General features: G+C 41.2%; 3 protein-coding genes and 2 long non-coding RNA genes across 6 annotated transcripts in view; 2 read left to right on the top strand and 3 right to left on the bottom strand.

The window, feature by feature from the left end:
• Positions 1-22,617: 22,617 nt before the first annotated feature.
• LOC117479412 (deoxycytidylate deaminase-like) lies at positions 22,618-45,240 on the bottom strand. Of its 2 annotated transcripts, XM_034126364.1 has the most exons (6): positions 28,093-28,212; positions 27,320-27,413; positions 26,544-26,760; positions 25,890-26,006; positions 23,517-23,613; positions 22,618-23,284 (listed from the first exon to the last, which is right to left on the bottom strand). In XM_034126364.1, the coding sequence occupies exons 1-6, from the start codon at positions 28,119-28,121 to the stop codon at positions 23,233-23,235; spliced, it is 606 nt and encodes a 201-aa protein (XP_033982255.1). In that variant the 5' UTR covers positions 28,122-28,212; the 3' UTR covers positions 22,618-23,232. The 2 variants fall into 2 exon arrangements, with proteins under 2 accessions (XP_033982255.1, XP_033982254.1); XM_034126363.1 differs by lacking the exons at positions 27,320-27,413; positions 28,093-28,212 and adding an exon at positions 45,116-45,240.
• Positions 29,736-30,810, bottom strand: LOC117479416. Its single transcript, XR_004555571.1, has 2 exons — positions 30,685-30,810; positions 29,736-30,402 (listed from the first exon to the last, which is right to left on the bottom strand). It is a non-coding gene; the product is annotated as an uncharacterized LOC117479416 (long non-coding RNA).
• LOC117479418 lies at positions 32,673-34,483 on the bottom strand. Its single transcript, XR_004555572.1, has 2 exons — positions 34,444-34,483; positions 32,673-32,895 (listed from the first exon to the last, which is right to left on the bottom strand). It is a non-coding gene; the product is annotated as an uncharacterized LOC117479418 (long non-coding RNA).
• Positions 45,241-46,269: 1,029 nt separating the features above from the next.
• On the top strand, positions 46,270-49,655 carry LOC117479413 (deoxycytidylate deaminase-like). The gene is made up of 6 exons (XM_034126365.1): positions 46,270-46,521; positions 47,133-47,226; positions 47,767-47,983; positions 48,645-48,761; positions 49,230-49,326; positions 49,549-49,655. The coding sequence occupies exons 1-6, from the start codon at positions 46,493-46,495 to the stop codon at positions 49,598-49,600; spliced, it is 606 nt and encodes a 201-aa protein (XP_033982256.1). The 5' UTR covers positions 46,270-46,492; the 3' UTR covers positions 49,601-49,655.
• Positions 49,656-60,372: 10,717 nt separating this feature from the next.
• Positions 60,373-60,788, top strand: part of LOC117479414 (deoxycytidylate deaminase-like) — a 3,819-nt gene continuing 3,403 nt past the window's right edge. The window contains exon 1 of the mRNA XM_034126366.1: positions 60,373-60,515. Coding sequence (XP_033982257.1) covers positions 60,487-60,515 — 29 coding nt within the window. The 5' untranslated portion in view covers positions 60,373-60,486. The remainder of the gene's footprint in view (positions 60,516-60,788) is intronic.

Here is a 60,788-nt window from a genome sequence, read left to right as displayed (position 1 = left end):
GTTTAGCTTATTTGAAGCGTATATACCTGCATGTTTCTCATTGTGTGTTGCTTTATGGTTTATTACACCTACAGTATTGTAAGTTGCTTTGAATAAAATGTAATGTAATGCTCATTGCTAGTTATGAAGCAGATGAATGAAATAAACAAAATGATAAAAAAACAGCAGTGTGTCAGTATTTTTATTTTTAAGTGACTTTCTACTCAAGATGTTTATACTCTAACTGGAGTAGTAATTGTGCAAATACAGTCTTCTGCTGCCTGCTATTAAGTTGAGTTATTTCCTATCAGGCAGGTGCAAGAACATGAGTGATAGTTGGCTGCTGGCTGTAGTGTATTTTTCGCCAAGAAGCAGAACCGTGATGCAATTAACAGAAGCTCAGTCAAAAGTATTATTTTGGCGTCGGTTTGGTCAGAGTCTTTAGGCTGCCTAAGACCTGATGTTCCAGACCATGTTGCCTTGGGTGAAAATAATCCTTAATAATTTGAATAGGACCAGGAGGGGTTTCAAATGCAGAGGTATCCTTCCAAAAAACACAGGATGGTCCAGTCCAGAGACTGCAGGAAGACATTGAACCATCCTCTACATTTGCCACAACGCAATGCAATGGATTATTGCTGGTAGATTACTTTGTGACGTTAGTAGGTGTGCTGTGTACCTTGTGATTGTTGTAACCAAACTTTAAATTGCTGTTGTGATAGCCAATGATAAAGAACAATCCTGTCTGACTATCCTCAATCATAATGCAGTTAAACTGAAAAGATAAGCAGCATGTAAAGCAAGTATTGCACATAATTAGAAATAAAAGATTAGAAAATATATAGGGGTGGGATATTAGTTACATTTATTGTGCAAGAATGGCATATTAAATATAAAATGTACAGTGTGAAGTTGTGAAGTTATAAGTCCAGATCAACTTTTACGTAAATAAAATAAACGTTTTTTAAACATTATGTTTTGTAAGTATTCCTTTTATCAGTCATGTCAAAGGTCTACACAACACAATATGTTGACTTATACTTTAACCAAAAACTTCCATCAAAAAGTGATTTGAATGTGTTGTCTGATGTCCTGAATGACAAGCTGTATGTATTTGTCATTTAATTAAAGAAACCCTTTTATCTATTACATCATGAATGCAATTTAAATAATGGACACAGTGGACATTAGATCATGCCGTCCAAATGTTTTATTGACTTCAACTGAGAGCTGACACGGTTAAAGGAATGAAGGTGTGGAGACACAGAATGTTATGAAGACAAAGATTTTAAACTGTTCATCTTCATAGCAGGTAACTTTGGCAAACAATGATGTATGATGATCAAACATATGTAGTCTATGATTATGATCCAGGGATTAGACATGTTTTACGCCTTTAGATACCAGGAAATAAAACATATAAAATGAAATAAAAAGTGTTACAATTATTAGAAAGAGAGAAAGGAGCGACTGAGGTTGCATGCCTGAACGCTGACTATAGGAGTAGACGGCTGAGGCCTTGGTAATTTATCCTCAAGAAGCTCCATCAAAATTAAGATTTTTTTTTTAGCTCAATCGGACTATTTAGGTCACCAGGTCTTACTCAATAGCCGCGTTCACACCGGAGTACTTTTCACCGTACTTTTCGCGTTTAGTTCCGTGAGTACCCCTTATGTCGCGTTCACACCAAAAATCGCACTTAATCTCGGGTACTTTTACCCCCATTTTTAGAGCCCGCTGGGAGAGCGTACTTTTCTGTGGGTGAAGTGCCCCAAAAGTGCCCCAGTGCTGATTGGCTGGGAGAATTGCAAACCACGCCCGTACAACTGTGAAAATGTTATGTGGAGACGCCATTGTTTTTCCTCGCTACAAAAACCCAACGCACCAACGGAGCGTTGGGTTTGTTTTTGAAAGCAGTTATGGCAAGTATCAAGAAATGATGAGGAGGTGTCGGCGCTTCTGGAGATCTACGCCGAGGATGCGACCCAGGGAATGCTACTGAAGCCAGTTCAGTAGCTTTCACTCGACCTGGGAATCGTGCACAGCCGGCTAAAAATAAAGAAACTCAGGACTACAAACGGCGGATTCAGTGGCCAACGATGACGACCACGATGAAGGTAAAATCAACTACATGCACTGGGGTTTTAATCTGCACAATAATGGTCTCAGATGTACTTTTATTTGCTCAGTAGATCAAGCTAGCCATGCTAGGCTGAATAGGCTAACACCGGCCCCGAGCTAGCTACATCTAGCTAGCTAGATATTCTCGGCCGCTATGAAAACGTTTTGACTCGTGAATAACTGTGCAGTGTTTCTGTAATTTGCTTCACTAACTCATGGCACTAATCGTCTGTTTCAGGCGAGGATGGACAACTCTCGGGATTGGAAACAAGCAAGCTTTGCATTCTAGATCACAGCGCTTGGTCGTCCTCCTTACCAGCAACCAAACGCAAAGGTACACACACTGTAACTTTGTCTTGAAAGAACGTTACGCATCGAACTGATGTTCACAATCATGTTTATTTCATAATATTCATCATATTTTATGTTTAACTTGCCTCAACAACATTAAACAAAGTTCAAGCATACATGAAGCACTCTTCAAAAAGGAACAATCCTCCGTGTTTGAACCTCTTAAATCGCTGCATAGCCGATTTATTTGGACTGGATTATCCCAGAGAGGCTAAACATTCTTTATAACACAGTTTCAGATTTGTGAAACCTTTAATTCTATTTGTGAAAATACAAAAAAGAGAGATTTTAGTGCTTTTTCGCATCCTGGCCACATTAGACCAGGTCCTGATCTAAAACCACTATACCTAGACTGTTCAAATCTGGACTGGATTATCCCAGAGAGGCTAAACATTCTTTATAACACAGTTTCAGATTTGTGAAACCTCAATTCTATTTGTGAAAATACAAAAAAGGGAGATTTCAGTGCTTTTTTACATGTAGACCACATTAGACCAGGTCATGATCTAAAACCACTATACCTAGACTCATCAAATCTGGACTGGATTATCCCAGAGAGGCTAAACATTCTTTATAACACAGTTTCAGATTTGTGAAACCTTAATTGTATTTGTGAAAATACCAAAAAAACATTCCTAGTATGTTGTAAAACTACATGGCGACTAAACAGATCTTGTATCTTGCTTATTTTCTCCTCTTAGGAAAGCGGACACGGGATGCGAATTTCTTTGACACCGCCCAGGCGTTGGAGGACCGGCGTGCCGTGGTGAAAGAGTCGATGCACGGGGATCAGATGGTGCTGTTCACCAAGGCCCAGGAAACGGAGGACAAGATGCTCACCAGTTCATTTTATATTATTGTTATTACTGTTATTACTGTTATTATATAGTCTTGATACAACTGACACTTTATTTTATATTGATAATGTTAATTTACATGTACAACTTCTATTTTATTTACATTAAAAATGTGAACTTCTATTTACTGTTAAACAGATCCTGTAGCTTGCTTATTTCTCCTGACACTTTATCTTTAGTGACCGTAGCATCCTATACATCACATGTAAGTGATTATTCTGATACCATCATGTTTCATCGGTTATAAACTGGCAAAGCTTTATTTGTCATTTATTTATCATCAATGTTGCAACCTTGTGGAGGAATGGCAGGGGCACATACACAAATATGATAATTTATATAATTTTAAATATTATTTGACCTAAAACTAAATGTTTTTATGATTGTCCTCTGAGGAGGACATGGGGATTTGCAAACTTTTAATTCCCCCCCCCATTTTACACAACACAAAATGGAGTCCACTATGGGCCGAAACTAACATGTATGTTTATGGCAGACGGATGCAGTGGGTCTCAGGAAGATAAATAATAACGGTGGGTTTGCTGCTGAGCCTATTTACTGTGCATACAACACACCTGGCACAGTTTATTGTTATTATATTGCCACACTGTACACTATTGTAATGTTGCCTGTCTTGACTGGAAAATAAAAGAGAAACAAAAGCACTGTACAAAAGATCATCTTTATTGTCAAAATGTTTACAATTTACACGCTGTTCAGATGCCTCATAAAGCTGGGTCGCCCGTAAGGCAGTCCATTCGTCCCTGTACTCATTACTTTCACAAAGGTTATGTAATATGCAACATGCTGCCACCTGGAATGTGATCTTGTCCATCTTGCAGTCGTTTCTTTTCATCAAGCACCGCCACCTGCCCTTCAGTCTGCCAAAAGCGTTCTCCACCACCACTCGTGCTCGGCTTGTTTTGTTATTGTACGCAAGTTGCTCAGGCTGCATTAACTCAGTTACAAAGCTGTATAACATGAGCACAAACAGCACAACTTCAGTCGACTCCATCTCCATCATGTCTGAGGTCGGAAGGTAAACAACAGACGCCTAATGTACAGCGAGTGGGTGGGCGTCGCAGTATACGCGGGAAGTTTTTCTTCTTCTTCTCTTGTTTTGCAGCAGATTGCAAACAACTTTAAGATGCATACCGCCACCTACTGTACTCGCCGTGAAGTGGTTTGTGGCCTGCCAGTAAAGCCAAAGCAGAAGAAGAAGAAGTGACGTCAGCGGCTCATTTGCGTAATCTTCCCTCAGGGAAAAGTACTCCGGTGTGAACGCGATCTGTACTAAGTGCCCTGGGGTTAAAAGCGCCGGGGCTCTTAGTGCCGGAACTAAGTACAGGAAAGTACTTGGTGTGAACGCGGCTATTGGCCTGCTGTAAGGTCCTATGGCAGATGCAGTTAGAGCTTCACTTAACGTTTTCATATTTTGCTTGGCAGTTAAGCAGATGCCCATTTAAAAAATGTCAATGTGTTTAAAAAGAATATATATATAAAGTAGAACACAACCAACGCATTTGATGAAACAAGTTTTAATCTCATCAAGTCTTCCTCTTCATTCCTCGCCTCATTCAGACGCTCTTGAGTTTAAGGACAACCTCAGTCTCCTTGGGGAGGAACTCCCTGCCAAAACACACAGAGGAAAAAAAACAACAAACTCAATGATCAGGGTATGAAACGGGCATTAGTGGAATTAGGTCTTCCTTGTTTATTCAATTCATTCCCATTCCCAAAACCCAGTACACTTTTACAAGCCAGTATGTTTGGATTTATGAAGGCTAAAGTGTTCCCAGTAAAGAAAATATAAAGAAAGCAAGAACAAGCAAACAGCCGAAAGCAAAAAACGGTTGAAGACCAAAAAACTCTGGAGAGCTGAAGGACAATGAAATCAGGAGAAGAAGACAGACAGGAAGTACACACTAAAGAAAACAGCAGAAGAAGCCAGGCAGGAAGTAATCACTAAAGGGAACAGCAATGTTGCGGTCGAATTGTCCGTTTAGCTTATGAACCCCCCTAACGGAGTGAAATGACCCAGAAGTACCTCAGTGGCAGCCATGATAAGAGCTGTTCAAATTCTCCAGATGATAGGAAAGGAGATTTGAAATTTCCGTGAAACATTGGACCTTCCTTCGAAAAGAGAAAATGCTGCCCCACAATACCTTGCGGCCGCAACATTTACCGTGAAACAACATTCGGCCATTCACGGTAAACGGATCGTGACCGAGAAATGCGTATCAAACATAAAAAGACAAGCATAAGTTTCACTTCACTTTTTTATTTCAATTCCAACCTTGGTCTTAAGGAATAAATGTTTCACTGTTGTCCACGTTCTTAAAGCATAAAACAACACCATAAGAACACGGTGCAAAGTTTTCTAGATGCGTTTACAGTAGTCTGCCATTGTAGTCTCTTTTCCTAAGTCCTTTTGAATTCTCATATCCAATATTCCTTAACCCTGTGACGTTTCACACAGAGGTCAAGGAATAGTGGATAGGAAAAGACGATAGGAGCAGATTTTTGGACTATTCGACTGCAACCCAGAAGAAGACAGGCAGGAAGTTAACACTAAAGGGAACAGCAGAAGAAGACAGGAAGGAAGTAAACACTAAAGGGAACACGGATAGGCAGTGTTTAAACACTGGTTAATGGAAAAGGATGGACAGACCTGGACAGAGGTTTTTTTTCCTAATGTAGGTAAACTTTATTTTCGGGCTCAATAGCATAACATGACTGACATTAAAGCTATGATTCCATTATGTATGTGTGTGTGGCTCAGTGAGACAGTGTGTTGATCTTGGGATCAGGGGAGCACAGGTTCCATCCCCATCAGCATGTCACTGTGTCCCTGGGCAGTGTTGTGTCTCGTCAGATTTGTTAGTTTTATGATGACGTTCGTTGATCTTAGTTTATTTGTAATAGTGTTAACCCTTTTTTGTTTGTTGTCTGGCATTTCCTGTTTTATTTTGGTACTAATCTCCCCTCTCATTTCAGGTAGTTTGACTCCTCCCCATGTGTGTTCTTCACTGACCTGATTACCTGCCCCGCCCTTATTGTTTGCACCTGTAGAGCCCCTGTGTGTGTATTTAATCTGTGTTTTCTCTGTGCCAAGTGCCAGATCGTTTCGTGCCTTAGAGTCGAGCCTTCCAGCATTTTTTTTAGCCTTACAAATATTTAGAGATTAGACAACCATTGGATTTCTGAGCTAGAGAGCTAGTTAGTATTAGTAAGTATTTAGTAAGTATTCTTTGGAGTATACTAAGTGTGTTTGTATTGCCCTGCAAATCACCAAAGTAAATACCTTTTTTTGAACCGTCTTTTTTGTCTGGAGTCGTGCATTTGGGTCTTGTCATTTTCTTGTGTGCCCCAGTCGTAACAGGCAGACACTTCACCCCAAATTGCTCCTGTGGGGATTGCCCACAGTACTGGATGTATTTAAGTCGCTTTGGATAAAAGTGGAATATAATGTGTGTGTGTGTGTGTGTGTGTGTGTGTGTGTGTGTGTGTGTGTGTGTGTGTGTGTGTGTGTGTGTGTGTGTGTGTAATTTGTTTTGGAGCCCACACATGACTAAAAGCCAAACAGCGTGTATATATGGACCCCTCCTGTAACTCTGTACCTGACAAGTCCCCATGAAACGGTTTATAGTCCGGTCAGTCACCTCTACTTTCTCTGATTGATAATTTGAAGTGAAATCTTTGTTTAAGTCCACTTCAGGATTCTGCCTGATTTTGTACAGTGCTGTACAACCTTCAGAAAGGGTGGATCCCAAAAGGGATGGTCTGGTCAGGTACCCCCAAAATGCAATAAAGACAAGGATATGTGTGTGTGTGTGTGTGTCTCACCTGAATGGTATCTTTGCCTGTTTAAACATCCGTTTGGCGGCTTGTGTTTCCAGAGAAGTATTGTACTTATCACAAAGATAGACAACTTCTTTCATACCTGGATACAGAAATAACTTATTAATCTTTATAGCAGAATCATGGCAGTTAAAGTAAAAGAGAGAAAAGGAGAATAAGAAGTGGAGTAACTCAGAATAAATCTGTCATCAGTATTGATAGGGACAACATTTTTGACTGATGGGAGTGAAAGCAGTTTATTCAACTGTAAAAGTGCATCAAAATATTTGTTCACTCGAATCAATGAATCAAATGTTTGCCATAATGATAATGATCATCCATCACAGTCTGGTACAGCAGTTCAGACACCCACTCCCGGAATCAACTTCAACGTATCATCAATAAAGCATCAAAAATCACCTGCAGTCCCCTTCCATCACTCGAATCACTTCACCACCAACAAACTGTCACAAGGGCAAAGAAAATCATTTCTGACCCCTCCCACCCAGCTCACCATGTCTTCCAACTTCTGCCCTCAGGGAGGCGCTACAGGTCACTGTCCACCAAAACCACCCGCTTCAAAAACAGCTTCTTCCCCTTTGCAATACGACACTAAATGGGCTCTAAATAACCCCAATGAACAATCACAATCCACCACACCTTGATTGATTTATTGTCTGTTTATTGTCTGTTGAATTGTATGGAACAAGATGTAATACTCTGCACTGAACACAATTCCACCAGCCTGGCTGTGTGGTCATGAAAGATTCTAATCTAATCTAATCTAATCTAATCAATCTACCAATAGTTACAACTGACTGAAGTGTGTGTGTGTGTGTGTGCATGTATGTCTGTGTGTGTGTGTGTGTGTGTGTGTGTGTGTGTGTGTGTGTGTGTGTGTGCATGCGTGCGTGCGTGTGTGTGTGTGCGTGCATCTGTATGTGTGTGTGTGTGTGTGTGTGTATGTGTGCGTGTGCGTGTGTGTGTGTGTGTGTGTGCGTGCTGCAGGGACCCACCAGCCTGGATGATCAGCTTGGCACACTCGTTGGAGGGGAACAGGGTCACATAGATGGAGCAGCCCTTCACATCAGCGCTGTTCTTGTCCATGATGGCGCTGAGCACTGCGTGGCACACTGCGGGACAGAGGGACAGAGGGGGAGACGGGACCCATCAATAGAGGGCATGCAAGTGCCTTGTCTGAAATGTATTTAGGTTGTATAACAAACAAGTTATAAACAATCAGACATGCATGATATACATGTGCTCCAATGATAGTGTGATTTCTTTATCACCGAAGGAATAGACCTCTCCTAACACACCATTGACACCCCTGGTGACATTCATAATATTGTACATTTGGTAGGACATCAGCCCAATGAAACAATGAAAATAAAAGCTTAACGTCTCAATCCTACTTGCTCTATTGTTTCAATCTATCCATCCCTTCTATACTTGCAACAACAACAAAAGATGAATCCTCTGTATTAATCCAACTATAATATTATCATTCCTCACCACCTCACATTTTTATCATAAGGCATTTTAATGGTAAAACTATTCTACATTTTGGATTTTCCAACAAACTGTTTGATTTCAGAAAAAAAGAAAATCTAAAAGTTAAGCAAAAAGGATGAAGTGTGTGTGCGTCCTCACCATAAATGTATTTGGTGTCCAGCTTAGTTTCAGCAGCAGCAGCAGCAACCTTAGCAGCAGTAGCAACGGTGAGGTCACCGCCATTAGCCCAAACAGCGGCGGCAGCATCTTCACCTTTAGAGCGGGACCACGGCATGTGATCTTCACAGCCGTTTGGCATTAGACGTTCCACTCTTCTGCATGTCCGCTCTGCTCTCTCTGTTTATTTAGTCGTCTCACTTTGATCACTTTGACCACTCCTGTCACTTCTTCCTATTTATTCAGTTTATTCTGCACGGTTCTGCTGCCAGCTCTTTTTGTGTAGGAAAGACAACCGGGTAAAAATCGGAGGGGGGGGGGGGGGGTTAAGATGGAGGACAAAGTGAGTGGAGGAATTGCTGATGAAAAAAAAAAGCCAACGTTCTCTCTGAATCTCTAACAAGTGAGGATTGATGGAAAGTTTGGAGCCTTATTTTGCTGAAAAACTCATGACAGGAGTCTAGATTTGAATTTGTTCTGATTCTCCTCCGACACTGAATGGACTCCAACTGAGTCTTGACTTTGGTTGCTGAAAACCCCCCCCTCTCACACACACACACACACACGGACTTTGGATGGAAAGACTATGCTGTTGTTGGAGGACCCTCTTCACCCTCCTGTTTAAAAATGAACTTTAAAAATCCACCTGATCCATCCTCCTCACACACACACACACACACACACACACACACACACACACACACACACACACACACACACACACACACACACACACACATCCATGTTTTCGCCCCTTCATTCCCTTTGTCTTCCTCACTTATTCATTTCTCTCATCGAGTCTTGATGACATCATCGATTGTTCTTCAAGTCTTTCTTTTTTGTTTGTTTTGTTAATTTCTTCTTCTTTTATGGCTTTTAAAAAAAGAGTTGTGCACTGGAAAAGAGGGGCATCCAGGTGAACGAGGGAGGGACGGACAGTTCGTGGACGGGGTTGTTGATTTGACGTTGCCTTTCTTTGTAGAATTTAAATGTAAGGGTTTGTTCTTGTTGTCAGCACATAAATGCTCGAATGATTTATTTGTATTTTTTGTTGTTGTAATTGTTGGTATGACTTCGGTTGGCATCACGCCTTCATATCCAGAATGTCAACCCTGAACCGACGCATTTCTAGCCCCCCCACAGCCGCTTTCTGCTACTCCCAAACACACACCTTTTGGAGTATGTAACAAACAGTATGTGTGTGTGTGCGTGTATTATAAAAGATCACTGGAAGACAAAAAAAAAGACAAAAGAATCGACAACGACGAATGGTGAATTATTTTCTTCTACTTTTGATTTAATAATATATTTTTTGTGTCGTTGGAAATCTCGGGGGGGGGAAGGGTTTGTACAGATTTGGATTTCTCTGGGGGGGGGGGGGGGGTGTGTGAAGGGTCACGTCGGATCATATCATTGCTGCCTTTATTTTTCTGTGTAGTGCACCTTTAACACACAGCTCATAGTTTATCGGATTAAACACAACCCCCCCCCTCGAGTGCAGATGGATGTATTTAAAGATGGCGGTGGTGACGACTACTGCTCGGCCTTTTTTTTTTAATCCTAGTTACATAAAGTACAGTAGAGAGAGCTACATGCGTTGAGACCAAAAATACAGCTCTAATACTCAACAGTAACTGAGCCTACTACAGTATTAAAATACAGTTGGCTTGTCCACTTCAATCCTTCAAAAGCCATTCATACTGAGCCGGTCATTTATAAGTGCGATGATAAATTAGCCTCGGAGCACATGTCAGGGGATAGAGTGTATGCAGGGTGTGTGAGGTATTCTTAGCTCTGATGACAGTGCAGGCCGCCAAATCCATTCACATCTCTAAATGGCGTCCTGGCCCAAGACAAGGCCACTTGTTCCTGCCAAGGTATTAGTTTCTGCTTTACTCTGCTTATTCCTATCAAGTATGCTCCACTTTACTACAAACTGTAAGTGATATTGAACACTTTGCAAATAGCCGTCCTGAATCATTCAAATTCAAGCATAAGAACTCTGCTTTATGGACAGAAAAAGGAGAGTTGGGATTGAAAAACGCCCACATGCAGATAAAAGAACACACTCTTGTTTTTAAGTGGCGATGGAGATTATTTGTTGACCAGTGGCGAGCCGTGAGCTTTATACCTAGGCCCTCTGACCCCCACCCCTTCCCTCGAAAAAAGAAAAAAAAATAGTTATTACGTCACAGCGTATACTTCAGCGGAATATCAAAACAACGGCCCAGTGTGCAAAACGCATCAATGACAGCGACCCTCTACCACACAAAACAACACCTGTGAACCCAATTTGTGTTCTTTGACATTGGAAATGATATTGCATTGTGTTTCTTACTTTCGTTGCCGTTGTATGTCTTAAGTGTAATTTGGCATGCTTTTATTTTGAAGGCGAGTTCACGCTGTTGACAGGAAGTTGTTGTTGCTATGGAAACAAGAAAAGTTTCACAGCGGGCGGAACTTGTCATAATGTCCGCGATAATAAAACCCACCCATTTAGAGGGAAGATATGATTGGTCAATTGTACTGTCATTTGACATTACTCTCTCGTTCAGTTACTATAGCGGGCCCTCTGTGAATCGCAGAGAGGGCCAGGCGAGCTTCTTTCATGTAACCCCTACATTCAAACAGAGAATGAACAGGCAGATTCGAAGGATTTATTTCTTTGGAAATGTTATTTTAAATACAATTAAATCAAGTTTTTTTTCGGTAAAACTAATGAAAAATATAACAAAAATAATATTAAAAAAATATATATTTAAAAAAAATATAATTTTTTTTAATGTTTTTAAATATTATTTTTTGGAATATCTTAGGCCCTCACAGAGGGCCTAGAGGGCCCTGACGGCTCGCCACTGTTGTTGACCCTGTTAAGCACTGAGCCTGTTTTTCAGGTTTCAGGCTCGAAAATGACCCAGAACAAATGACTATAACTTCACTTCTAAAAGGGTTAAATTAATAATCTTTTTTCTCAAAGCAAGGTTACATCTGTGAGTTGGATGTAGAAGTGTCAGAATCAATATAGATGTTTCTGTGTCAGTGTAAATTCAGATGGAACATTGTAAAAAAAGGTAAATTCTTACCCCCGCATACAAAAAACCCATTACTTATAGTGAAAACTACCCTTGGATGATGGGTTAGTAGACTAAAAGCTTTAGGAATCCAAACTACAACATATAATAAGTACCCTGTATCAAGATTGATGCAAAACAAGTGACATTTGACCTTTTTAGAGAGATTTATAAAAATAAAAATAATATGAAATCTCCGTTTTTTACATAAAAATGCAATGATGGATTATCAGTAATCCTTTCAATGTGACACAGACACATTGGATTAACCTATGGATTAACCTTCAGCGGCGTTTTTATCATTTTAATGCCATTGAACACGACTATTGATCAGAATAACAGCTAATTTGAGACGATTTCCCGTGAATGTTCCGTAACTCACGTGTTGTGACGTCTGTGTTTGCTTCCCCTGTCACGAGTTCTGATCGCTCAGTGATGATACTTATACCTATAGAATCTGTGGAATCTCAGCTTTAATTTGATATCTTGTTTTTGCAGTTACAATAAGTAATAAGGGTATTTTTACCTTGAGTTCGGTGGTAAGTGTGTTAGCATTTTTTCGCTCAGGGCTCATTTAGACGCTTCTTGTGAGACTTGTGTTTTGTTTCGGTAAAAATAGTTTGTATTGTCAGTTAGCTGAGTTTCTTCCCGTTAAATGGGTATGACACATTAATAGGTTTTTAAATATTAAGAAGCCCTGAGACACAGTTTTGTGAAAAAACACCCCACTGCCCCCTGTACAGGGGGGCTCTAGGGCTTAACAGGATGTTGCCTTTACAAATGGAGCGCTTTATCACTGCCTGGGTTTTGGTTGAAGTGCATCCAAATGCTGCTGCGTTTTCGTGTTTGGCTCATTTTCCATCCGAAAAACACGTCGTCTACCTGTCCTGTGCCACTTGTTATGACTTCTCTCTCTCGCGTATTCCGTTAAGACCAACCCCATCTCACTCCTCGTGCTGAAACCTACCAATCAGAGTAGGGGCGGGTCTTCACAGAATACGTTTGGGGAACAAAATCAAGCTTTTTAAAAGGCGAGTGGATGTTTGGCAGGCAGTGAGTGCGGACCAACGATTGAACGATAACAAGAACGGCTGTCACCAAGTAGGACTCGGTTCCCCTCGTTCGTACCAAAGAGCCGCTCAAAAGAATCGGCTCGTTCGCGACCGACACATCACTAGTTATAATAGGGCAAGCTCTTTCAGGGGGCCACTCTGAGCCCTCGCAGGCAGGTGAATCGGGCCTTCAGTAGACCAAAGGTCATTTCAATCTTGACCCTGGTTTTGGCATGGGCCACATTAAATCTTGTGTGTGGCCCTTCATCAGGGTCAGGATACAGGGTCATCAGAAAAGGTGTTCCAAGTGTGAAACATGTACTGTGTGAATATTTAAATGTCTGATTTCCTTTAATCACCCAGACTTCAATGTGTGTTCTTTGAGTGAGTGTGCAAGATGTACCTGAATCTTGAGGCTGTGGATTGATTTGCGATTAACATAGTCGCCTTAATTTTCTCCCAGACACGCAGATATGGGTATGTGTGTACAGTCTATACAGCCAAGCAGCCTGGTAAACCCTATGAAATAGAAGGCTGCATTTATTATACAACAGTGTACGTCTTGTTTTAGACATTGCATTAAATCCACTGTTTTAAATGGTCCCTATATTACCCTATGCCCTGTAAGGTGTCCTTGGGTGCTATGAAAGGCGCCCCCCCAAATAAAATGTATTATTATTATTATTATTACGTCATAGGAGCAACATTCACTGTAAAGATATAGTCACATAACGATATCAATACCTGCTATGTTGTAAAATCCCTCTTTGATCGTCTGCGTGGGACATGTGGCAGGAAACACAACAAAGGAGTGTGCGAGCCCTGTCAGAGCAAGTGCGACCTCAAGAATAGCACTGCAGACTGTATTCTTGCTTAGGTTCTCTGCATCACCCACAGCATACAGAAAACTGCTGGTTTCAAAGTAACGCAAAGCAAGCCATACAGTCTGCGGCACGTGCACGACTCCGACGTGTGGCATTAGCAATTTTTGGCTCGAGGAGCTGACACAGATAAGTCAGCCCTTCTGACGAGAACCTGTATCTTCATACAAATACTAATCAGAGAAAGCCAAAGGGTTTTGTCTGTCCCTAAATATCCTCTCCCTCCTGAGAGCGCCTCTCACAATTCTCGCTCCGAGCTCCACAGTGTCATTGACAAATGTTGACATCATTTTCACAGAGAATTCATTGGTCAATAGGCAGAGCTTTTATACGCTGATCTCTTATCTGGAACATAACCTGCTGTGTGTTCAGCATAAGCTACCCCGGTAAGAAGTGAACCAGCGTCGTAGGACCGAAAACCTTACAGGGCACAGGTGTCCGCCTAATCTCTGGCTGCAAGACTACTGCCATCCATCAGTGAACATACAGATGAAGCGTCTTATTTTGGACAGTTTAAAGTGCGAGGGTCGTGATCGGTTCATGCACGTTCCGTGATGGCCGGCCGGCCCCCAGTCAGACTTGATACCGCCCCCATGATAAATACATTTAATTATTGTGAAGCCAGCTGCAATGGATCATTGATCCACCAGGGGGTGCAGTGGGGTTCCACACTGGAGTCATGTGAAATCAACTTCTAAATAATAGATGTTGTTTAGTCGGAAAAAAACGAACGAGCCGGCTCTCCCGATTTTTAATCCTAATTTAATCATCATCATTGATGTTTATGTTCACCGAATTGACATGAAATCACTGACAAATATGAATATTCTGTATTCAACTTCATTGAAACGATCAGGATGGGTGTTATTTTTCCCCACAATGACCAAGTCGCTGCAAATGATCCCATGTATTACATGTACATGGCCACATTCTCAACAAAGTTACGTAACGAAACATTCTGTATTCCTTGCTTACTTTTTATTTAATGCTTTATAACAGCTGGAATAGTTCGTTTAGAACAGGCACCTCACTCGCAATCTGCTCCTCCGCAACGCCTACCACCTACCTCCGGCTGAAATTATGAATGTACAGTAAGGCATAGTAATCATAGATAACACGGCAGGGTCTGTTACAGTTTGTTTTCATCTGATTTCAAATATTTCAAATGTCTGAAGTTAATAAATACATTCTCAGTGTTCAAGTCAATAATAGTCATATAAGAAAAGTACTGATCTAATAACAGAGATTTTATAAGGACTTTTCAATGTTCGACATCGCTCATGTGAAATACAGTAAACTGGATGTTGTGGTGCCGAGAGGCGGGGTATCAAAAGTACAAGCTAAACTTTTATTTAGCATCTGAACGATCTGAACACACTTGTAAACAACGTGATGCCCGGGAAGCGAAGACCCGGCGGAAACAGCTGGTCTGGTTCACTAAAATGTCCGTGTACAGTATATCTGGTACTAATGTATAGCGGATCTTTGTTAAGATCCATATGTCACGGATAGATATTATATATAGAGATGGGATGGCAGAAGGTGCTATATATATATATATAATTCCAAAGCTGGTAAAGACCTTTCAAATTTAGCAATAATAGTCATATAAGAAAAGTACTGATTTGTTCTTGAATATTATAATAAAATAAACACCGGCTGTTGTTATGCCTGCTGTAACGTTTACTTTCTCCGTTCTCCGCTTAAGTAATTATTACTTCCTGGTTAGCTTTCCGCTCGAAATTTAAATCTGAAAATGGCAAAAATAACGGAGAAAAAAACGTTCACAGAGAAGACGACAACAATTGTCACTTGCACTTGTCATTTAGCATCTGAACACACTTGTAAACAACGTGATGCCCGGGAAGCGAAGACCCGGCGGAAACAGCTGGTCTGGTTCACTAAAATGTCCGTGTACAGTATATCTGGTACTAATGTATAGCGGATCTTTGTTAAGATCCATATGTCAGTAGAGATGGGATGGCAGAAGGTGCTATATATATATATATATATATATATATATATATAATTCCAAAGCTGGTAAAGACCTTTCAAATTTAGCAATAATAGTCATATAAGAAAAGTACTGATTTGTTCTTGAATCAACTTTTTTATGGAAAATGTTTTATGTAATTTTATTTCATTTTAAATAAAATGAAAGACATTCACAGTTAATGTAATTAGATATACATTATTAATGCCATACATTTTTAAATGTAATTAGATATACATTATTAATGCCATACATTTTTGCATAAATATTTATTCAGTATGATAGCTGTCTAACAGAAGTTAAATCCATTTCTCACTTATTCTGACAATGTACTTAACCCCAAATAAAAGAACCCAATAAAAATAGTTGTTAAATAATAGTGAAGTCACGTTGTAATAACAATAATTCATCTCTCTCGGTTTTTTTTTGTTTTCTTTGTGTGCTTTGCCAAAAGCCACTGTGTCAAGTGTCCTAGTTGGGTTACCGTAACGAACAGCAGCCGGCTCTCGATTTTTAATCCTAATTTAATCGTTTATGTTCGCCGAATTGACATGAAATCACTGACAAATATGAATATACTGTATTCAACTTCATTAAAATGTTATTAACGTGCCTAAACTCAGTAATTCACTAAAAATTACTGATCCCTCCGCGACGCGGAGGGATCCCTGGGTCCCTTGATCCCTGGGTGTTATTTTCCCCCATAATGACCAAGTCGCTGCAAATTATCCCGCTTATTACATGGCCACATTCTCAACAAAGTAACGACATGACTCCCAATATTAATTAAAATGCTTTTATGGATTTAGAAAATATTTTTATTGATTTAAAACATAGTTCTATGTATTGATTTAAATTTACATGCATCCGCTAAGAAAAATAGTCCGTTGTTACCGTTTTTTAAACAGTCAGAATGAAACGGCAGCTCTCAGCTGTGTGTTCACACTCCTAACTCTGATCTTTCTTTTCCAACAGTTAAGTTAACTGTAGGTTACTCTGAGTGACAAGCTTACAGTTAGTGAAGTAACACTTTTTTTTTGTGAGTCACGACCTCGCTGTTTCATTCTAACATAACGCTCCAAATATGACTGTTTCCACTCGGACTTCAATACAGCAACACCATTGTTTGGTTTCCATGGTAGCGTGTCTCTTTAGTAGCGTGCACTCCTTTCCTGTAAATTACAGGTCCAGCCAGGCAAAACAGTAATATGAAATATGAACGTTAGTTTTTAACTGAAATGATCAAATAAAGTCAAAATGTCACAGTGTTTACAAACATTGACCATACCGTTCACCAGCCCCCACCCCACTCTTTGTTTAAAACGAATTGGCCATCGGAATGTGTGTGTCCCAACCCCCCCCTGTGATATCTCTTCACAGGGGGGAGAGAGTTAGACGCTCGTGAATTGTCAACGGGGGGGGTCCTCTCTGCACGGAGGAGCCGCGGAGAAGTGAATCACAGTGATCTGCTATTTTAAAGTAAATTCAACACATATCAACCCTAAATATAGCATATATTAAGAACGAGAAAGTGTTAACATCGTTTTTTGTAAACATATGACCAATGTGCGAGGGTGATGACATCAGAGCATCGTCCTATGGGCTTAGCCCCGGACAGGTACAACAGGTATTCACTCAGAGGGGGGTAGTTACCCATTTACATGTCAAAAAGCAACATACAGTAGGCGGGTGGGGGATGGTGAACGTTTACATTTCTCTACAGCAGTGGTTCCCAAACTTTTTGTGCCCAAGGCACACCAAAGGACAAGTAAAAATCTCAAGGCACACCTATTGTGCGAAATAGCCCTTATAACACGTGTTATCACTCATATCATGTAAAATATCTGTAAATGTGCATAATTATTTACTAATGCCAAATAAAATGTATAGATAGAACAATCAGTGGTTCAAGTTAGTATATTCCTCAGTGTAACATATCCACTAGTTGCAAAGCTTAAACATTTTTATATATTTTTTTATTTTAAGGGAAAGGATGTTTTCACTACTCAGTTTGTCAACTATGTTACGGACAAACTTGATGTCATTACAATCATTTGATTAAGTCCTGCACTTCAAGTAAAATCAAATTTGAAAGGCTCTTGAGTCTATTCTACCATATATCCAAAGATTTTTTAAAGTTTAAAAAATAATTGTATTAAAGTTTTGTTTTTTCATGTGATATGTTCAGCACTGTCATTAAGTTTAGGGATATTTTGTATTATAAAACTACCATACAGGTCATTTTGATAGTTTTAAGAGATGTCATGTAAAACTCCAACCTGTGTAGATATACATTATACTATAAAGGATATCAGAAGCACTATTTTAGATATTTTAAATTTGAAAAAATGAGGTGCAACATAGTTGACAATGAAAGTCAAACATTTGACGCAAATAACATAGTTGACTGGACACATTATTAACCATCAGCACTATGTTAATTTCAAGGCAGAAGTGCAAAATTCCATTGATAATGATGTGTAATGACGTCTACATGTCGTACAAATTGTCAACTAGGTTACCTGTCAACTAAGTTACTACAGTTATTACAGTACTGGGTAACTCAGTTGACAGGTAACCTAGTTGACAATTTCCCTATTTTGACCCATCATTTCAATGGTAGGCCTTGCCTGGATGACCACATGTCATTTTCTTGAACAGGTTAACATCACATTTGCACATATAATTGAATTAAAATCATTAAACAATTGTAAACCATAACAATGTACGTAACATTGTTGATTGTCAATGAGTATATTAATTGACCATGTGCTATTATACATAAAATATTGTAAAAATGTAGAGGACAATCACCACAGTGTGTTCAAAATGTCTGCCAAAGAGGAACATGGCATCATGTGATGCTGGTGACATGGTATTGGGACAAACAATTTTTGAGTTAAGGGGGAAGTTCTGTTAGTAACATAGTTGACAGAACTTTTGCGGACATTCATATATTAAGATATTTAAATTATTTAAAGGGGGAAATCAATTAAAAATATGTTATTATTCTTTAGTATTTAGACTTTTGAAATAAATGAATCATTTTTTAAATTTACTTTAATGGTTTTTATTCATTATTTTGAATCCAAGACACCCTCAACTGAAAAACGGACATAGCAAAAACTGACAATTTAAGAACATCATGACACATTTCAAGCTAAATAAAGCATAGGATGCACATAATGTTTGTGTGATATTATAACATGCTTTCCAATAATAGGCAAAATATGATATTTTTGAAGAAAATAGTTAGAATAATTATAATTATCATCAATGGACATCAATGGACATGGAATGTACCCTAAATTGTAGAATCACTCAGCAGTTACATACACCAAACCTTCCAGTTATATTCCTATCAATATTATGAAGGCTTTTACAGAAGGGTTTGGTCATATATAATTCATAGCCTGAATTATATAACATTTTATACCTAAAAACATGGTGAAAATTGATATTTTAGGGCTGTTGACAGTATTTTCTGATTTATGGAGTGATACAAAGAGATATCCAAAATCCCTTCTGTAAAAGCCTTAGATACTAATATGACTACAAAATGAAACAATAATTTTGATCCTGGCTTTATCCAAAGTTCAGATTTCGGTTCCTGAAATGTGTTAAAATATGCGCATATTTCATGAGGTAATGGTTCATTTGGATATTTAAACATGCTATTTCAGAAAACTTGTAATACAAAAAACAATTGCCTTATTGTAAGTAATTAACTGGAGAAATATTTAGCTGATATCTTTAAGTTAAAAATACCCTATTCACCTGGGGTGTCTCGCCTTAATTAGATGTTTGATAAGTGCAGATCACATAGTAAAACACGTACACAGATACATTATTTTGTATTTTTATTAAATTCGACAATGTCAATTTCACTTTCCACTATGTCCACCGTTGTTTTTCACAACCAATGGCAGAACTTTATTGAGGCCTGTAATTAGTCAACTACAGGTCTCTTGAGTCAGTCTTTTTCTTCCAAAAAGCTTGTGACAAGATGTTATTGCTCTTGGGGCATTAAAAACAAGATTTTAACTTTAGTTTTTTATATAATATCTGCATTTTCTATTGTGAAAAACTAAGTCTTAGTTATTTAATATATAGCGCCATCTCCTGGTTAAACCCTGAAATTGGAGAATAGTGGGAGGGCCTAACATTCCTGAATACTGGTCTTTGGCAGGCAACTGGCTGGCAACTGGCTGGCAGTCGGCAGCTGTATGCTGGGGTCCAAAATAAGAGGCTCCATCTGTATAGAGGGAGCTAAATACCTTTCTGGATGTTTTTTAGTATAAAGGCTATATTTCTAGTCAAAATTATGACTACCAGCATTTTGCAAGCCGTGTATCAATCAAGATACAGATTCCAGCGCACAGAATCAAATCACAACAACTGAATCATATACGCAGGAAATTCATTGCTTTGCATTGCTGCCTGTGCTTTTTGTGCCACATGTTTTGCATTCAACTCCTCTATCCCGGACTCCGTCATTGTCCCCGACGGATTTACTATTTCTCGCCAGGACCGGACTGTAAACTCAGGGAAAAGTAAGGGAGGTGTGTGCTTTATGGTGAACAATAACTGGTGCTCGGATGTGGGGATTATTTATTCGGACTGTTCTCCTCATTTAGAGCACCTCATGATCGGATGCCGGCCTTTTTTTCTGCCGAGGGAATTTACATTGGTTGTGCTGACATAGCAGGTCACCAATCTTTGTCACAAACAGAAAACCTACCTGTGTCACTTGTATACCTTGGCCTTTAAACTCAAACCGAAGAAAAGATTGAAGCACTGAAATGGTTAGGACCATTTTAAAACAATGCACCAGCAATTACAATGGTTTATTTGAAGCGTATATACCTGCATGTTTCTCATTGTGTGTTGCTTTATGGTTTATTACACTTATTGTAAGTTGCTTTGAATACAATGTAATGTAATGCTCATTGCTAGTTATGAAGCAGATGAATGAAATAAACATAATGATAAAAAGACAGCAGTGTGTCAGTATTTATTTTTTTAAGTGACTTTCTACTCAAGATGTTTATACTCTAACTGGAGTAGTAATTGTGCAAATACAGTCTACTGCTGCCTGCTGTTAAGTTGAGTAATTTCCTATCAGGCAGGTGCAAGAACATGAGTGATAGTTGGCTGCTGGCTGTAGTGTATTTTTTGCCAAGAAGCAGAACCGTGATGCAATTAACAGAAGCTCAGTCAAAAGTATGATTTTGGCGTCGGTTTGGTCAGAGTCTTTAGGCTGCCTAAGACCTGATGTTCCAGACCAACAGTTGCCTTGGGTGAAAATAATCCTTAATAATTTGAATAGGACCAGGAGGGGTTTCAAATGCAGAGGTATCCTTCCAAAAAGCACAGGGTGGTCCAGTCCAGAGACTGCAGGAAGACATTGAACCATCCTCTACATTTGCCACAACGCAATGCAATGGATTATTGCTGGTAGATTACTTTGTGACGTTAGTAGGTCTGCTGTGTACTTTGTGATTGTTGTAACCAAACTTTAAATTGCTGTTGTGATAACCAATATAAAGAACAATCCTGTCTGACTATCCTCAATCATAATGCAGTTAAACTGAAAAGATAAGCAGCATGTAAAGCAAGTATTGCACATAATTAGAAATAAAAGAGTAGAAAATATATAGGGGTGGGATATTAGTTACATTTAGTGTGCAAGAATGGCATATTAAATATAAAATGAGTGTGAAGTTGTGAAGTTATAAGTCCAGATAACAAAAGAGAAACTATGGAAATCAAACTTTACGTAAATAAAATAATGTTTTTTAAACATTCTTTTTTTGTAAGTATTCCTTTCATCAGTCATGTCAAAGGTATACTGTTAGAAGTATTCGTTGTTCTCACGCCCAGGAGAGAAGCTTCGAATGAAGAGACTAATGGAGTCTCCGGAAAGGTTCAAATTGGTTGAGTTTAATTAAATGGCACGATGATACAACAAGCAGAGGGTAAGAGGAGAGACAGAGCAGCCGTTGCCTCGCCGGGGTGAAGGGGTGAAGTCTCGTGGTGAAGAAGAAGAAGTGTCCAGAGCTCCGTCACCTCTCTCTATATCTCAGTGGTGACTCCTCCTCATCAATGGTGGGCGGTGATGTAAGGAGGGAACTTCCCTCCTCTTTCTCATTGTCTTAGTTTCTCTGATTAGGTCATCTCTCTGAGAGTGAACCTTAAATGTATGAGTGATCAACAGACGCGTTTAGGGGGTGAGGTTTTGCATACTGTGTCTGTGTATATCTCACTGTCTTGTAGGGTGAGATGGTTTTGCATACAGTGTCTGTGTATATCTCACTGTCTTGTAGGGTGAGATGGTTTTGCATAGTGCCAGAGGGGGTATCAGCTGGCCTCCCAGAATGTTGTTGTAATGCAAATCTGCTTTGATGTCCTCCCATAAAGAGAGCCTGTTTCACTCAGAACAGTACATACTTGCAAATATAAAGATCCTTATTGCTTTCAATACGAACATGGTGTGGCTGTACGTTTGTCACCTAACTGGTTATTCTCTCTAGACCCCAGCTGATTTTAAAGCTGCTACGACAAAGCTTACTGTGCGTTTAAACTAAATTACGTCATTGAATATTGATTTTAATTTCTAACACTACACAACACAATCTGTTGACTTATACTTTAACCAAAAACTTCCATCAAAAAGTGATTTGAATGTGTTGTCTGATGTCCTGAATGACAAGCTGTATGCATTTGTCATTTAATTAAAGAAACCCTTTTATCTATTACATCATAAATGCAATTTAAATAATGAACACAGTGGACATTAGATCATGCCGTCCAAATGTTTTATTGACTTCAACTGAGAGCTGACACGGTTAAAGGAATGAAGGTGTGGAGACACAGAATGTTATGAAGACAAAGATTTTAAACTGTTCATCTTCATAGCAGGTAACTTTGGCAAACAATGATGTATGATGATCACACATATGTAGCCTATGATTATGATCCAGGGATTAGACATGTTTTACGCCTTTAGATACCAGGAAATAAAACATATAAAATAAAATAAAAAGTGTTACAATTATTAGAAAGAGAGAAAGGAGCGACTGAGGTTGCATGCCTGAACGCTGACTATAGGAGTAGACGGCTGAGGCCTTGGTAATTTATCCTCAACAAACTCCATCAAAATTAAGATTTTTTTTAGCTCAATTGGACTATTTAGGTCACCAGGTCTTACTCATTGGCCTGCTGTAAGGCCCTATGGCAGATGCAGTTAGAGCTTCGCTTAACGTTTTCATATTTTGCTTGACAGTTAAGCAGATGCCCATTTAAAAAATGTCAATGGGTTTAAAAAGAATATATATATAAAGTAGAACACAACCAACGCATTTGATGAAACAAGTTTTAATCTTATCAAGTCATCCTCTTCATTCCTCGCCTCATTCAGACGCTCTTGAGTTTAAGGACAACCTCAGTCTCCTTGGGGAGGAACTCCCTGCAAAAACACACAGAGGAAAAAAAAACAACAAACTCAATGATCAGGGTATGATACGGGCATTAGTGGAATAGGGTCTTCCTTGTTTATTCAATGCATTCCCATTCCCAAAACCCAGTACAAACTTCAGAAAGGGTGGATCCCAAAAGGGATGGTCTGGTCAGGTACCCCAACATGCAATAAAGACAAGGATGTGTGTGTGTGTGTGTGTGTGGGTGTGTGTGTGTCTCACCTGAATGGTATCTTTGCCTGTTTAAACATCCGTTTGGCGGCTTGTGTTTCCAGAGAAGTATTGTACTTATCACAAAGATAGACGACTTCTTTCATACCTGGATACAGAAATAACTTATTAATCTTTATAGCAGAATCATGGCAGTTAAAGTAAAAGAGAGAAAAGGAGAATAAGAAGTGGAGTAACTCAGAATAAATCTGTCATCAGTATTGATAGGGACAACATTTTTGACTGATGGGAGTGAAAGCAGCACTCAGTTTATTCAACTGTAAAAGTGCATCAAAATATTTGTTCACTCGAATCAATGAATCAAATGTTTGCCATAATGATAATGATCAGTCTACCAATAGTTACAACTGACTGAAGTGTGTGTGTGTGTGTGTGTGTGTGTGTGTGTGTGTGTGTGTGGTGTGTGTGTGTGTGTGTGTGTGTTTGTATGTATGTGTGTGTGTGTGTGTGTGAGTGGTGTGTGTGTGTGTGTATGTGTGTGTGTGTGTGTGTGTGTGAGTGTGTGTGTGTGTGTGTATCAATTCAAACACCATGACACAATTCCATCAGATTAATGGTAAAAACTTAGAGGACATTATTCAACTTCTGAAATCCTCCTCCTGCTGCCTTGATATTATTCCAACAGGATTTTTCAAAGATGTTTTTCCTTGCATGGCCTCAGATCTACTTCATATAGTAAACACATCTCTTCACTCAGGTATTTTTCCAGAGGCCCTGAAAACTGCAGTCATTAAACCGCTCTTAAAAAAGAATAATCTAGATGCCTCAGTAATGAACAATTACAGGCCAATATCAAACCTGCCATTTCTAGGTAAAATCATTGAAAAAGTAGTATTTCAACAGTTGAGTAACTTCTTGCATTTAAATAACTGTTTGGATGTGTTCCAGTCAGGATTTCGTCCAAACCACAGCACTGAGACTGCTCTTGTAAAGGTCTTCAATGACATCCACTTAAACACAGACAGTGGCAGAACTTCAGTGTTAGTATTATTAGATCTCAGTGCTGCATTTGACACTGTTGACCACAACATATTACTAGACCGACTAGAAAACTGGGTGGGACTTTCGGCAACAGTTCTAAATTGGTTTGAGTCCTACTTAAAGGACAGAAAAAACTTTATTTCTATAGGTAAATACACATCTGAGTTGACAAATATGACATGTGGGGTACCTCAAGGCTCCATCTTGGGGCCTCTTCTCTTTAACATCTACATGCTACCACTGGCTCAGATAATGAAAAACAACAAAATAAGTTACCATAGCTATGCGGATGACACACAAATTTACGTAACAATTTCACCAGGAGATTATGCTCCAATTCAAACACTGAGTAAGTGCATTGAACAAATCAATGACTGGATGTGTCAGAACTTTCTCCAATTAAACAAAGATAAAACTGAGGTAATGGTTTTTGGAGCCAAGGCAGAACGTATAAAAGTTAGCGCTGAGCTTCAGTCTGCAATGTTCAAAACAACAGATAAAGCCAGAAATCTAGGTGTAGTCATGGACTCTGACCTGAGTTTCAACAGTCACATTAAAACAGTTACTAAATCAGCCTACTATCACCTAAAGAACATATCTAGGATTAAAGGACTAATGTCACAGCAGGATTTGGAAAAACTTGTCCATGCTTTTATCTTCAGTAGACTCGACTACTGCAATGGTGTCTTTACAGGCCTCACTAAAAAATCTATTAGAAAGCTGCAGCTAATTCAGAACGCCGCTGCTCGAGTCCTCACTAACACTAAGAAAGTGGATCACATCACTCCTGTTCTGAAGTCTTTACACTGGCTTCCTGTGTGTCAAAGAATAGATTTCAAAATATTGTTGCTGGTTTATAAAGCTTTGAATGGTTTAGGCCCAAAATACATGTCTGACCTACTGCTAAATTATGAACCATCCAGAACCCTCAGGTCTTCAGGGACTGGTCAGCTTTCTGTCCCCAGAGTCAGAACTAAACATGGTAAAGCAGCATTCAGTTATTATGCTCCGAATATCTGGAACAAACTCCCAGAAACCTGCAGGTCCGCTGCAACTCTTACTACTTTTAAATCCAGGCTGAAGACTTTTCTTTTTGCCGCTGCTTTTAATTGAACTATTCACATCTTAAACTGCACTGTAACTTTTAACTTTTATCCATGTATTTTTTCTTTTAATGTTTATTTTATTATCTTTCCTTTTTAATGACTGATTTTAAATGCCATTTTTAAAATGTCTTCCATTTTTGTAAAGCACTTAGAATTACCTTGTGTTGAAAGGTGCTATATAAATAAACTTGCCTTGCCTTGCCTTGCCTTGTGTGTGTGTGTGTGTGTGTGTGCGTGTGTGTGCGTGTGTGTGTGTGTGCATGCTGCAGGGACTCACCGGCCTGGATGATCAGCTTGGCACACTCGTTGGAGGGGAACAGGGTCACATAGATGGAGCAGCCCTTCACATCAGCGCTGTTCTTGTTCATGATGGCGTTGAGCACTGCGTGGCACACTGCGGGGGAGAGGGGGAGAGGGGGAGACGGGACCCATCAATAGAGGGCATGCAAGTGCCTTGTCTGAAATGTATTTAGGTTGTATAACAAACAAGTTATAAACAATCAGACATGCATGATATACATATGCTCCAATGATAGTGTGATTTCTTTATCACCGAAGGAATAGACCTCTCCTAACACACCATCGACACCCCTGGTGACATTCATAATATTGTACATTTGGTAGGACATCTGCCCAATGAAACAATGAAAATAAAAGCTTAACGTCTCTATTGTGTCATTCTATCCATCCCTTCTATACTTGCAACAACAACAAAAGATAAATCCTCTGTATTAATCCAACTATAATATTATCATTCCTCACCACCATCACATATTTAAAAAATATACATTTCTCGTAAACATTTTTATCATAAGGAATTTTAATGGTAAAACTATTCTACATTTTGGATTTTCCAACAAACTGTTTGATTTCAGAAAAAAATAAAATCTAAAAGTTAAGCAAAAAGGATGAAGTGTGTGTGCGTCCTCACCATAAATGTATTTAGTGTCCAGCTTAGTTTCAGCAGCAGCAGCAGCAACCCTGGCAGCAGTAGCAACGGTGAGGTCACCGCCATTAGCCCAAACAGCGGCGGCAGCATCTTCACCTTTAGAGCGGGACCACGGCATGTGATCTTCACAGCCGTTTGGCATCTTATTGTAACCAACGCCAACTACCTTTTTGTCCTGGTTCACAATACACGCCCCAACCTGCAAAGGGGGTGAGGTTCCAGAGTTTAGTCTAGCTGAACTTCTTTTAAGTACTACTTCGGCGATAGGGCTTCACGTACTACATATATTTATTAATAATTGATCGAATAGATTCAATTTTTACTTCCAGAATAATAAAACAATTGTTCCACAGAAATAAATATCAACAACTGTATCATTAATATTTTATTTGACATGTCGATCACTTATTAGTAAAGATTATAGTGGAATATTGTTAAAATAAGTATTTTCCACATCACCATTATCATAATACTCATGGGTAATGGGCAATGGGTAACATTATTATTCGTATAATTATTAGATGCCTGATCACACAAGATTTAAAAAGGTTCACTGTGAAACACACACACCCACACACACACACACACACACACACACACACACACACACACACACACACACACACACACACACACACACACACACACACACACACACACACACACACACGCACACACACACACACACACACACACACACACACACACGCACACGCACACACACACACGCACACACACACACACACACACACACAAACCTGTGTGCTTGGGTCTCTGCTCTGCCTTGCTGACAGAACGGCTGCAGCCATGAAGTAATCTTCAGGTTCCATGAAATCTTTTCTAGCCCCATTGCTACAGACAAACACACAAGAAGACAGAAATTATGTAAAGTTGATTTTTCTTCTCTTTAATCACAAGACGAACATGTTTTGGAGACTTTCCATGTGAAATCTAAATTCCTTTCTGATTTTGGCATTCATCAAAATATAGTTAAACAGTCTACTACTCCTACACACACCAGTGGAACAGGCTGCAGTTGTTACTGCGATAGAGTCTGCGATAGATCTAACTCTGGTATCAAGTGAATTCACTTCTGGTGGTAGTTGGGAAGTATTGGCAAATAACAATATTGGGAATGATCATTTTCCGATTATAATCAAATTTGATGTAAGTAATGTGGTTGAGCTAGATGGTATAATGAGATGGAATTTTTCTAAAACAAATTGGGAGATGTTTGTTAAATTGTGTGATAATGAAATTGATAAGATTGATATGGCAGGAAGTATTGTTGAAGTTTATATACTTGTAATATAATAGAATATAATATTTACAAGAACAGAATATGAAATTAAATAATGTAAATTAAGAAAAAAATTAAATACGGTGTATTGCGTGGATAATAGACCCAATCACAGTGAATGTTCAAAACCAAATTTGATACATTTTTCTTTTTCGTCATAACACAAAGCTAAAAGTTAATCTGTTTTTCCTTTCTCTTTTCAAGAGAATTGTAACAGTTTGAACTACTTACTCATTCGGTTGAGCTGGTTTTCCTGCCATAGTGTTCTGATGCTGGACCCCTCACAGTCTGTGCCTCTCTCTGGACTGTACGCTGCTGACAGTTAGTTGAACTTTAAGTTAGCGGTGGAAGAAAGCTCCACCTCAAATGACGTCAACACAGGATAGGTTCTTCCTAGTTGCCGCCCTTTAAATTAATGTTTAGAGCCTCGCCTACGGGGCTTATTTTCTTGCACTTATTTTTGCCAATAAAAAAAGTATCTATTAAACAAAGGTCCTTAATCCTCTGAGTTGACAGACTATATATAGTACTCTGGCCATTCCAGATAGTCTTCGCGCTACAGACAAACACTTAAAGAGACAACATAATTATATAAAGTTGAATTTTTTTTCTTTGATCACAAGGCCAACATTTTTTGGAGACTTTCCAAAATTATTGCCCAAGGCCCAATGAGATCAAACACGAGGCAGAATCTAAGCAGGAAAGTGTAAAACATGTTGAATCATTAAACAGAAATAGAACAAGAACAAGCTGTACTTTTTTTTAAGGAAGGGCAGCATGGGCGTATTGTTGTTCATAGCTGTTGGAACATGTTTCAAATGGGGTGTGTGTGTGTGTGTGTGTGTGTGTGTGTGTGTGTGTGTGTGTGTGTGTGTGTGTGTGTGTGTGTGTGTGTGTGTGTGTGTGTGTGTGTGTGTTTCACAGTGAACCTTTTTAAATCTTGTGTGATCAGACATCACTTTGAATTGCCTTGTGTTGAAAGATGCTATATAAATAAACTTGCCTGGCCTTGCCTAGTGATGACTCAAAATCTACTAGGATTAATAAATGTCCAAAGTGTCTATTACGCTAGTGGGAAATCCGACCTATAGAAATTAAGCATTGGAATAGAACATGTTGTATAAGGCCCAATGAGAACAAACACGAGGCAGAATCTAAACAGGAACGTGCAAAAACTCCTCCTCATCAATGGTGGGCGGTGATGTAAGGAGGGAACTTCCCTCCTCTTTCTCATTGTCTGATTAGGTCATCTCTCTGAGAGTGAACCTTAAATGTATGAGTGATCAACAGACGCGTTTAGGGGGTGAGGTTTTGCATACTGTGTCTGTGTATATCTCACTGTCTTGTAGGGTGAGATGGTTTTGCTTATAGTGTCTGTGTATATCTCACTGTCTTGTAGTGTGAGATGGTTTTGCATAGTGCCAGAGGGGGTATCAGCTGGCCTCCCAGAATGTTGTTGTATTGCAAATCTGCTTTGATGTCCTCCCATAAAGAGAGCCTGTTTCACTCAGAACAGTACATACTTGCAAATATAAAGATCCTTATTGCTTTCAAAACGAACATTGTGTTGCTGTACGTTTGTCACCTAACTGGTTATTTTCTCTAGACCCCAGCTGATTTTAAAGCTGCTACGACAAAGCTTACTGTGCGTTTAAACTAAATTACGTCATTGAATATTGATTTTAATTTCTAACACTACACAACACAATCTGTTGACTTATACTTTAACCAAAAACTTCCATCAAAAAGTGATTTGAATGTGTTGTCTGATGTCCTGAATGACAAGCTGTATGCATTTGTCATTTAATTAAAGAAACCCTTTTATCTATTACATCATAAATGCAATTTAAATAATGAACACAGTGGACATTAGATCATGCCGTCCAAATGTTTTATTGACTTCAACTGAGAGCTGACACGGTTAAAGGAATGAAGGTGTGGAGACACAGAATGTTATGAAGACAAAGATTTTAAACTGTTCATCTTCATAGCAGGTAACTTTGGCAAACAATGATGTATGATGATCACACATATGTAGCCTATGATTATGATCCAGGGATTAGACATGTTTTAAGCCTTTAGATACCAGGAAATAAAACATATAAAATAAAATAAAAAGTGTTACAATTATTAGAAAGAGAGAAAGGAGCGACTGAGGTTGCATGCCTGAACGCTGACTATAGGAGTAGACGGCTGAGGCCTTGGTAATTTATCCTCAACAAGCTCCATCAAAATTAAGATTTTTTTTAGCTCAATTGGACTATTTAGGTCACCAGGTCTTACTCATTGGCCTGCTGTAAGGCCCTATGGCAGATGCAGTTAGAGCTTCGCTTAACGTTTTCATATTTTGCTTGGCAGTTAAGCAGATGCCCATTTAAAAAATGTCAATGGGTTTAAAAAGAATATATATATAAAGTAGAACACAACCAACGCATTTGATGAAACAAGTTTTAATCTTATCAAGTCATCCTCTTCATTCCTCGCCTCATTCAGACGCTCTTGAGTTTAAGGACAACCTCAGTCTCCTTGGGGAGGAACTCCCTGCAAAAACACACAGAGGAAAAAAAAACAACAAACTCAATGATCAGGGTATGATACGGGCATTAGTGGAATAGGGTCTTCCTTGTTTATTCAATGCATTCCCATTCCCAAAACCCAGTACAAACTTCAGAAAGGGTGGATCCCAAAAGGGATGGTCTGGTCAGGTACCCCAACATGCAATAAAGACAAGGATGTGTGTGTGTGTGTGTGGGTGTGTGTGTGTGTGTGTGTGTGTGTGTGTGTGTGTGTGGGTGTGTGTGTGTGTGTGTGTGTGTGTCTCACCTGAATGGTATCTTTGCCTGTTTAAACATCCGTTTGGCGGCTTGTGTTTCCAGAGAAGTATTGTACTTATCACAAAGATAGACGACTTCCTTCATACCTGGATACAGAAATAACTTATTAATCTTTATAGCAGAATCATGGCAGTTAAAGTAAAAGAGAGAAAAGGAGAATAAGAAGTGGAGTAACTCAGAATAAATCTGTCATCAGTATTGATAGGGGACAACATTTTTGACTGATGGGAGTGAAAGCAGCACTCAGTTTATTCAACTGTAAAAGTGCATCAAAATATTTGTTCACTCGAATCTATGAATCAAATGTTTGCCATAATGATAATGATCAGTCTACCAATAGTTACAACTGACTGAAGTGTGTGTGTGTGTGTGTGTGTGTGTGTGTGTGTGTGTGTTTCACAGTGAACCTTTTTAAATCTTCTGTGATCAGGCATCACTTTGAATTGCCTTGTGTTGAAAGATGCTATATAAATAAACTTGCCTCGCCTTGCCTAGTGATGACTCAAAATCTACTAGGATTAATAAATGTCCAAAGTGTCTATTACGTTAGTAGGAAATCCGACCTAGAGCAATTAAGCATTGGAATAGAACATGTTCTTACATAAGGCCCAATGAGAACAAACACGAGGCAGAATCTAAACAGGAACGTGCAAAAACATATGGAATCCTTAAACATCTGATAGAACAAGAACAAGCTGTACTTTTTTTTTTTAAGGAGGGGCAGCTTGGGCGTATTGTTGTTCATAGCCGTGGGAACATGTTTCAAATGGGGGGTACTATGGGGATGACACCAGAGCCGGTTCTGAGCAATTTGCTGCCCTAGGCAAGATTTTTGCTGGCTCATTTATATCTTATTTTACCAGTTAACATTTATTTATTCATCCATATTTTTTTATCTCTCTAGAAAAGATTTCATGGAACCTGAAGATTACAAGGCCAAGATTGAAGGCCACAAAATGGTGTTTATTAACAATCAATGCCTATGACACATTTATGTGAACATATTGTGGAGCTTTTCTTTGCCTGTGGGAGTTTGGGAAAATCTTTTGAAGAGAATATACTTGCTGCTACTTGGGATTTCCTTGTCATGCTTTGTGATACCTGTTCTGCGGCTTCAGCATATGAAACTTTGTTATGAAACTGTGTTTTGTAGTGTCAGAAAGAGGGACAGAGGCAGGGATCAGGAGGCAGATGAAACTCCAGCTGGACCACATGGTATGTTTTTATTCTCCTTGCATACATATTTCAATACAGCAGCACAATCTAGCGGCTCTTAGTATTGACAGATACTTCTTGAAATGTGTTGCTGCACAGGTCACCTTTAGCTCTCTTAAGAGATGGATGATGTCATTTGTGTACTGAATTATAACTAAGTACTTTTACTGTACTTACAGTAAACAGAATTCTAGGGTATCATGAATATTTTCTGCTGTTTTATACTATATTTTTGTTTGTTTGTCTGAACACCTTGTTTCTCTTGTGCATTAAGAACACTTGTGTTTGGGCATGATTTAACAATAAATAGGTTATATATACAGTATAAAATACCACGTACTGTCTGCCCTCCCATCCTTGTTTAGACCAACAAGGCTGGTCTGGCTGGTCAATATTAGGCTGGATTAGTTTGCTGGTTTAGAGGGGTTTTGGACACTTTAGCTGCTCAGGATAGATGGTTTGGTCACAGTGTTCTAGCTGGTCACCATTAGCTGGTTGGGATAGCTGGTTTAGCTGGTAAAAGCTGGTGGTCACAGTGTTCTAGCTGGTCACCATTAGCTAGTCAGACTGGTATGATCTTGAGTAGAACTTTAGCTGGGATTACTTGATGGTTAAGCTGGTCATATATGATGATGAAACACTCTCACCCAATTGCAGTAGCTCAATGAACATCTATCATTTCAGATCAGAGCACCTACCTTACCAGAAAGTTACCAGAATGTATAGAATGTATTGTCTGTAAATAAATACTCATACATCAAATGATTAGAAGCAAGAAAATAATTTATAACACACAATGAACATTAACACACATTTGAAAACATTTTCAAAACACCCATTACTTCATATTTGTAAGCAATTTCCTTCAACTGTTTCTTTCCGCTTTTCACAAGGTGCTGTATTTTTTGTGAAATGTAGTAACCGGCCAACTTCCCCCTCTCGGTCTTCTCCACGTGTTGTGAATTCAGCCATCCTCTGAAGCACTCTTGAAAAGAGAAAGGAAAAACAGATTAACTTAAGGGGACCTATCATGCAAAATGCACTTTTGTACGTCTTTTATACATGAATATGTTTCCCCGGTGTTCCAGAAAACACAACACAAAAACAGACACAAATCTCTATTTTCCTCCATACCCAAATCTCTAAAAAAGGGGCTGCAACGGATCTGATAAAAACTGATACAGATTTGAACACTTTACTGACGTCAGGAAAGTGGCGCTACGGCTATTGAGCAAACTCTCCACCTATCAGGGGAATGTGGGGTTGGGCCACGGCCGGCCATTGCCGCTCGAAAGCGCTGGAGACGCTGTAGTACATATGCCAGGCCTGTAAGTGGCGCTGTAGTCTGCCACAAAAGCAACGAAAAAGCCATAATTTTGTGCTACAGCCACGTGTGTGTATGTTCTTTGGTGTTGATTCAATGTATAATGTGTGTAAATATTCTTCCGCATATTTATGCACTTCTTGTATTGTGTTTATTTCCTAGTTTCACCCTTTCTTCATGATTAAAAGCGATTAAACGACATCTACGGTCTCTAGTCCTTGATGGTGGAAGGTGTTTAGCTGACAGTCAAAGTGCACAAGAGATACATGCACGTAGGAAGACACAGTTAGTTTAGGAGAAGTAACACTGAAACTCATTGGTAGTGTATCGTAAGTATAGAGCTCTGCCAGCTCTTCTTTAAAAAATCTAAATTCAGAACAAACGTTTGCAACCCACCCGTCTCCATAATAACTAATTGACAAGCAATTTAATACCCTGACTAATAATAACAGTAAAAATCCTCAAGTCACCCTATGTAAGTTCATTATGTTAACACATTGCTGATTGGACCTTAATGAGTTGTACATGATGCTATGTTGACAACAATAAATGATAGACACATGGCTATATGATTCTACATTTTTTATTTAATCAAAACGAATATAAGTACAAGCATGGGCGTAGGAAGCATCCTGAATGTGGGGGGGGCATTTTTAACGGGGGGTGTGGGGGCGAAAAAAAATATAGATTTCCTGTATTCTGGTGCATTTTAACAGGTGGTTTGATACCTTTATGTGGCTATACTAGCATGAGGAAAATGATGGGTACATTTTGTAATTTCATCCGGTAGTAAAGAAAGGAAACATATTTGATTATTAATTCAGAGCCGTCTTTGAATTAATAAAAAGCAGTTTAAATGCCCATTTTTTGTACATTTATATACAACAATAATTATTTGTGAGTGCATTGAGAGATATTGTTGTGGAGAGTCATTTATATATAAATCGCAAAATACATTTGTGAATCCTTCTGTGAGCATTTATTAATATTGAGACTGATCTGACTCCATACAGATGTTAAGTTCACCTAGGAATGGTATCATTGACTTAAATGTTCAAATAAATGTTGCTCTTCTGTCTATATTGGTCATATGATGCCCCTTGACTGAAATGTTTCCTGTTCAATATCCCCACTGATTTCCTTAAAATCCTGGGATGAGAGTCCACATCACAATTTACTCTCAACTGTCATTTCCCTTTCATCACTCACCTCAGCAATGGACCTCTCTCCACTGTCCCTGTATTCTGCCTCTGACTCACTCTCAAGTGCCTAGATGTCAAGAGAGGTGGTGAAGTGATAATTATTTATTGAGCAGTATATTCTTTCACATTGAATCATAACAAGTCATACTGAATGTAAATACAACTGACTCTAAAGTAAGTCGCAGTCTGTGACATTGGACATTTTGAAGACTCAAAGTCCCAAGCAGTAGGTAGAATATTCTATGTAATGTGCACAGAAAATAAATAGTTAACTGAATACTGGGATGGAAATAGCCTATAAGCACTCAGTAAAATATAAACACACACAAAAAGCTTCTGAATGATAAGAAGTATAATTAAAACATAATGCACATTACCATTTTGAGAGAGAGTACCTAAGTTAAAGAACTCAGAAAATAATCTCTTATCGAACTGAGGCTCCAGTAAAACACACTGACTGCGTCTCTACATGGACATCAGTAAGCCGTTTATGAGTATTATCCTGGTTATGATCATATTGGGGATATGGTGTTTACATGAGCACAGAGAGATCGGGTTATTCATGTTCCCTGTTTACATGATAAATACTAGTAACCTGGCATTTCGATGCCTTTTTCTCATCTAAACTATTCAGTATTTGTATTTCTCTATCATGACATAAAGACGAAACTCCTCTCCAGAAGTGAGACGCCGCCATCACTGTTAACTGATTAACTGCTACCAGCTGATGACTTATTTTCCTCTTCTTTGAAAAAAATGTTCTTATGTCCATGTTGTCTGGGGGAGAAAACATATCAAACCAAGAGATCGTCAGCTTTGATTTTCGCTGTATTAACCATTTCCTGAACATTTGGTGTGTGTGCCTTACCTCCGCTACCGGCATCGCTTCATACAACAGATCTGAGCTGTCCAACTATGACAACACTCCTTGAACATGCGCGCGCTATGTGAGAATCTGCCTTGGTACAAAGTAGCAGTGAAAACATGGTACGGAGTTTCATTGATTTGGGCATTCTCTCAATAAGCAAGTGGAATGGATTTCATTTGATAGTGAAGCACTGACACAGCGCTCTACAAAGTGCGGCGAGTGGATAGACCGATTCACGGACTTTCCGCATAGTAAAAGTGGGGGGGTCTAAACTATCCATTTGAAAAAGTGGGGGGGACTTGTCCCACCCTCATATAATGGCTGCGACGCCCATGAGTACAAGTATACTTACATACACTTTAACCATCTTAATTGTGAAATATAAAAGACCAAATTAGGCAAATTATGATCTATACATGTTAACAAACTTATTTGTATGGGCTTGAGATAAAAAATAATTGATTTGAAGCCTTCTTTAAAATAAAATAAAATCAGATCCCTCGTCCCCTTCAGTCTTTGTTTAAAGTGTGTTAATTAATGAACAGAAGGGCAAGACAAAAGGACAAGCAACATTTTGTATTGGAGATTCTCTGGATATTTTTACCTATTAAAATATTTACATTTGTTATATTGTTTAAGCAAATAAAGTGTGTTTTTATACAACTTCGTTCAGTGCAGAACATTTGAGTCGCAGTCAGTCATGCACCAGGGAAACGCAAGTGAGCACGGTCTTAGCCACTCCCACAATCCCTCCCCCTGCATCCTGGCCCTACCACATCCTGCCCCCGTCCCCCCTCCTCCCCGCCCCACCCTGCCATCTGGTTCTTTCCACATAATGACACACAACCACAAGCACACATGCACATACTGTACACACACACACAGTCAGGAATTTTTTTTTCACAGAGAAAAACAGGATGAAGGGGCTCTTTCAAAACCCGAGGTTACCGTGGAAACCCCCTTATTCTTCTTCTGTCAAACCTGCTTACATTGTAACAAACACACACACACACTGCTATAGAGAGTGACAGAATGTTGGACATTTAAAGTTGAAAGGGACCGAAGCTACAGCTGTCCTTCTGTCTGCCTAGTTTTGGTCTTCTGTTGAGTTCAGACAAAGAACTTTATGTCCCCCTCCCCTTTATTTTTTTCTTTGTCTCATTCCCCTTTTAATGCTCATACTTTCTTATAGCATTCTTAAAGTAAAACTTATAAAACCAAACACACGCTCTTATTAAGTTTCCTTGAAATGAGGTTGGTCTTTGTTGACGTCAAAAGTTGGCAAAAGATTTGTTTGTGCATATGTGGTTCTTTCAATTGGGCAACCTCAGCAGCTTTTTCCAAAGAACTGCTCACCGCAAAAATATTGATGTTGAAACTGTAACCCTCTCCTCTGTTCCAGTGTAGACAATCTCCAGCCATGGAATGCTGAAAAACACATGTGGCACCAGATATACAATAGAGCACATCATCTGAAAGCTTTTAGTGGGTTAAAAATAAACTAAAGCACTCCACAAGCAGGGAGTGGTGATATGAAGATGAAAAGACCACATGAAAAGACAGAAGAGATTGAAAAGAGAAGAGGCTTTGTTCTCTGGGAGAGGACTGAAACGATTCTTTAAAGTGAGGCGTGGTCAGGGATGAAATTGTGGCTTCCTATCACCTACTCCTCCACAAATGTTTTCCTTTTAAGGAGTTAGGGAATGAGAGAGACAGGGAATAGGAGAGGGGGGGGGGGGAATGACACACTCAGGTCTGCTGACTGATAAACAGACTCCTCTTTGTGCAGAGACAGACACGCGCACACACACTCATCCTCATGATCCTGAGAACCCCTGCTATCCCTCCTCTCCCCTTCCATTTGATTTCTTTCTTTCCACTTAATTAAGAACAGAAGTTACAAATGGAAAAATGTAGTTATCCATTCATGACGCACACATGCTGCTCTCCGTGCACAGCAACACACAATAACACGGACCTAACACCCCCCAGGAAAAGAGAAGTGTGTGTGTGTGTGTGTGTGTGTGTGTGTGTGTGTGTGTGTGTGTGTGTGTGTGTATGTGTGTGTGTGTGTGTGTGTGTGCGCTTGTTTCTGTTTGTGTGTGAAAGAGAGAAACAAGACAAAAGCTAAAAGTCGAAACGAAATGGACTGCTGCTTGTTAAGTTTCTCCATCGTTGTGTACAAACTGGATAAAACGCGGGCTTTTTGTTGTTGTTCAGGAGTTGATAATAATGTAACATGTAATATAATAGAATATGATATTTACAAGAACAGAATCTGAAATTAAATCACAGTGAATGTTCAAAAATTTGATACATTTTTCTTTTTCATCTCACAGTGCACATATTTAAGTAATCATAACACAAAGCTAAAAGTTAATCTGTTTTTCCTTTCTCTTTTCAAGAGTGCTTCAGAGGATGGCTGAATTCACAACACGTGGAGAAGACCGAGAGGGGGAAGTTGGCCGGTTACTACATTTCACAAAAAATACAGGACCTTGTGAAAAGCGGAAAGAAAAAGTTGAAGGAAATTGCTTACAAATATGAAGTAATGGGTGTTTTGAAATTGTTTTCAAATGTGTGTTAATGTTCATTGTGTGTTATAAATTATTTTCCTGCTTCTAATCATTTGATGTATGAGTATTTATTTACAGACAATACATTCTATACATTCTGGTACCTTTCTGGTAAGGTAGGTGCTCTGATCTGAAATGATAGATGTTCATTGAGCTACTGCAATTGGGTGAGAGTGTTTCATCATCATATATGACCAGCTTAACCATCAAGTAATCCCAGCTAAAGTTCTACTCAAGATCATACCAGTCTGACTAGCTAATGGTGACCAGCTAGAACACTGTGACCACCAGCTTTTACCAGCTAAACCAGCTATCCCAACCAGCTAATGGTGACCAGCTAGAACACTGTGACCAAACCATCTATCCTGAGCAGCTAAAGTGTTACGCTTCCCGAGAAGTGACTGAAGAAAAGAACCCGCTACGCAGACACTTAGACGGAAACAGTGGTGAAGTGTCAAATAATAGTCTTTATTTGACCACGGCACAGGCAAGGTGTAGAGAGGAGCTCAGAGCTGGCGAATGTAGTCAGGATGTGCTGGTGTGCGTGGAGGCACGGAGGAAACACCGGCGTGGAGAGCCGGAGATCCAGAGCTGGCGAATGTAGTCAGGATGAGCTGGTGTGTGTGGAGGCACGGAGGAAACACCGGCGTTCTGTCTGGTTATCTTCCAGGAACATTCCTCTCCTCACAGAATCGAAGAAGTTGTCTCCACGCTTCATTGGTCCCTTCTCCATTCAAAGGATTATTAACCCCTCTGCAGTCCGGTTGAAGCTTCCCAGAACATTGAGAATCCATCCTACTTTTCATGTCTCCCAGATTAAGCCTGTTCACACCAGTGACTTGAGCCCTCCAACCGTTCCCCCTCCTCCCCCCCGAATCATTGATGACCATCCTGCCTACACAGTGCACCGTCTCATGGACGTCAGGCGCCGGGGCAGGGGCTTACAGTATTTGGTGGACTGGGAGGGTTACGGCCTCGAGGAGCGATGCTGGGTCCCTCGCTCCCGAGTCCTGGACCCTGTAATGATAAGGGCCTTTCACAGGGCTCATCCAGACAAGCCTGGTGGTCGCCAGGAGGCTCCCGTTGAGGGGGGGGGTACTGTGAGGATCTGCAGTACTTCCTCCTTCTTTTCCACTTCTATGTTTGTTTGTCTTCCTGGCTGGGCGTGGCTGACCTACATTCTGATTCCCGCCAACTCATCTCCACTGCTGTTGTTCATCTCACTGATTGCCACTACTCACCTGCACCTGCTTAAAACCCTGGTTCCCATCCTCAGACTTTGCCAGTTCTTCGTTTATTCTTCAGTGATCCACACACACCTGCCGCTCTGCTTGCCACGTCTAGCCTCCGACTCCTCGTCTGAGTTCCCTCCGTGCCTCCACGCACACCAGCTCATCCTGACTACATTCGCCAGCTCTAGATCTCCGGCTCTCCGACCTGGGACGTAAGGAGGAGCAGCTTGTCTGTGGTGGTTGGCCGACTGTTGGTTCCGAGCTGAAGTCAGGAGGAGAGCAGAGCGAGTGTCTCTCCAGATCTTCTGACAACGACGAACATGCTGCTGGACCGAGGGAACTGCTAGTTCTCTCTCCTCTTCAGGGAACAGGGGCGGCTGGTACCCCAAAGAAGCCTCAAACGGGGAGAGACCAGTAGCAGAACACGTTAGGGAATTATGCGAGTACTCAACCCAGGGGAGATGGGGGCTCCAGGTAGAGGGGTTACGGTCAACGATGCAGCGGAGGGCTAACTCCAGGTCCTGGTTGGTTCGCTCAGTCTGACCGTTTGACTGGGGATGATATCCGGATGTTAAACTGACAGAAGCTCCCAGGGATTGACAGAACTCCTTCCACACTCGAGAGGTGAATTGAGGACCGCGGTCAGAAACTATGTCAGAAGGGATTCCATGTAGCCGGAAAACGTGTACAGAGAGGAATTGGGAGGTCTCCAGGGCTGAAGGGAGCTTAGGAAGAGCTACAAAGTGGGCAGACTTAGAGAACCTATCAACAATGGTGAGAATTGTGGTGTTACCCTGGGAGGGAGGCAGGCCGGTAACAAAGTCCAAGGCGATATGTGACCAGGGACGACTAGGGATGGGTAGAGGCTGGAGCAATCCTGCAGGTGTTTGGTGGGAGGACTTACTCCTAGCACACGTGGGGCAGGAGGAAACAAACTCCTGAGTGTCCTTGTTGACAGTAGGCCACCAGAAGTGTCTTTTCAGAAAAGAGCGTGTGCGGTTTACTCCGGGATGAATGGAGAACCGGGAACTGTGGACCCACTGTAGAACCTTGGAGCGAGCAGCATCGGGAACGAACTGACGGTTCGGAGGACCGTTACCAGGATCTGGTTGCTCTCTCAAAGCCTCCTGGATGGTGTTATTAATCTCCCAAGAGAGGGCGCCTACAACACAACTCTTGGGCAGGATTGAAACAGCAGAGGACTCGGGAGAGTCAGGAGAGTACAGTCTGGATAGAGCATCGGGCTTTACATCCCGGGAACCTGGATGGTATGTGAGACTAAAATTGAAGCGACTGAAGAAGAGAGCCCATCTGGCCTGTCGGGAGTTCAGCCGTCTCGCTGACTGGATGTAGGCGAGGTTCTTGTGGTCTGTCCAGACCAGGAATGACTGCTTGCTGCCCTCGAGCCAGTGTCTCCACTCCTCTAATGCCAACTTTACTCCCAGAAGCTCCCTGTTTCCAACATCATAATTGCGCTCAGCAGGAGAGAGGCGGCGTGAAAAGAAAGCACAAGGATGAAGGATGTTATTAGAACCAGCTGTTTGCGACAAGACAGCTCCCACCCCAGTGTCTGACGCATCAACCTCCACAATAAACTGCTTCTCTGAGTCTGGCTGGATGAGGATGGGCGCAGAGGTGAACAGGGACTTGAGTTTGAGAAAAGCCTCATTAGCCTCTGGAGTCCAGAAGAACTTAATGTTGACAGAGGTGAGTCTTGAGAGAGGTGCAGCAACCTTACTGAAGTTCCTGATGAAGCGGCGGTAAAAGTTGGCGAAGCCCAGAAACCTCTGAAGCTCCCTCCTCGTAGTAGGAGCTGGCCACTCGACCACAGCCTCGATCTTCCCAGGGTCTGCCTCCACTCTGCCCTGACTAATGATATAGCCCAGGAAGCTGATCCGGTTCTGGTGGAACTCACACTTCTCAGCCTTGACATAGAGCTTGTTCTCCAGCAGTCTCTGAAGCACCAGGCGGACATGGTTCTCATGTTCCTCCTGGTTCTTGGAGAAAATCAGGATGTCGTCTATGTTTACAAAGACAAAGCGGTTAAGGAAATCACGTAGGACATCGTTGACCAGAGCCTGAAAAACTGCTGGAGCGTTAGTGAGTCCAAAAGGCATGACTAGGTATTCAAAATGACCTAAGGGAGTGTTGAAAGCCGTCTTCCATTCATCCCCTTGACGGATACGGACCAGGTGATAGGCGTTCCTAAGGTCAAGCTTGGTGAACAGGGTTGCCTCTTGGAGAGGTTCAAAAGCAGAGGTGAGAAGGGGTAATGGGTACTTGTTCTTAACAGTGATGTTGTTTAACCCACGAAAGTCAATGCAAGGTCACAGTGACTTATCCTTCTTGCCAACAAAGAAGAAACCGGCACCCACGGGGGAGGAGGAAGAACGAATAATCCCAGCAGCCACTGAGTCAGTGATATATAGCTCCATAGCCTCCTTCTCAGGACGGGACAGGTTGTAGAGGCGGCTGGTGGGTAGAGAAGCCCCAGGAAACAGATCTATAGAGCAGTCGTAGGGCCGGTGAGGAGGAAGAGAGAGAGCCCTCTCCTTGCTGAAGACCACTCTCAGGTCGTGATAGGTCGCAGGAACTCCAGTCAAGTCTACAGAAGCAGCAGAGTTTGGGGAGACAGAGACAGGAGGCACGGCAGATAATAGACAGTTAGCGAGACAGTGCTGATCCCATTCAATGATCCTTCCCTTAACCCAATCAATGTGTGGGTTGTAGGTGCGAAGCCACGGATAACCCAATACCAGAGGTGTGGAAGGTGCAGAGATTACCTTTAACTGGATGAGCTCTCTGTGGTTGCCGGAGGTGATCAATGTCAAAGGGGCTGACTGTGCTGTTACAGAGGAGATTATTTGCCCATTAAGTGCATAGGCTGTTAGAGGTTCATCTAACGGCTCCAGGCAGAGTCCCAACTGTTCAGCTAGCTCACGGTCCAAAAAACTATCCTCAGCACCAGAATCAATGAGAGCTTGGATAGGCAAAGTCATAGTATTTACACAGATCTTGGCGGGTATTAGAAAACGGCACAAAGAAGGGGGTAGAGATGATGGCTGTGGACTCGTCAGGACCCCCAATCTCACTGACGAGCTCCCACGTTTGGGCGTACTGGACAGTTGGCAATGACATGCCCGGCGTTGCCACAATACATGCATTGGCCAGCACACGCCCGACGTTGACGCTCCTCCGGAGATAGTCTAGCGCGACCCAGTTGCATAGCTTCCTCGTGAGAAGAGGTGCGCCCGCTGGGCGGCGAGAAAACGGAGAGAGACTCTAAACACAGAGGGAACAGGATAGGTGGAAAAACTGGGCTTACTGTGTGAGACTGGTGGATTCCGCTCTGTCCGCTCAGCTCTGCGCTCCCGCAAACGACAGTCCAGGCGGGACACCAAGGAAATCAGATCTTGGAGATCCGCTGGAACGTCTCGTGCCGCTAATTCATCCCGGAGCTGATCCTTTAATCCTCTCAAAAACACCACCTTGAGAGCCGCCTCGTCCCATCGAGCCTCTGCAGCAAGTGTGTGAAACTCGATAGAATACTCGGCCACACTCCGGTTTCCCTGTTGTAAACCGAGCAGCTGATTCTCGGCGGAGCCAGAATAATTGGGATGATCAAACACAGCAGAAAAACGCTCTGAGAAGCATTCAAAACGCAGATTGTCATAGTCCACTGAAGAGCTCAAAGCCTCTGCCCAGGTTAAAGCCTTGCCACGGAGCAAACTCAGAACATAATTAATCCTGGTAACATCAGCTGCAAACGAAACAGGACGCTGGCGAAAAACTTTGTTACACTGGAAAAGAAATCCTCTGCATTTCTCCACCTCACCATGGAATGGTTCAGGGTCGGTGATGGGGAAATCCTGGCGTGGAGTAGGAAAAAGAGCTGGATTAGGAGTGGCATGAGAAGCTGCAGCCGAGGTAGTTAGAGCTGAGATCTGGCAAGCTAACTCAGAGACATGATGAGCCATGGATTGATTGCTCTCGACTAACGCCCGAATGAGCTGGTCGTGTTGACCCAGAAGGGAACCCTGACTAGACAGGGCATGGTGGGATCCGCTCCAGTGCCTGCGGGGTTCATTAACGGCCAGTTCTTCTGTTACGCTTCCCGAGAAGTGACTGAAGAAAAGAACCCGCTACGCAGACACTTAGACGGAAACAGTGGTGAAGTGTCAAATAATAGTCTTTATTTGACCACGGCACAGGCAAGGTGTAGAGAGGAGCTCAGAGCTGGCGAATGTAGTCAGGATGTGCTGGTGTGCGTGGAGGCACGGAGGAAACACCGGCGTGGAGAGCCGGAGATCCAGAGCTGGTGAATGTAGTCAGGATGAGCTGGTGTGCGTGGAGGCACGGAGGAAACACCGGCGTGGAGAGCCGGAGATCCAGAGCTGGCGAATGTAGTCAGGATGAGCTGGTGTGCGTGGAGGCACGGAGGGAACTCAGACGAGGAGTCGGAGGCTGGACGTGGCAAGCAGAGCGGCAGGTGTGTGTGGATCACTGAAGAATAAACGAAGAACTGGCGAAGTCTGAGGATGGGAACCAGGGTTTTAAGCAGGTGCAGGTGAGTAGTGGCAATCAGTGAGATGAACAACAGCAGTGGAGATGAGTTGGCGGGAATCAGAATGTAGGTCAGCCACGCCCAGCCAGGAAGACAAACAAACATAGAAGTGGAAAAGAAGGAGGAAGTACTGTAGATCCTCACATAAAGTGTCCAAAACCCCTCTAAACCAGCAAACTAATCCAGCCTAATATTGACCAGCCAGACCAGCCTTGTTGGTCTAAACTGTTTTTTTCAGCAGGGATGGGAGGGCAGACAGTACGTGGTATTTTATACTGTATACATAACCTATTCATTGTTAAATCATGCCCAAACACAAGTGTTCTTAATGCACAAGAGAAACAAGGTTTTCAGACAAACAAACAAAAATATAGTATAAAACAGCAGAAAATATTCATGATACCCTAGAATTCTGTTTACTGTAAGTACAGTAAAAGTACTTAGTTATAATTCAGTACACAAATGACATCATCCATCTCTTAAGAGAGCTAAAGGTGACCTGTGCAGCAACACATTTCAAGAAGTATCTGTCAATACTAAGAGCCGCTAGATTGTGCTGCTGTATTGGAATATGTATGCAAGGAGAATAAAAACATACCATGTGGTCCAGCTGGAGTTTCATCTGCCTCCTGATCCCTGCCTCTGTCCCTCTTTCTGACACTACAAAACACAGTTTCATAACAAAGTTTCATATGCTGAAGCCGCAGAACAGGTATCACAAAGCATGACAAGGAAATCCCAAGTAGCAGCAAGTATATTCTCTTCAAAAGATTTTCCCAAACTCCCACAGGCAAAGAAAAGCTCCACAATATGTTCACATAAATGTGTCATAGGCATTGATTGTTAATAAACACCATTTTGTGGCCTTCAATCTTGGCCTTGAAATCTTCAGGTTCCATGAAATCTTTTCTATAAATGAGTCAGCAAAAATCTTGCCTAGGGCAGCAAATTGCTCAGAACCGGCTCTGGTGTCATCCCCATAGTACCCCCCATTTGAAACATGTTCCCACGGCTATGAACAACAATACGCCCAAGCTGCCCCTCCTTAAAAAAAAAAAGTACAGCTTGTTCTTGTTCTATCAGATGTTTAAGGATTCCACATGTTTTTGCACGTTCCTGTTTATATTCTGCCTCGTGTTTGTTCTACGCAGGAGTGGTGAAATTTGTAGTAATCCTAGTAGATTTTGTGTCATCACTAGGCAAGGCCAGGCAAGTTTATTTATATAGCACCTTTCAACACAAGGCAATTCAAAGTGATGCCTGATCACACAAGATTTAAAAAGGTTCACTGTGAAACACACACGCACGCACGCACGCACGCACGCATGCACGCACGCACACACGCACACACACACACACACACACACACACACACACACACACACACACACACACACACACACACACACACACACACACACACACACACACACACACACCTGTGTGCTTGGGTCTCTGCTCTGCCTTGCTGACAGAACGGCTGCAGCCATGAAGTAATCTTCAGGTTCCATTAAATCTTTTCTAGCCCCGTTGCTACATTTTTTTCTATGAACAACAATACGCCCAAGCTGCCCCTCCTTGTTGCAAAGTAACATTCACCACTTTTCCAATGAAGGCATCAAAATGGTGTTTATTAACAATCAATGCATCCTCTCCTATGACACATTTATGTGAACATATTGTGCAGCTTTTCTTTGCCTGTGGAAGTTTGGGAAAATCTTTTGAAGAGAATATACTTGCTGCTACTTGGGATTTCCTTGTCATGCTTTGTGATACCTGTTCTGCGGCTTCAGCATATGAAACTGTGTTTTGTAGTGTCAGAAAGAGGGACAGAGGCAGGGATCAGGAGGCAGATGAACCTCCAGCTGGACCACATGGTATGTTTTTATTCTCCTTGCATACATATTCCAATACAGCAGCACAATCTAGCGGCTCTTAGTATTGACAGATACTTCTTGAAATGTGTTGCTGCACAAGTCACCTTTAGCTCTCTAAGAGATGGGTGATGTCATTTGTGTACTGAATTATAACTAAGTACTTTTACTGTACTTACAGTAAACAGAATTCTAGGGTATCATGAATATTTTCTGCTGTTTTATACTATATTTTAGTTTGTTTGTCTGAACACCTTGTTTCTCTTGTGCATTAAGAACACTTGTGTTAGGGCATGATTTAACAATAAATAGGTTATATATACAGTATCAAATACCACGTACTGTCTGCCCTCCCATGCCAACCTGGCAGGACCTCTTGCCCCCTCTTTGCTACCCCATGTAAAATGTTCTAGAACCCCCACTGGTATGGTACACCTGCACCTACACACACACACCTTGAATACATGATTATACTTGTAAGTTTCGCATAAAATAATTCAAACAGGACCCTGGAAAGGTGTGGACATGAAGAGTCACTGCTCAGAAATAATTTTGGAAAGTCTCCAAAAAAAGTTGGTCTTGTGATCAAAGAAAAATAATTCAACTTTATATAATTATTTTGTCTCTTTAAGTGTTTGTCTGTAGCGCGAAGACTATCTGGAATGGCCAGAGTACTATATATAGTCTGTCAACTCAGAGGATTAATGACCTTCGTTTCATAGATACTTTTGTTATTGGCAAAAATATGTGCAAGAAAATAAGCTCCGTAGGGGGAGGCTCTAAACATTAATTTAAAGGGCGGCAACTAGGAAGAACCTATCCTGTGTTGACTTCATTTAAGGTGGAGCTTTCTTCCACTGCTAACTTAACGTTCAACTAACTGTCAGCAGCGTACAGTCCAGAGAGAGGCACAGACTGTGAGGGGTCCAGCATCAGAACACTATGGCAGGAAAACCAGCTCAACCTAATGAGTAAGTAGTTCAAACTGTTACAATAACTTGAAAGTATTTGAGTGGATGTAAACAGTTATATTTTACATCTTCATTTGTTACAGTATACTTTTGATAAATAAGTAAGCCTACTGTCAGCACTAATGCTGAAACATCAATTAGGTCATTAATTTGTTGGAAACCTTAATTAATTACATGTTTTTATTATCAAGTAAGTAAAACCTCACCACCAGGAAGTTACTGCTCCCTGCATTTCATAAGAACATATTTATTACTTTATTAAAATAAAGTTCAGATGCTTATCCATATGACTTACTTTTAGGTAAAGTCACAAGTCAAAGAGCTGCTGGACATGCTGCCAAAACTGATTTGACCGAATTAAGCAAAACCGTACTTCCAGACAAAGCTTTTGCTCAAACCCAAAGGACAAAAGGGAGATATCAGTAACAACTGCAGCCTGTTCCACTGGTGTGTGTAGGAGTAGTAGACTGTTTAACTATATTTTGATGAATGTCAAAATCAGAAAGGAATTTAGTTTTCACATGGAAAGTCTCCAAAACATGTTCGTCTTGTGATTAAAGAGAAAAATTCAACTTTACATAATTTCTGTCTTGTTGTGTGTTTGTCTGTAGCAACGGGGCTAGAAAAGATTTCATGGAACCTGAAGATTACTTCATGGCTGCAGCCGTTCTGTCCGCAAGGCAGAGCAGAGACCCAAGCACACAGGTTTGTGTGTGTGTGTGTGTGTGTGTGTGTGTGTGTGTGTGTGTGTGTGTGTGTGTGTGTGTGTGTGTGTGTGTGTGTGTGTGTGTGTGTGTGTGTGTGTGTGTGTGTGTGTGTATGTGTGTGTGTGTGTGTGTGTGTGTGTGTGTGTGTGTGTGTGTGTGTGTGTGTGTGTGTGTGTGTGTGTGTTTAACAGTGAACCTTTTTAAATCTTGTGTGATCAGGCATCTAATAATTATACGAATAATAATGTTACCCATTGCCCATTACCCATGAGTATTATGATAATGGTGATGTGGAAAATACTTATTTTAACAATATTCCACTATAATCTTTACTAATAAGTGATAAGTAAAATATTAATGATACAGTTGTTGATATTTATTTCTGTGGAACAATTGTTTTATTATTCTGGAAGTAAAAATTGAATCTATTCGATCAATTATTAATAAATATATGTAGTATGTGAAGCCCTATCGCCGATGTAGTACTTAAAAGAAGTTCAGCTAGACTAAACTCTGGAACACCTCACCCCCTTTGCAGGTTGGGGCGTGTATTGTGAACCAGGACAAAAAGGTAGTTGGCGTTGGTTACAATAAGATGCCAAACGGCTGTGAAGATCACATGCCGTGGTCCCGCTCTAAAGGTGAAGATGCTGCCGCCGCTGTTTGGGCTAATGGCGGTGACCTCACCGTTGCTACTGCTGCCAGGGTTGCTGCTGCTGCTGCTGAAACTAAGCTGGACACTAAATACATTTATGGTGAGGACGCACACACACTTCATCCTTTTTGCTTAACTTTTAGATTTGATTTTTTTCTGAAATCAAATCCAAAATGTAGAATAGTTTTACCATTAAAATTCCTTATGATAAAAATGTTTACGAGAAATGTATATTTTTTACATATTAGAAGAAGAAGAAGAAGAAGATTCAACTTATTGTCATCACGTAGTACAGGTACTATGTAACAAAACGGTTTCTCTGCATTTGACCCATCCTAGTGTTAGGAGCAGTGGGCTGCCATTATTTACGGCGCCCGGGGATATGTGATGGTGGTGAGGAATGATAATATTATAGTTGGATTAATACAGAGGATTCATCTTTTGTTGTTGTTGCAAGTATAGAAGGGATGGATAGAATGACACAATAGAGACGTTAAGCTTTTATTTTCATTGTTTCATTGGGCAGATGTCCTACCAAATGTACAATATTATGAATGTCACCAGGGGTGTCGATGGTGTGTTAGGAGAGGTCTATTCCTTCGGTGATAAAGAAATCACACTATCATTGGAGCACATGTATATCATGCATGTCTGATTGTTTATAACTTGTTTGTTATACAACATAAATACATTTCAGACAAGGCACTTGCATGCCCTCTATTGATGGGTCCCGTCTCCCCCTCTCCCCCTCTGTCCCGCAGTGTGCCACGCAGTGCTCAACGCCATCATGGACAAGAACAGCGCTGATGTGAAGGGCTGCTCCATCTATGTGACCCTGTTCCCCTCCAACGAGTGTGCCAAGCTGATCATCCAGGCTGGTGAGTCCCTGCAGCACGCACACACGCACACACACACACGCACACACACACACACACACACACACACACACACACACACACACACACACACACACACACACACATACAAACACACACACACACACACCACACACACACACACACACACATACACACACACACACACACACACACACACACACACAAACACACACACACACTTCAGTCAGTTGTAACTATTGGTAGACTGATCATTATCATTATGGCAAACATTTGATTCATTGATTCGAGTGAACAAATATTTTGATGCACTTTTACAGTTGAATAAACTGAGTGCTGCTTTCACTCCCATCAGTCAAAAATGTTGTCCCTATCAATACTGATGACAGATTTATTCTGAGTTACTCCACTTCTTATTCTCCTTTTCTCTCTTTTACTTTAACTGCCATGATTCTGCTATAAAGATTAATAAGTTATTTCTGTATCCAGGTATGAAGGAAGTCGTCTATCTTTGTGATAAGTACAATACTTCTCTGGAAACACAAGCCGCCAAACGGATGTTTAAACAGGCAAAGATACCATTCAGGTGAGACACACACACACACACACACACCAATCCTTGTCTTTATTGCATGTTGGGGTACCTGACCAGACCATCCCTTTTGGGATCCACCCTTTCTGAAGTTTGTACTGGGTTTTGGGAATGGGAATGCATTGAATAAACAAGGAAGACCCTATTCCACTAATGCCCGTATCATACCCTGATCATTGAGTTTGTTGTTTTTTTTTCCTCTGTGTGTTTTTGCAGGGAGTTCCTCCCCAAGGAGACTGAGGTTGTCCTTAAACTCAAGAGCGTCTGAATGAGGCGAGGAATGAAGAGGATGACTTGATAAGATTAAAACTTGTTTCATCAAATGCGTTGGTTGTGTTCTACTTTATATATATATTCTTTTTAAACCCATTGACATTTTTTAAATGGGCATCTGCTTAACTGCCAAGCAAAATATGAAAACGTTAAGCGAAGCTCTAACTGCATCTGCCATAGGGCCTTACAGCAGGCCAATGAGTAAGACCTGGTGACCTAAATAGTCCGATTGAGCTAAAAAACAAATCTTAATTTTGATGGAGCTTGTTGAGGATAAATTACCAAGGCCTCAGCCGTCTACTCCTATAGTCAGCGTTCAGGCATGCAACCTCAGTCGCTCCTTTCTCTCTTTCTAATAATTGTAACACTTTTTATTTTATTTTATATGTTTTATTTCCTGGTATCTAAAGGCGTAAAACATGTCTAATCCCTGGATCATAATCATAGGCTACATATGTGTGATCATCATACATCATTGTTTGCCAAAGTTACCTGCTATGAAGATGAACAGTTTAAAATCTTTGTCTTCATAACATTCTGTGTCTCCACACCTTCATTCCTTTAACCGTGTCAGCTCTCAGTTGAAGTCAATACAACATTTGGACGGCATGATCTAATGTCCACTGTGTTCATTATTTAAATTGCATTTATGATGTAATAGATAAAAGGGTTTCTTTAATTAAATGACAAATGCATACAGCTTGTCATTCAGGACATCAGACAACACATTCAAATCACTTTTTGATGGAAGTTTTTGGTTAAAGTATAAGTCAACAGATTGTGTTGTGTAGTGTTAGAAATTAAAATCAATATTCAATGACGTAATTTAGTTTAAACGCACAGTAAGCTTTGTCGTAGCAGCTTTAAATCAGCTGGGGTCTAGAGAGAATAACCAGTTAGGTGACAAACGTACAGCCACACCATGTTCGTATTGAAAGCAATAAGGATCTTTATATTTGCAAGTATGTACTGTTCTGAGTGAAACAGGCTCTCTTTATGGGAGGACATCAAAGCAGATTTGCATTACAACAACATTCTGGGAGGCCAGCTGATACCCCCTCTGGCACTATGCAAAACCATCTCACCCTACAAGACAGTGAGATATACACAGACACTGTATGCAAAACCATCTCACCCTACAAGACAGTGAGATATACACAGACACTATAAGCAAAACCATCTCACCCAACAAGACAGTGAGATATACACAGACACAGTATGCAAAACCTCACCCCCTAAACGCGTCTGTTGATCACTCATACATTTAAGGTTCACTCTCAGAGAGATGACCTAATCAGAGAAACTAAGACAATGAGAAAGAGGAGGGAAGTTCCCTCCTTACGTCACCGCCCACCATTGATGAGGAGGAGTCACCACTAAGATATAGAGAGAGGTGACGGAGCTCGAGAGACACTTCTTCTTCTTCACCACGAGACTTCACCCCTTCACCCCGGCGAGGCAACAGCTGCTCTGCCTCTCCTCTTACCCTCTGCTTGTTGTATCATCGTGCCATTTAATTAAACTCAACCAATTTGAACCTTTCCGGAGACTCCATTAGTCTCTTCATTCTAAGCTTCTCTCCTGGGCGCGAGAACAACGAATACTTCTAACAGTAGACCTTTGACATGACTGATAAAAGGAATACTTACAAAAACACCTACTAACGTCACAAAGTAATCTACCAGCAATAATCCATTGCATTGCGTTGTGGCAAATGTTGAGGATGGTTCAATGTCTTCCTGCAGTCTCTGGACTGGACCACCCTGTGCTTTTTAGAAGGATACCTCTGCATTTGAAACCCCTCCTGGTCCTATTCAAATTATTAAGGATTATTTTCACCCAAGGCAACTGTTGGTCTGGAACATCAGGTCTTAGGCAGCCTAAAGACTCTGACCAAACCGACGCCAAAATCATACTTTTGACTGAGCTTCTGTTAATTGCATCACGGTTCTGCTTCTTGGCAAAAAATACACTACAGCCAGCAGCCAACTATCACTCATGTTCTTGCACCTGCCTGATAGGAAATAACTCAACTTAACAGCAGGCAGCAGTAGACTGTATTTGCACAATTACTACTCCAGTTAGAGTATAAACATCTTGAGTAGAAAGTCACTTAAAAAAATAAATACTGACACACTGCTGTCTTTTTATCATTATGTTTATTTCATTCATCTGCTTCATAACTAGCAATGAGCATTACATTACATTTTATTCAAAGCAACTTACAATAAGTGTAATAAACCATAAAGCAACACACAATCAGAAACATGCAGGTATATACGCTTCAAATAAACCATTGTAATTGCTGGTGCATTGTTTTAAAATGGTCCTAACCATTTCAGTGCTTCAATCTTTTCTTTGGTTTGAGTTTAAAGGCCAAGGTATACAAGTGACACAGGTAGGTTTTCTGTTTGTGACAAAGATTGGTGACCTGCTATGTCAGCACAACCAATGTAAATTCCCTCGGCAGAAAGAAAGGCCGGCATCCGATCATGAGGTGCTCTAAATGAGGAGAACAGTCCGAATAAATAATCCCCACATCCGAGCACCAGTTATTGTTCACCATAAAGCACACACCTCCCTTACTTTTCCCTGAGTTTACAGTCCGGTCCTGGCGAGAAATAGTAAATCCGTCGGGGACAATGACGGAGTCCGGGATAGAGGAGTTGAATGCAAAACATGTGGCACAAAAAGCACAGGCAGCAATGCAAAGCAATGAATTTCCTGCGTATATGATTCAGTTGTTGTGATTTGATTCTGTGCGCTGGAATCTGTATCTTGATTGATACACGGCTTGCAAAATGCTGGTAGTCATAATTTTGACTAGAAATATAGCCTTTATACTAAAAAACAACCAGAAAGGTATTTAGCTCCCTCTATATTTTCACTGATGGATGGCAGTAGTCTTGCAGCCAGAGAGTAGGCGGACACCTGTGCCCTGTACTAAGAAGCAGGATTAGCGGTTAGCGAGGTGATTTCAGGGTCGGTCCTACGACGCTGGTTCACTTCTTACCGGGGTAGCTTATGCTGAACACACAGCAGGTTATATCTCTCACAGGCTCCGCCCTCTACTGGACTCTATGGGTACTACCTTATCATGCAAGCATTCACCTACTGAGATTTCTATAGACGTAGCCGGCCCGGGGCGGGCCTACCTAAATGCGTGCGCATCTCACTTCCATATAAAAGGAGGCCTCGCCTCCTGACCACCATCCTTTACTCTTCAGCAAGCGGAGGTGATAGCCTAGCACTGAGTCCGAGACGTATTATTTGAGAGAAAGGAAGAAAGTAAACGAGTATTTTTTGAAATCATGCCCTGGATTAAATAGCGGGCGTCGATCCCCACCACCTCTGCTTCGAGTGTGCCAGGATATGGCCGAGGCGTTGCAATTCACGTTCACCATTCCTTCCTTCCATGGAAGTCCACCGCCCAGGGCTGTACTCTCCCTGGATGATGATCATGGCGGCGGGTGTGTGGGCTACTCGCTCATTGCTAGAGATGCCCCCGCCTCACAAGGTCAGAGCGATTATTGGGCCGCAAGGCCGAATAAGTAGCTTGGTCCACGGGCCTTGCCCCAGGCCTCGGTGGCTTCACATGATATAGGGGCGACCCTACTTCATCACAGGCCGCCGCCGCTGCCTGCCGTGTGATGTCCCTGGGATATCACGCTGCATGGCACTTTCCAAAGAGGACCGTGTTGATCTCCTGGGAGCCCCCGTGTTTACGGAAGGGCTCTTTGGATCGATCTCCTTGCTCACGGGATAAGGAGTAATCGCAGCGTGGCTGCTTCTTGCCCATCCCCAGAGGAAGAAACACTGTCATACACTCCCCGCCTCTGCTGTAAACCCCAGTATAGGGAGCCAGCAGGTGGGTATGTGCACGTGAGTGGGATAAACCGAGTGCTGTCAAAGCACTGTGCGGGTTCAAGAGACGCTATTGCCGGCGTGCTGTTGTCAGAAAACACACCTTGCCTGGTATAATAGCTCCGATTAATGCATTTCACCGTTGAATGGGAAATACAGCGTTAATACGTGGGCGCGCGGCCCTCGTAAGAGTGGCCGCGGTGCGTTCAGGAACCTCTGCATTCAGTAAACACGGTTGCATTTATCCCAGAGTAAGAGTCATCTCTCTCCACAATTCCACTTTTTCCCATAATGTCCGTTTCAAAGAGAGGGCATTGTGACGGCGCGCACGGCCCCCCTCCCCTGAGGGCAGGCCGCGGTGCGTTCAAAGACCTCAGTAGAGAGAAGAGTCACCGCTGCAGACGAGAGAGCCCTCCATACTATAGTCCCTACACACTCTGCACAGGGTCAGTGGCGGAGTGGGGGGACATAGGGGGCACTTGCGTTCTCCCCGTGCTCTTTAGGGACTGAGGAGGGAGAGTGCAGGGCTGCGGACTTTCCCTGTCTGCCTATGGGCAGACGCACGGGAGTCCTTAGCACTATTTTTGAGCACACTTTTTTGCGAGGCAAGCGCGTCAGGGTGTGCTCTATCGGCCGCAGCCCGGACTTCTCCAAGGTTACAACCGAGGGAGAGGTGAGTGAGGCACAGTGGCTGCTAAAGCCGGTCAGGGACAGTGAGGTGGAACGGTGTGCTGGACGACAGTGCGTGCATACATCGGGGCTCCGCCCACTGTACCCATAGAGTCCAGTAGAGGGCGGAGCCTGTGAGAGATATAACGCCGGGTTACGTATTGTAACCCTTGTTATATTAACACAGGCGGAGCCCTCTACCTTGGGGGCACTGTCTGTCCTATACCGCTCGCTGAAGAGTGGTGTAGGATGGTGGTCAGGAGGCGAGGCCTCCTTTTATAGGGAAGTGAGATGCGCACGCATTCAGGTAGGCCCCCCCCCCGGGCCGGCTACGTCTATAGAAATCTCAGTAGGTGAATGCTTGCATGATAAGGTAGTACCCATAGAGTCCAGTAGAGGGCTCCGCCTGTGTTAATATAACAAGGGTTACAATACGTAACCCGGCGTTATGTTCCAGATAAGAGATCAGCGTATAAAAGCTCTGCCTATTGACCAATGAATTCTCTGTGTAAATGATGTCACCATTTTGAGAGGCGCACTCAGGAGGGAGAGGATATTTAGGGACAGACAAAACCCTTTGGCTTTCTCTGATGAGTATTTGTATGAAAGATACAGGTTCTCGTCAGAAGGGCTGACTTATCTGTGTCAGCTCCTCGAGCCAAACATTGCTAATGCCACACGTCGGAGTCGTGCACGTGCCGCAGACTGGCTTGCTTTGCGTTACTTTGAAACCGGCAGTTTTCTGTATGCTGTGGGTGATGCAGAGAACCTAAGCAAGAATACAGTCTGCAGTGCTATTCTTGAGGTCGCACATGCTCTGACAGGGCTCGCACACTCCTTTGTTGTCAGTGCCGTCCCTGGCCAACTTGAGGCCCCACGCAAAGTTAGATGATGAGGCCCTCTGTTTTGCAAGCGTCGTCGAAGGGGGGGGTTGCTAGTGAAACCGTGCCGTGCCACACTAATTGCGCCGCATAAGCGCATAGGTGCGCCGCATTTGCCTCTCTGAGACTCCCTCCGCAAGATGAGCCCCCCCCCCGGCGAGGTGAGGCCCCTCGCAGTCTGCGTGATCGGCCTGTAGGTAGGGACGGCCCTGTTTGTTGTTTCCTGGCACATGTCCCATGCAGACGATCAAAGAGGGATTTTACAACATAGCAGGTATTGATATCGTTATGTGACTATATCTTTACAGTGAATGTTGTTCCTATGACGTAATAATAATAATAATAATACATTTTATTTGGGGGGCGCCTTTCATAGCACACAAGGACACAGGGCAAAGGGTAATATAGGGACCATTTAAAACAGTGGATTTAATGCAATGTCTAAAACAAAACGTACACTGTTGTATAATAAATGCAGCCTACTATTTCATAGGGTTTACCAGGCTGCTTGGCTGTATAGACTGTACACACATACCCATATCTGCGTGTCTGGGCAACACACTCTCACTCCATAAACGTCCAGGAGCGACGCTTGGTCAGGGTCCCGAGGCGTGCAGTTGGGACGCTCCTAGGCTCCTTCAGCTTCATAAACAGACGCAAATAGCTTTCAACTGATTGCAATGTATTCCCATCTGCGGCGGGATTTGACGCTCATGGAAGCACGGCATTCCTTTGTGTCGGAGGCTGTTAAAGGCAATGTGAGCGTCCATTCCCATTGGATAACAGAGAATTGTACACCCGGAAGTAAGTATTCCCCTTACTGTCGATTGATTTGACAGTGATATCTCCACTACTCATCAACTCAAAAACACCAGATTATCCTTGTTAATTAAACGACATTGATAGGTTTTAGTGTGTGTACAATGCTTTTGTCACGTTTTCCCCTTCAATTCTGAGAAACAAGTAGTTTTCTATGAGTTTTGGATGGCCGAAGACATTACATTACCCACAATCCTCTGTAGCAACCATAGACTGTATAAAAAAAAAATTAAATAATACATTATTCCGAGTGTGCTTGCTTTTCTCTTTGAAAGTCATCACATAACGGCATTGTAATACACGTTTCGGCTGCATTAAATATGACATATCTGCCGTAGTTAACTCTATTTATAGAGCCCTGATGACAAGACTTCTAGACAAACAGGAACTGCCGCCAAAACTGAAAACTTGACGTGGATCTTAAATATATAAGCAATTAAACAACATCTTACATTTCTTTTCACACAATACGTCTCCTTGCAGTATCAACACTAATTCGGCTGACTTTTATATTTGATCCAATTGGTAGATAGGCTGTATTTACGCCATAACGGTGCACAGCTGATAGAAAGGGACACCTACTGGTTAAAGCACGTTATTGCATTTTATAATTTTATTATTAGATATTAATAGGAGGATGTGCAAAACAGACAAACTAATAAGGCTTTATTTAAACATTAAAGAATACTTTAGGTTAAGGTCTTCTTTTGAATAAGAAAAAAGCTTTGGGGGTATAGAAGATGAATATGGAGGTTTGAAACCCTCTTTGATGGTCACACATGCAGAGCACACAGCACACACAGTGAAATTTGTATCTACAGATAAATATTAAGCCTGACAAAGTACTTAACGTCTAATATATTGCTTTCCTGGAATGTTAACTATGTTTAAGCACTTATTTTAAAGTGGACCTATCATGCTATATTTAAAATAAAAATGTGTGTGCCAGTGTTGTTCTCTCAGGGCCATTCTGACCTCTCTATGCGCACACACACACACACACACACACACACACACACACACACACACACACACACACACACACACACACACAGACACACACACACACACACACACACACACACACACACACACACACACACACACACACACACACACACACACTAAATTAAAAGTTTATATACATGTAATATAATATAATATGATATTTACAGGAACAGAATATGAAATTAAATAATGTAAATTAAGAAAAAAAAAAAATACGGTGTATTGCGTGGATAATAGACCCAATCACAGTGAATGTTCAAAACTACATTTGATACATTTTTCTGTTTCATCTCACAGTGCACATATTTAAGTAATCATAACACAAAGCTAAAAGTTAATCTGTTTTTCCTTTCTCTTTTCAAGAGTGCTTCAGAGGATGGCTGAATTCACAAAACGTGGAGAAGACCGAGAGGGGGAAGTTGGGCGGTTACTACATTTCACAAAAAATACAGGACCTGAAATTATTTTCCTGCTTCTAAACATTTGATGTATGAGTATTTATTCACAGACAATACATTCTATACATTCTGGTACCTTTCTGGTAAGGTAGGTGCTCTGATCTGAAATGATAGATGTTCATTGAGCTACTGCAATTGGGTGAGAGTGTTTCATCATCATATATGACAAGCTTAACCATCAAGAAATCCCAGCTAAAGTTCTACTCAAGATCATACCAGTCTGACTAGCTAATGGTGACCAGCTAGAACCCTGTGACCACCAGCTTTTACGAGCTAAACCAGCTATCCCGACCAGCTAATGGTGACCAGCTAGACCACTGTGACCAAACCATCTATCCTGAGCAGCTAAATTGTCCAAAACCCCTCTAAACCAGCAAACTAATCCAGCCTAATATTGACTGGCTGGTCAGGCTATTTTACCAGCCTGACCAGCCAGACCAGCCTTGTTGGTCTAAACAGTTTTTTTCAGCAGGGATGGGAGGGCAGACAGTACTTGGTATTTTATACTGTATATATAACCTATTTATTGTTAAATCATGCCCTAACACAAGTGTTCTTAATGCACAAGAGAAACAAGGTGTTCAGACAAACAAACAAAAATATAGTATAAAACAGCAGAAAATATTCATGATACCCTAGAATTCTGTTTACTGTAAGTACAGTAAAAGTACTTAGTTATAATTCAGTACACAAATGACATCATCCATCTCTTAAGAGAGCTAAAGGTGACCTGTGCAGCAACACATTTCAAGAAGTATCTGTCAATACTAAGAGCCGCTAGATTGTGCTGCTGTATTGGAATATGTATGCAAGGAGAATAAAAACATACCATGTGGTCCAGCTGGAGTTTCATCTGCCTCCTGATCCCTGCCTCTGTCCCTCTTTCTGACACTACAAAAGAAAGTTTCATATGCTGAAGCCGCAGAACAGGTATCACAAAGCATGACAAGGAAATCCCAAGTAGCAGCAAGTATATTCTCTTCAAAAGATTTTCCCAAACTCCCACAGGCAAAGAAAAGCTCCACAATATGTTCACATAAATGTGTCATAGGCATTGATTGTTAATAAACACCATTTTGTGGCCTTCAATCTTGGCCTTGTAATCTTCAGGTTCCATGAAATCTTTTCTAGAGAGATAAAAAAATATGGATGAATAAATAAATGTTAACTGGTAAAATAAGATATAAATGAGCCAGCAAAAATCTTGCCTAGGGCAGCAAATTGCTCAGAACCGGCTCTGGTGTCATCCCCATAGTACCCTCCATTTGAAACATGTTCCCACGGCTATGAACAACAATACGCCCAGGCTGCCCCTCCTTAAAAAAAAAAGTACAGCTTGTTCTTGTTCTATCAGATGTTTAAGGATTCCATATGTTTTTGCACGTTCCTGTTTAGATTCTGCCTCGTGTTTGTTCTCATTGGGCCTTATGTAAGAACATGTTCTATTCCAATGCTTAATTGCTCTAGGTCGGATTTCCTACTAACGTAATAGACACTTTGGACATTTATTAATCCTAGTAGATATTGAGTCATCACTAGGCAAGGCGAGGCAAGTTTATTTATATAGCACCTTTCAACACAAGGCAATTCAAAGTGATGCCTGATCACAGAAGATTTAAAAAGGTTCACTGTGAAACACACACACACACACACACACACACACACACACACACACACACACACACACACACACACACACACGCACACACACACACACACACACACACGCGCACACACACACACACACACACACACACACACACACACACACACACACACACACACACACACACACACACACACACACACACACAAACCTGTTTGCTTGGGTCTCTGCTCTGCCTTGCTGACAGAACGGCTGCAGCCATGAAGTAATCTTCAGGTTCCATTAAATCTTTTCTAGCCCTGTTGCTACATTTTTTTTCTATGAACAACAATACGCCCAAGCTGCCCCTCCTTGTTGCAAAGTAACATTCACCACTTTTCCAATGAAGGCACCAAAATGGTGTTTATTAACAATCAATGCATCCTCTCCTATGACACATTTATGTGAACATATTGTGCAGCTTTTCTTTGCCTGTGGGAGTTTGGGAAAATCTTTTGAAGAGAATATACTTGCTGCTACTTGGGATTTCCTTGTCATGCTTTGTGATACCTGTTCTGCGGCTTCAGCATATGAAACTTTGTTATGAAACTTAGTGTCAGAAAGAGGGATAGAGGCAGGGATCAGGAGGCAGATGAAACTCCAGCTGGACCACATGGCATGTTTTTATTCTCCTTGCATACATATTCCATTACAGCAGCACAATCTAGCGGCTCTTAGTATTGACAGATACTTCTTGAAATGTGTTGCTGCACAGGTCACCTTTAGCTCTCTTAAGAGATGGGTGATGTCATTTGTGTACTTCATTATAACTAAGTACTTTTACTGTACTTACAGTAAACAGAATTCTAGGGTATCATGAATATTTTCTGCTGTTTTATACTATATTTTAGTTTGTTTGTCTGAAAACCTTGTTTCTCTTGTGCATTAAGAACACTTGTGTTTGGGCATGATTTAACAATAAATAGGTTATATATACAGTATCAAATACCACGTACTGTCTGCCCTCCCATGCCAACCTGGCAGGACCTCTTGCCCCCACTTTGCTACCCCATGTAAAATGTTCTAGAACCCCCACTGGTATGGTACACCTGCACCTACACACACACACCTTGAATACATGATTATACTTGTAAGTTTCGTATACAAGAATTCAAACAGGACCCTGGACAGGTGTGGACATGAAGAGTCACTGCTCAGAAATAATTTTGGAAAGTCTCCAAAAAATGTTGGTCTTGTGATCAAAGAAAAATAATTCAACTTTATATAATTATTTTGTCTCTTTTGACTGTAGCGCGAAGACTATCTGGAATGGTCAGAGTACTATATATAGTCTGTCAACTCAGAGGATTAATGACCTTCGTTTAATAGATACTTTTGTTATTGGCAAGAAAATAAGCTCCGTAGGGGGAGGCTCTAAACATTAATTTAAAGGGCGGCAACTAGGAAGAACCTATCCTGTGTTGACTTCATTTGAGGTGGAGCTTTCTTCCACTGCTAACTTAACGTTCAACTAACTGTCAGCAGCGTACAGTCCAGAGAGAGGCACAGACTGTGAGGGGTCCAGCATCAGAACACTATGGCAGGAAAACCAGCTCAACCTAATGAGTAAGTAGTTCAAACTGTTACAATAACTTGAAAGTACTTGAGTGGATGTAAACAGTTATATTTTACATCTTCATTTGTTACAGTATACTTTTGATAAATAAGTAAGCCTACTGTCAGCACTAATGCTGAAACATCAATTAGGTCATTAATTTGTTGGAAACCTTAATTAATTACATGTTTTTATTATCAAGTAAGTAAAACCTCACCACCAGGAAGTTACTGCTCCCTGCATTTCATAAGAACATATTTATTACTTTATTAAAATAAAGTTCA

Source organism: Trematomus bernacchii, unplaced genomic scaffold (genome assembly GCF_902827165.1).
Source record: "Trematomus bernacchii unplaced genomic scaffold, fTreBer1.1, whole genome shotgun sequence".
Lineage (NCBI taxonomy): Eukaryota > Metazoa > Chordata > Actinopteri > Perciformes > Nototheniidae > Trematomus > Trematomus bernacchii.
Note: the sequence above shows the minus strand (reverse complement) of the source record. Positions and strands in the feature narration are given on the sequence as shown.

Excerpts from the sequence above, each read along its gene's own strand:
- LOC117479413 (XM_034126365.1), top strand. The coding sequence starts at position 46,493 with ATGGCAGGAAAACCAGCTCAACCTAATGA. Across the intron at positions 47,227-47,766 it reads GCAGAGACCCAAGCACACAG|GTTGGGGCGTGTATTGTGAA; the intron begins GTTTGTGTGTGT and ends CCCCCTTTGCAG. Across the intron at positions 47,984-48,644 it reads GGACACTAAATACATTTATG|TGTGCCACGCAGTGCTCAAC; the intron begins GTGAGGACGCAC and ends TCTGTCCCGCAG.
- LOC117479412 (XM_034126364.1), bottom strand. The coding sequence starts at position 28,121 with ATGGCAGGAAAACCAGCTCAACCGAATGA. Across the intron at positions 26,761-27,319 it reads GCAGAGACCCAAGCACACAG|GTTGGGGCGTGTATTGTGAA; the intron begins GTTTGTGTGTGT and ends CCCCCTTTGCAG. Across the intron at positions 23,285-23,516 it reads CAGGCAAAGATACCATTCAG|GGAGTTCCTCCCCAAGGAGA; the intron begins GTGAGACACACA and ends GTGTTTTTGCAG.